The sequence below is a fragment of the Salmo salar genome, chromosome 19, assembly GCF_965601325.2.
Source record: "Salmo salar chromosome 19, fSalSal1, whole genome shotgun sequence".
Classification (NCBI taxonomy): Eukaryota; Metazoa; Chordata; class Actinopteri; order Salmoniformes; family Salmonidae; genus Salmo; species Salmo salar.
In genome coordinates, this window is record NC_138309.1 from 62,974,728 (window position 1) to 63,046,816 (window position 72,089).

General features: G+C 42.7%; 3 protein-coding genes across 3 annotated transcripts; 2 read left to right on the top strand and 1 right to left on the bottom strand.

The window, feature by feature from the left end:
- Window positions 1–6,337: 6,337 nt before the first annotated feature.
- On the top strand, window positions 6,338–21,791 carry syt5b (synaptotagmin Vb). The gene is made up of 9 exons (XM_014158808.3): window positions 6,338–6,480; window positions 11,717–11,911; window positions 12,995–13,173; window positions 13,305–13,403; window positions 18,526–18,693; window positions 19,259–19,426; window positions 19,588–19,705; window positions 19,946–20,079; window positions 20,186–21,791. The coding sequence occupies exons 2-9, from the start codon at window positions 11,728–11,730 to the stop codon at window positions 20,393–20,395; spliced, it is 1,260 nt and encodes a 419-aa protein (XP_014014283.1). The 5' UTR covers window positions 6,338–6,480; window positions 11,717–11,727; the 3' UTR covers window positions 20,396–21,791.
- Window positions 21,792–21,890: 99 nt separating this feature from the next.
- dnaaf3l (dynein axonemal assembly factor 3 like) lies at window positions 21,891–29,048 on the top strand. Its single transcript, XM_014158806.2, has 12 exons — window positions 21,891–21,953; window positions 22,414–22,496; window positions 23,002–23,108; window positions 23,360–23,453; window positions 23,655–23,809; window positions 24,058–24,246; window positions 24,419–24,541; window positions 24,756–24,878; window positions 27,255–27,417; window positions 27,649–27,763; window positions 28,011–28,085; window positions 28,395–29,048. Exons 2-12 carry the CDS (start codon window positions 22,415–22,417, stop codon window positions 28,531–28,533), a joined length of 1,365 nt encoding a protein of 454 aa, XP_014014281.1. The 5' UTR covers window positions 21,891–21,953; window position 22,414; the 3' UTR covers window positions 28,534–29,048.
- LOC106579172 (troponin T, slow skeletal muscle) lies at window positions 28,967–38,044 on the bottom strand. The gene is made up of 8 exons (XM_082965870.1): window positions 37,440–38,044; window positions 32,976–33,092; window positions 32,614–32,691; window positions 32,338–32,451; window positions 31,982–32,091; window positions 31,400–31,490; window positions 31,218–31,258; window positions 28,967–29,106 (listed from the first exon to the last, which is right to left on the bottom strand). The coding sequence occupies exons 1-8, from the start codon at window positions 37,506–37,508 to the stop codon at window positions 29,061–29,063; spliced, it is 666 nt and encodes a 221-aa protein (XP_082821996.1). The 5' UTR covers window positions 37,509–38,044; the 3' UTR covers window positions 28,967–29,060.
- Window positions 38,045–72,089: the final 34,045 nt, after the last annotated feature.

The following is a 72,089-nucleotide window of genomic DNA, read 5'->3' on the forward strand; positions in this document are numbered from 1 at the left end:
ACATTTGGCAGGAGGTTAGGAAGTGCAGCTCAGTTTCCACCTCATTTTGTGAGCAGTGTGCACATAGCCTGAAATAAACTCTCCCGAAATCAACTCCCGAGTCTCGCCACTACTTTTGTAGTGCCTTGTTAAAAGTGTGCAACACTTTTCGCAGACTGATTTAGAAAGATCATCCACTTCCGCGATGGGACCAGTTATCTCCTTTTGTGCCCTATAGTATAATCGTATCAGGCCGACGTCTTGGCAACAATAAAGAGATGGAGTTTGTACTTCTTATGGGATAGTTTTCCCCAAAAGACGACACACATCGACCACATATTTTACTGGTGTATCAGGCTTTTTTCTTCTCTGGGAGCCATTAGCTAGCTGGAAGGTATTGTTTTTTCACTCCCTTTTGAGGTCAGGAACAATGTTTTTGCTAGCCCACCACAAGTTCTTGCCCGGGTCCTGCCCCCATTTGGAGCCATGCCTCGCATTTATGAGCCAGCAGCATACCACCCTTCATCCCACTGCTGGCTTGCTTCTGAAGCTAAGCAGAGTTGGTCCTGGTCAGTCCCTGGATGGGAGACCAGATGCTGCTGGAAGTGGTGTTGGAGGGCCAGTAGGAGGCACTCTTTCCTCTGGTCTAAAAAAATATCCCAATGCCCCAGGGCTGTGATTGGGGACACTGCCCTGTGTAGGGTGCTGTCTTTTGGATGGGACGTTAAATGGGTGTCCTGACTCTCTGAGGTCATTAAAGATCCCATTGCACTTATCGTAAGAGTAGGGGTGTTAACCCCGGTCCTGGCTAAATTCCCAATCTGGCCCTCATACCATCACGGCCACCTAATCATCCCCAGCTTACAATTGGCTCATTCATCCCCCTCCTATCCCCTGAAACTATTCCCCAGGTCGTTTGCTGTAAATGAGAATGTGTTCTCAGTCAACTTACCAAGTAAAATAAAAGTTGTGTGATTTGCTCAAATTAAATGATGGCCAATAGAGCTCCAACGGGCCCATTTTCGGTTATAAAACTGACGATTGTTTGTTTTCATTAAAAGTATTTATGATGGGTGTACTGTTGCATTACATTGTATCCGTGTGCTTACTGTGGCTGTCAACCTGATATTGGCTACTAGGTAGCTATTTCCCACGCCAATGCCGGACAGTAGTGCTTGTCAAGCGGGAGCGAAGGGCACAGTGTCCTGGTGTTGTTGCCTTTCATGCCCTCCCCATCAAGTAGTAGAATGTATGTAGCATATGTATCAAAGTTATTATCACCATGGTTATCAATGTTAGTTATTTCTTGTGTAGGCTGCTATCCTACTTGAAATACAATCATGTGAGAGAAAAAAAAGGGCCACGTTAGCTACCGCCGGCGACACGACCCTGATACCCAGTAAGAAGTCAGGGGCGTCTATACAACACCGGTGCACTGGTCACCGGCTTATTTCGTTGTGCAGCCCAATCAGCCACGCCAAACGGTCTTGAGTGGCAACAAACCTGCCCAATAAGCTGATTCGCTTTCCATACACCCACTCCTTTCGACACTTTCGCCTATACTCCGGTTGCCATATTGGGCTGCAGCTACCCACTTGGAGAATCGTGGTTACAAACATTGAATAGGTACAAAAATCTCTGGGGTGAGCCATTCATTCAAAAGATTAGAAATCAATTTTAAAAAGCTGTGATAGATAAAAAAAAGAGTCAAGGGTACAAGAAAACAATCTACTCATCCCATACAGCATTGCGGTCTGTATCGTCCAATCACAGAGCAGATACAAAGTCACGTAACCACTGGACTAGTTCCTTAGAAATTTAGAGAAATATGGCAAGTGGTGATTTGCAAAGGTGTTGCATTTCCAATTTCTGTTAGCCAGCTAGGTTACCATACACAGCCATGTTCCAGTATTTTGTCCCAGACTGTAACCACAGACACGTCACAGGGGCTATAAAGCTGAAGCATCCGTTTAGAATGTTTTCTCACAACCAAATATGGTAGTGAGAGGAAGTCCAGTCTGGGTAATGGGAGAGCATGGAACTAGGTGAATCTGCCGACATTCTGCAAATTTTCTCAACAATGAAACATCTGATCTCAATATATTTTTCTGTTCCCAAAACTAGAATCTTCAAATCAAATTATATTTGTCACATGTGCCAAATACAACAAGTGTGTTGACCTTACCGTGAAATGCTTACTTACAAGCCCTTAACCAACAATGCAGTTTAATAAATAGAGTTAAGAAAATATTTGTTAAATAAACTAGTGGGAAAAAAACTATAAGAAAATTACAAAACGATAACAATGCTATATACAGGGTATGGGTACTGGTACCGAGTCAATGTGCGGGGATACAGGTTAGTCGAGGTAATTTGTAAAGTGACAATGCATAGATAATAAATAGCCAGTAGCAGCAGTGTAAAAACAAAGCAAAAAAAGAAACGTCCCTTTTTCAGGACCCTGTCTTTCAAAGAGAATTTGTAAAAATCAAAATAACTTCACAGATCTTCATTGTAAAGGGTTTAAACACTGTTTCCCATGCATAAACAATTAATGAACATGCGCCTGTGGAACGGTCGTTAAGACACTAACAGCTTACATATGGTAGGCAATTAAGGTCACAGTTATGAAAACTTAGGACACTAAAGAGGCTTTTCTACTGACTCTGAATAACACCAAAACAAAGATGCCCAGGATCCCTGCTCATCTGCTTGAAGGAGGGAGGCATGAGGAGGCATGAGGACTGCAGATGTGGCCAGGACAATAAATTGCAATGTCCGTATTGTGAGACGCCTAAGACAGCTCTACAGGGAGACAGGACGGACAGCTGATCGTCCTCGCAGTGGCAGACCACGTGTAACAACACCTGCACAGGATCGGTACATCCGAACATCACACCTGCGGGACAGGTACAGGATGGCAACAACAACTGCCCGAGTTACACCAGGAATGCAAAATCCCTCCATCAGTGCTCAGACTGTCCACAATAGGCTGAGAGAGGCTGGATTGAGGGCTTGTAGGCCTGTTGTATGGGCACAAACCCATCATCGCTGGACCAGACAGGACTGGCAAAAAGTGCTCTTCACTGACGAGTCGCGGTTTTGTCTCACCAGTGGTGATGGTCGGATTTGTGTTTATCGTCGAAGGAATGAGCATTGCACCGAGGCCTGTACTCTGGAGCGGGATCGATTTGAAGGTCGAGGGTCCGTCATGGTCTTGGGCGGTGTGTCACAGCATCATCGGACTGAGCTTGTTGTCATTGCAGGCAATCTCAACGCTGTGCGCCATGGCCAGCGAAGAGCCCGGATCTCAATCCCATTGAGCACGTCTGGGACCTGTTGGATCAGAGGGTGAGGGCTAGGGCCATTCCGCCCAGAAATGTCCAGGAACTTGCAGGTGCCTTGGTAGAAGAGTTGGGTAACATCTCACAGCAAGAACTGGCAAATCTGGTGCAGTCCATGAGGAGGAGATGCACTGCAGTACTTAATGCAGCTGGTGGCCACACCAGATACTGACTGTTACTTTTGATTTTGACCCCCCCTTTGTTCAGGGACACATTATTCCATTTATGTTAGTCACGTCTGTGGAACTTGTTCAGTTTATGTCTCAGTTGTTGAATCTTGTTATGTTCATACAAATATTTACACATGTTAAGTTTGCTGAAAATAAACGCAGTTGACAGTGAGAGGACATTTCTTTGTTTGCTGAGTTTGTGAAAATGCTGTTCATTGACTACAGCTCAGCGTTCAACACCATAGTGCCCACGAAGCTCATCACTAAGCTAAGGACCCTGGGACTAAACACCTCCCTCTGCAACTGGATCCTGGACTTCCTGACGGGCCGCCCCCATGTGGTTAGGGTAAGTAACAACACATCTGCCACGCTGATCCTCAACACTGGGGCCCCTCAGGGTTGTGTACTTAGTCCCCTCCTATACTCTCTGTTCACCCACGCTTTGCATGGCCAAACATGATTCCAACACCATCATTAAGTTTGTTGACGACACAACAGTGGTAGGCCTGATCACCGACAACAGTGAGACAGCCTATAGGGAGGAGGTCAGAGAACTGGCAGTGTGGTGCCAGGACAACAACCTCTCCCTCAATGTGAGCAAGACAAAGGAGCTGATCGTGGACTACAGGAAAAGGTGAGCCAAAAAATAAATACATATTTCCAACTTCATCTGCTTCACTGTGGGTGCTGGGAGAGAGACTCATTCACCACCTAAGTCCCTCTCAGCTATTAATCTTAATAAACCCATGTCTTTGGTCATTATTTAAGCACATTCGTTTTTGGGGTCTTTGTTATAGGTGGGGTCCTACACCCTCAGAAGATCCTTGCCTCCCTTTAGTAGTGACTGCATGGAAGATAACACATACAAATACTCCAATGGGTTTCTAGTGTAGAGTGAGTCAGAGATCCTCGATTAGAAGAATTCAAATCAACATGGTAGTGCACTGAAAAATGAAATGGATTATTCAAAACCCACACTTTCAAATAAACACTGTCAAGTTGGCCATTTGCCAACAAATTTCCCTGAGTTGCAAGTTACTTGACTAGCTAAGACACACGTACAGTAGAGAGGCTTTCATACCAAATTGGTTTGGTGGGGTTTTTCCCGAACTCTGGTGCGTTTACCCCCGTAGTTCGGTTCGTTTAGACTGGTGTGAACACTATCTGCACTCGCCAGCGCACTTAACAACGCTATGTGGTTTGCTCAAAAAGGGTGGTCTCAGTCCGATTCAATTAGTACCTTGGTGGGGTTCGCTGCAGGTGACGCAGTCTGGACTAAACACAAGAAAATAGCCGGAATCGTGCATTATTGTTTGTTTGACTGCTAGCATTTGATGAAATACATGCAGCATCATAACTTGATATCTCTGAAACATTCTGAGTATAGCAGCGCATTTATGAGCGCATCCGATGCAGATTAGTGGAGGTGGAGAGATATTGGCTGCTGAATGTAGCCTATTCAAATCAAATCAAATCAAATGTTATTAGTCACATGCGCCGAATACAACAGGTGTATACCTGAAAGTGAAATACTTACATACGAGCCCCTAACCAACAATGCAGTTTAAAAAAAATACGGATAAGAATAAGAAATAAAAGTGACAAGTAATTAAAGAACAGCAGTAAAATAACAATAGTGAGAAAATATACAGGGGTGTACCGGTACAGAGTCAATGTTGGGGGGCACTGGAGGGGGGAGGGGGGGGGGCTGTTTAGAAGCCTCTTGGACCTAGACTTGGTGCTCCGGTACCGCTTGCCGTGCGGTAGCAGACAGAGCAGTCTATGACTAGGGTGGCTGGAGTCTTTGACAAATGTTAGGGCCTTCCTCTGACACCGCCTGCTATAGAGGTCCTGGATGGCAGGAAGCTTGGCCCCAGTGATGTACTAGGCCGTTCGCACTACCCTCTGTAGTGCCTTGCGGTCGGAGGCTGAACAGTTGCCATACCAGGCAGTGATGCAATCAGTCAGGATGCTCTCGATGGTCCAGCTGTAGAACCTTTTGAGGATCTGAGGACCCATGCCAAATCTTTTCAGTCTCCTGAGGGGGAATAGGCTTTGTCTTGCCCTGTTCACTACTATCTTGGTGTGTTTGGACCTTGATAGTTCGTTGGTGATGTGGACACCAAGGAACTTGAAACTCTCGACCCACTCCATTACAGCCCCGTCGATGTTAATGGCGGGGCTGTAATATTACAATATTTGTTTTAATGATCATATAAATCTAATGGATCGCAAAAATCGAATTAATCATTTTGAGTCAAACTCCTAAATTAGAATGTTCCCATTTCATTTTTTTCCATTGGTGCTCCAACATTGCAGATTCAGAGGGGGAGAAAATAAATGTTTGTATGGTTTCTTATTTTACGATTCTCACTCATTGTCAGATTCCTTTGAATGAGTGTGTTTTCTGTACTGTAAAATGGTAACCCAAGGGATGAACAGGATGGACTATCCACTCTCAATGAAAGTACTCCCCAGATAGATGATTGACTGAGAGGATAGCTATGTCCTGAGGATTAGTGGAGGGAGATGAGGGATGCTCTTCAATCTCAGCTTTGATGGATAAACAAAACCACCACTTCAATCTAATGATCGAACGGGCACCTTTTCCACTCTCACGGCGAGAACCACAGACTGATCAATGTGTTTGATCTCCCTACAAAGTGAGGGAAGTTAAATAAAAGGCTACGACTGTTGCTCTTATGGAATTTCAATTTAAACAAAGAGATAGAGCAACAGATGTGTTGTTGACATACTCCTATAGGGAGGGTGGGGGAGAGCGAGATTAATGTCAAGGGCTGCTTTAGTGATTTGACAGCGCTTTAGCTTAGAAGGGGGGGGGGGGCAAGCTGACAGGCATAACAGTCGCTGGAATATTCACGAAGGAAGGAACGATGGGTGTGTGAGGGTTCCCAAGGGCCATTTTGACACAAAAGTGGTTTATTCCAAATTGATGATATAAAAGACAGAGGGGAAAATATTAACAGGTAAGCCCAATGCTATTTCATTTCATAATCATCATCTGAAATCTCTTGAAGATTACCAAGTAAGAATTGTTAACAGTTGCATAGATGAGAATTGCTTTTCCCACTGGGAACACACTTATTGAATCAATGTTGTTTCATAGCCATTTGTCAACCTATTGTGACGTGGAACCAACAAGGATTCGCAAAAAGTCATCAGCACTGTTCTCATCTCTTTTCAACCAGCGTTGTAAACATTGAAATTTAGGTCAATCCTTAACTTAAATACAATGACTTAACATGACTAACAGGTTGTTTCATCAATCTAATTTCAACATAAAGATCATAACTATGTATACGTTTAAAACGAGGTAGAAAATTCCACGCAGAAACATATTTATATCTATTTATTTTAAGGCCTAAAAATCCTTCTTTAACCTGTCTCCGCCCCTTCATCTACACTGATTGAAGTGAATTTAACAAGTGACACCAATAAGGGATCATAGCTTCCACCTGGATTCATCTGGTCAGTCTGTCATGGAAAGAGCATGAGTTCCTAATGTTTCGTACAGTCAGTGTATAATATATTGGGGTGGTTGAAAAGAAGATTAATTCCATATTTGATGAGACATTTTATTTTTTACCTTGTTTCAATGTAGATAGTAAAATGTTTTGTTTGAATTAATGTCATTGTTTCAACGTCATGCCATCAACCTAAATAAAGAGGTTCATTGCATTCAGAAAGTATTCACACCCCCTTGACTTTTTTCACATTTTGTTGTGTTACAGCTTGAATTGAATAAATAATTAAATTTAGATATTTTGTCACTGGCCGACATACAATACCCCATAATTTCTAAATGTAATTGTGTTTTAAGAAATGTTCACAAATCAATTACAAATGAAAAGCTGAAAGGTCTTCAGTCAATAAGTATTCAACCCCTTTGTTAGAGCAAGCCTAAATAAGTTCAGGAGTAAACATTTGATTCACAAGTCATATAATAAGTTGCATGGACTCACTCTGAGTGAAATAATAGTGTCTAATATGATTTTTGAATGACTACCTAATGTCTGTACCCCGTACAATTATCTGTAAGGTCCCTCAGTGAATTTTAAACACAGATTCAACCACAAAGACCAGGGAGGTTTCAAATGCCTGAATACAAAGTGATGTTTGTGGCAAATCCAGTACATTACTGAACACTCCATATTTTCAATCCTAGTGGTGGCTCTATCATGTTATGGGTATGCTTGTAATCGTTAAGGACTGGGGAGTTTTTCAGGTAACAACACATCTGCCATGCTGATCCTGAACACGGGGGCCCCTCAGGGGTGCGTGCTCAGTCCCCTCCTGTACTCCCTGTTCACTCATGACTGCACTGCCAGGGTCGATTCCAACAAAATCATTAAGTTTGCCGATGACACAACAGTGGTAGGCCTGATCACCGACAACAATGAGACAGCCTATAGGGTGGAGGTTAGAGACCTGGTCGTGTGGTGCCAGGACAACATCCTCTCCCTCAACGTGATCAAGACAAAGGAGATGATTGTGGACTACAGGAAAAGGAGGACAGAGCACGCCCCCATTCTCATCGACGAGCTGTAGTGGAGCAGGTTGAGAGCTTCAAGTTGTCACCAACAAACTAGCATGGTCCAAACACACCAAGACAGTTGTGAAGAGGACACGACACAGCCTATTCCCCCTCAGGAAACTGAAAAGATCTGGCATGGGTCCTCAGATCCTCAAAAAGTTCTACAGCTGCACCATCGAGAGCATCCTGACTGGTTGCATCACTGCCTGGTATGGCAACTGCTCGGCCATAAGACTCCTGAATAGCTAATCAAATGGCTACCCAGACTATTTGCATTGCCCCCCCCCCCACCACACACACTTTTACGCTGCTGCTACTCTCTGTTTATTATCTATGCATAGTCACTTTAACTCAACCTACATGTACATATTACCTCAATTACCTCGACTAACGCACATTTGACACTGTACCGGTACCCTCTGTATATAGCCTCACTATTGTTATTATACTGTTGCTCTCTAATTATTTGTTACTTTTATTTTAATTTTTTTGCTTAACACTTATTTTTCTTAAACTGCATTGTTTGCTAAGGGCTTGTAAGTAAGCATTTCACTGTAAGGTCTACACCTGTTGAATTCGGTGCATGTGACAAATAACATTTGATTTGATTTGATTTTCTAACACTCACTACTGAGTTCCAAACTGCTTCTGGAAGCAATGTCAGCAGAAGTGTTCGTCGGGAGCTTCATGAAATGGGTTTCCATGGCCAAGCAACCGCACACAAACCTTAGATCGCAATGCCAAGCGTCAGCTAGAGAGGTGTACAGCTCGCCGCCATTGGACTTTGGAGCAGTGGAAACGAGTGCAGTCCGACGGACGAAGTGCAATCCGACGGACGAATCTGGGTTTGGCAGATGCCAGGAGAACGCTACCTGCCTTAATGCATAGTGCCAACTGTAAAGTTTGGTGGAGGAAGGGGGGGACCAACTCCATGTTAATACCCATGATTTTGGAATGAGATGTTCGACGAGCAGGTGTCCACATACTTTGATCATGTAGTGAATATGTCACATCTATAATGGGTGAGGTGCAGAGCAGAGATATGAAAACATGTAATTAAACCTGAAAATATGTCCTACACATGCATTCAGTTCATCACCTATTTTCCTACTCTCTCTGCAAATCGCTTCATGTTTAGTTTTACTATGCTTTCATGAAGCAATCACCATTAGCTGTACAGCTGTATAATCTTAAAATCTTTTTTATTTCCTCAAATTTCCATTATCATATGTATTCATGGGGAAGCACTAGATGCATCTATTGCATTTTAAAGATGGTCTAGAAATAGGCAGAATTGTAAGGAAGGAGGATGGACAAGCCAAGGAAATGTTATGTAAAACTTGTGATTGAGCTTTCCCTTCACAGTACATGCCATTGGACATTATCCTCTGAAATTACTAGATATAGACCCACTACTCCTGAAACCAGTGCCAGTTAGTGAGGGAAAAAAGTATTTGATCCCCTGCTGATTTTGTATGTTTGCCCACTGACAAAGAAATGATCAGTTTATCATTTTAATGGTAGGTTTATATGAACAGTGGGAGACAGAATAACAACAAAAACATCCAGAAAAACGCATGTCAAAATGTTATAAAATGATTTGCATTTTAATGAGGGAAATAAGTATTTGACCCCTCTGCAATACATGACTTAGTACTTGGTGGCAAAACCCTTGTTGGCAATCCCAGAGGTCAGACGTTTCTTGTAGTTGGCCACCAGGTTTGCACACATCTCAGGAGGGATTTTGTCCCACCCCTCTTTGCAGATCTTCTCCAAGTCATTAAGGTTTCGAGGCTGACATTTGGCAACTCGAACCTTCAGCTCCCTCCACAGATTTTCTATGGGATTAAGGTCTGGAGACTGGCTAGATCACTCCAGGACCTTAATGTGCTTCTTCCTGAGCCACTCCTTGTTCTTGTTGCCTTGGCCGTGTGTTTTGGGTCATTGTCATGCTGGAATACCCATCCACGACCCATTTTCAATGCCCTGGCTGAGGGAAGGAGGTTCTCACCCAAGATTTGACGGTACATGGCCCCGTCCATCGTCCCTTTGATGCGGTGAAGTTGTCCTGTCCCCTTAGCAGAAAAACACCCCCAAAGCATAATGTTTCCACCTCCATGTTTGACAGTGGGGATGGTGTTCTTGGGGTCATAGGCAGCATTCCTCCTCCTCCAAACACGGCGAGTTGAGTTGATGCCAAAGAGCTCCATTTTGGTCTCATCTGACCACAAGACTTTCACCCAGTTGTCCTCTGAATCATTCAGATGTTCATTGGCAAACTTCAGACGGGCATGTGTATGTGCTTTCTTGAGCAGGGGGACCTTGCGGGCGCTGCGGGATTTCAATCCTTCACGGCGTAGTGTGTTACCAATTGTTTTCTTGGTGACTATGGCCCCAGCTGCCTTGAGATCATTGACAAGATCCTCCCATGTAGTTCTGAGCTGATTCCTCACCGTTCTCATGATCATTGCAGCTCCACAAGGTGAGATCTTGCATGGAGCCCCAGGCCGAGGGAGATTGACAGTTCTTTTGTGTTTCTTCCATTTGCGAATAATCACACCAATTGTTTTCACCTTCTCACCAAGCTGCTTGGCGATAGTCTTGTAGCCCATTCCAGCCTTGTGTAGGTCTACAATCTTGTCCCTGACATCCTTGGAGAGCTCTTTGGTCTTGGCCATGGTGGAGAGTTTGGAATCTGATTGATTGATTGCTTCTGTGGACAGGTGTCTTTTATACAGGTAACAAGATGAGATTAGGAGCACTCCCTTTAAGAGTGTGCTCCTAATCTCAGCTCGTTACCTGTATAAAAGACACCTGGGAGCCAGAAATCTTTCTGATTGAGAGGGGGTCAAATACTTATTTCCCTCATTAAAATGCAAATCAATTTATAACATTTTTGACATTTGTTTTTCTGGATTTTTTGGTTGTTATTCTGTCTCTCATTGTTCAAATAAACCTACCATTAAAATTATAGACTGATCATTTCTTTGTCAGTGGGCAAACGTACAAAATCAGCAGGGGATCAAACACTTCTTTCCCTCACTGTATGAGAGAGAGGGTAGGAGATGCTGGGACTGGGGACAGCGGGGAATGGGAGGGGGTAAACCACCTCTTAGTTAAGCTTCGGGGGTCTGGGATTTTGGATTAATACTGTAGTAATCCAGTTATGTGTCAGCAGAGAGAGAGCGATAGATAGATAGATAGATAGATAGATAGATAGATAGATAGATAGATAGATAGATAGATAGATAGATAGATAGATAGATAGATAGATAGATAGATAGATAGATAGATATGGCGAGAGAGGGAGTGAAGAGAAGAGAGAGGGGGCGCGACATGGTGGGTTATGGGGAGGGGTGGGATGGGATGGGATGAGAGTAAAAGGGATTAAGGTCAGCCTTGTTGAGCATCTGGTTTATTGTCAGGTGCTCTCTGAAGGAGGTGACGCTCACACACTTTTGGATAATACATACACGTTTAGCCTACTTGAATTCACACACTGCAACTAGAAACCTGAATGTTCTAAACTATCCATACGATGATATAAATACATGAGACATCGAATTATCTTATTCTATCAATCATCATTATCTGTGTCAACATGGCCTAGAATTTGTTTGGGGCCAACTAATCCTATGCGTCCTTGTCCTGTACCTGCTATTTATCAGCTGAAATAAGGATGGCCAGTGTGCAGTTCCGGGCCCGTCGGGCTGCGGAGCCGGAAAAACCAGAACCTGAACATGAAAAAGAGGCAGAACAAGTAGAGGAACCAGCTGCCCACGTCCCTCCAACACACCACCCCGGCCACCACAACTATGACCACATGAAGAACAAGTTCATGAATGAGATTGGCCATCTGCCACGTAAGTAGTTCCTGGCATGTAGATGGAATTGGACAAGACTGAGGACTACACAGATGCTGTTTTCCTAACTTCTATGTCATCTCTGTAGCTATCGTGGAAGGTTGAAATCTGCTTGGGTCCTGATCCTGATGTGGCAATTTAATTCTCTCATGGATTTTTTTGGGGTGGAGGGACTGAGTGAGAGTTGGTGACAAAAATAGAATAAGAGTTATATGAGCATACATATAAGCCATGACAGATGTTAGAACTATGGAATGGAACACGGAATCCACGATGTCACTTCCTCATCTCCCTTCATCTTCATTTTATCATATCATTCCTCTTTTCTCACGGGAATTATTCAAAGAAGTAATAACGTTTTCATTCTCCATGTGCATTTACTTTGAGTATACCTACAGTTGCAGACAAATATATTGGCACCTTTGCACTTTATCATGCAGTGCAATAGAGAAGAAAGTTCCGTTTAGTCTTTCAAAACTGGTTGAATGACTATTGTTACCCTGTAGGCACCTACAACTTACCACAGGTGACATAAATTACACCCTAAACAAGAATGACTTGCCTCCAATCAAATTAATTTGTATTTTTGTATAATTTAGCCCAGGAGATTTTTTTGTTTTACTTTGTAGAGAAAAGTCAAAATGTCAGTTTTGTTGTTAGTCCTGTGCAGATGTAAATCAAACAAATACACCAAAGTTATTTTTCAATTTCAACTTATTTGAGAAGAAATAGTGAATCGTACAACGGTGCCACAAATATTTGACCGCAACTGTATATTGGTACAGCCTCCCTTCTCTTGTGTACATTGTGACATTACAACCCCATCAAAGTCTATAGCAATTATGTCTGTTATTGTTTTCCTTTAAGATTTGTTTTTCGCTGTCATTAACAAACCTCGTCCCTTATTCTGATGTGATCCACTAGTCAACATCGAGCACCTTAGGGTGAAAGAATAGACTTCCAACTTGTCCTGGTATATTGTCTGCTTCCCTCCCTGTTTCAAGTATCTTGGTATAGTTTCTCATATGTTAAGATAGACAGTATGTCATTATATGTTAATTGTGTTGCCTCTTTCTTCTGTAGTCCCTATGTGGGCAGTCGGGGCTATCGTCGTAGTGGTGCTGGTGTTGGTAGGATGCTGCACCTTCTGCCTCTTCAAAAAATGCTTTGGGAAAAAGAAAAAAACAAAGAAAGTGAGGGAGAGGAAGGCTGGCCGCCGGAGGAAGGCAGACAACGAAGGGGGAGGAGAGGGTGGCGATAAGGTGAGATGGATACAGGGGAAAGATGGGGAAGAGATGAAATACACACATTTCCCATGAACGTGAGAAATATAGACAGTGCCGTGCAGTATCAAACAAAAACAGAAAAGATTTGTCTGCGCTCTATTATTCAGGAAGAAGGGGATAAGAAAGAAGGAGAAGGAGAGGAGAAGGAGCAGGAGAAGCTGGGAAAACTGGAGTTCTCCTTGGACTACAACTTCACAGATGCCCAGGTAGTGCCAAGTCCTTTTGTTGTATGATACGATACTTTGTCAAAAGAGGCCCCTGTACTAATACTGTATGACTAGCGCCCTGTGTTTTGCGCAATCATGTCACATGGCCTGGATTTGAACCATTATTTAAAGCTTTTTCATCAAACAGTCCCCTTTTCTTTTTATCTCAGATGGTCCAGCACCACCATCAGACAATTGCTTAAATTTTTTTGTGTAATTCTCATTTCTGGATAGTCTTGCTATGTCACATGACTGCGCAAAACACAGTGCCTTATATATGACAGCACAGCACATTTGTTGCAATTCTGTTATTTACTGAAGCAGATGCTATTCTCCAGAGCAACTTACAATCAGTACATACACTTAGCAAAGATGTAAAACAGAAAAATACTAGCCTACCTGGTGTGTGACAACATTAGTTAAGTATGTGGACACCCCTTCAAATTAGTGGATTCAGCTATTTCAGCCTCACCCGTTGCTGACAAGTGTATAATATTGAACACACAGCCATGCACTCTCCATAGACAAACATTGGCAGTAGAATTGCCTTACTGAAGAGCTCAGTGACTTTCAACGTGGCACTGTCATATGATGCCACCTTTCCAACAAGTCAGTTTGTCAAGTCAGTTCTGCCCTGCTAGAGCTGCCCCGGTCAACTGTAAGTGCTGTTATTGTGAAGTGGAAATGTCTAAGAGCAACAACGGCATAGCCGCAAAGTGGTAGGCCACACAAGCTCACAGAACGGGATCCGACGAGTGCTGAAGCGCATTGAACGTAAAAATTGTCTGTCCTCGGTTGCAACACTCACTACTGAGTTCCAAACTGCCTCTGGAAGCAACGTCAGCACAAGAACAGTTTGTCGGGAGCTTCATGAAATGGGTTTCGATGGCCGAGCAGCCGCACAAAAGATCACCATGCACAATGCCAAGCGTCGGCTGGAGTGGTGTAAAGCTCGCCGCCATTGGACTCTGGAGCAGCGGAAATGCGTTATCTGGAGTGATCAATCACGCTTCACTATCTGGCAGTCTGACGGACAAATCTGGGTTTGGCATATGCCAGGAGAACGCTACCTGCCTGAATGCATTGTGCCAACTGTAAAGCTTGGTGGAGGAGGAATAATGGTTTGGGGATGTTTTTCATGGTTCGGGCTAGGCCCCTTAGTTCCAGTGAAGAGAAATCTTAACGCTACAGCATACAATGACATTCTAGACGTTTCTGTGCTTCTTTGTGGCAACAGTTTGGGGAAGGCCCTTTCCTGTTTCAGCATGACAATGCCCCTGTGCACAAAGCGAGGACCATACAGAAATGGTTTGTCGAGATCGGTGTGGAAGAACTTGACTGGCCTGTAGAGCCCTGACCTCAACCCCATCGAACACCTTTGGGATGAATTGGAACGCCGACTGTGAGCCAGGCCTAATCGCCCAACAACAGTGCCTGACCTCACTAATGCTCTTGTGGCTGAATGGAAGCAAGTCCCTGCAGCAATGATCCGACATCAAGTGGAAAGCCTTCCCAGAAGAGTGGAGGCTGTTATAGCAGCAAAGGAGGGACCAACTCCAAATTAATGCCCATGATTTTGGAATGAGATGTTCAATGAGCAGGTGACCACATACTTTTGGCCATATAGTGTGTGTATATTATATACAGGGTTGAGGAGTAACGGATTGCATGTAATCCGTTACATCAAATCAAACTTTATTTGTCACATGTGCCGAATACAAGTGTAGACCCTCCCGTGAAATGCTTACTTCCAAGCCCTTAACCAACAGTGTAGTTCGAGAAGAGTTAAGAAAATATTTACTAAATAAACTAAAGTAAAAAATAATACAAAGTAACACAATAAAATAACAATAACGACGCTATATACAAGGGGTACCGGTACCAAGTCAGTGTGCAGGGGTACAGGTTAGTTGAGGTAATTTGTACATGTAGGAAGGGGTGAAGTGACTATGCATAGATAATAAACAGCGAGTAGCAGCAGTGTACAAAACAAATGGATGAGGGGGGTGAGGATTACAAAAAACGTAACTGTAATCCCTTACGTTACCAGCAAAAAAATTGTAATCAGATTACAGATACTTTTGAAAAACTAGATGATTACTTAGAGTACTTTTAAATTCAGAAAGGATGTTTGCGAAAAAATAATCTTTGATACTTCTCCGTTTTCTCAATGACATTCAAATCAGCATTGAAAAAAGGCGCAAATTTAATTTTGTTCCACCTTGCATGTGTATTTGAACCCAATAATGGTTGAATTAAAGAAGTTTAAGCTGCCTGTCAATCATTGTTTTTGAAACCAGTGGACAGCCAGTGAAAAATGAGCTCTTGCAACAGCTGCATAGTGAGGATCCAAGCCTATGGAATAAAAGTGGGGCTTTTACTGCTCAATCTAATTCACGCTGATAAAAAACAATAATCCATAGGCTTAATGGACACATGCTCAAACTTGCACACTTCTGCTAGACTTAAAGGGGCAATCTGTATTTGCTACATCAATTTTTGGACTTATAAATGATATATATATCAATGGATATATATATATATATATATATATATATATATATATATATATATATATATATATATATATATATATATATATCCATTGATTCTTGAAGAATATAATTAATGAATCTCTCATGAGTTTAGTTCAACTGTCACACTCCATGAGAACCCAAAATATAAGCTTGTTTTATTCCAATGTTTGTAAACATTGTAAATGTAACATGGTTAAAACAATAGTTTTAATATCATGGATGGACAGTCCTTAAATCCATAGCTATGTCTATTAATCTGAAAGTGGTTGCATTTCTCCAGCCCCTTTTTACCAAAACAGAGGTGGGGCGACAGTATTGTTTCATCTGTGGATTTGCCCTTTAAACAGCTGCATATTATCAAGATATGAAAGTGTCACCAATAAAAAGATAAACAATAGGCCTATAGATGCCTAAATGCAGCATATGGCATTCATTTTTCACATGTAAATAGCACTTTCAGCAGTGCTCAAAGCATGCCATTCCATGAACCCAGCATTTAATTTTCAACTTGAATCAATGAGCCCAATCTGTCCTCCATGACAACACAATCATAAACAACAGAGTCGGGCTGGCTAATAAGTCCTTAGTTTTGGGGTAATGCTCAGGTAAAACAATTTGGCTAACCTATACTTCCATATTTCCAAGTCCTATTCTTGAAGATCAAGTAGTATAATATATATTGGAATGACTGGAATTCTGATAGACTTTGGTTTTTAATGTAAAGATATAATTTTAGCATATTATCAAATGTAGTAGAAAAAATAAATAATAGTCCCACTAAGCGCAAAACCAGATGGGATGGCATATCACTGCAGAATGCTGTGGTAGCCATGCTGGTTAAGTGTGCCTTGAATTCTATATAAATCACAGACAGTGTCACCTTCAAAGCACCGTCAAACCTTCTCCTCCTCCATGCTTCACGGTGGGAACCACACAAGTGGAGATCATCCGTTCACCAACTCTGCATCTCACACACATATGGAATCATGTAGTAACCAAAAAAGTGTTAAACAAATCAAAAAATATTTTATATTTGAGATTCTTCAAAGTAACCACCCTTTGCTTTGATGACAGCTTCATGAGGTAGTCACCTGGAATGCATTTCAATTAACAGGAGTGCCTTGTTTAAAGTTCATTTGTGGAATTTCTTTCATTCTTAATGTGTTTGAGCCAATCAGTTGTGTTGTGACAAGGTAGGGGTGGAATACAGAAGATAGCCCTATTTGGTAAAAGACCAAGTCCATATTATGGCAAGAAAAACTCAAATAAGCAAAGAGAAATGACAATCCATCATTACTTTAAGACATGAAGGTCAGTCAATGCAGAAAATGTTAAGAACTTTGAAAGTTTCTTTAAGTGCAGTCGCAAAAACTATCAAGCACTTTGATGAAACTGGCTCTCATGAGGAGAAAGGAAAGGAAAGGAAAGGAAAGGAAGACCCAGAGGAAAGGAAGACCCAGAGTTACCTCTTCTGCAGAGGAAAAGTTCATTAGAGTTACCAGCCTCAGAAATTGCAGCCCAAAATACATGCTTCACAGAGTTCAAGTAACAGACTCATCTCAACATCAACTGTTCAGAGGAGACTGTGTGAATCAGGCCTTCATGGTCAAATTACTGCAATGAAAACACTACTAAAGGACACAATAAGAAGAAGAGACTTGCTTGGGCCAAGAAACATGAGCAATAGACATTAGACCAGTGGAAATCTGTCCTTTGGTCTGATGAGTCCAAATTTGAGATTTTTGGTTCCAACCGCCGTGTCTTTCTGAGACGCAGAGTTGGTGAACGGATAATCTAGACATGTGGTTCCCACAACGAAGCACGGAGGCGAAGGAGGTGTGATGGTGTGGGGGTGCTTTGCTGGTGACACTGTCGGTGATTTATTTCAAATTCAAGACACACTTAACCAGCATGGCTACCACAGCATTCTGCAGCGATACGCCATCTCATCTGGTTTGCGCTTAGTGGGACTATTATTTGTTTTTCAACAGGACAATGACCCAACACACCTCCAGGCTGTGTAAGGGCTATTTGACCAAGAAGGAGAGTGATGGAGTGCTGCATCAAATGACCTGGCCTCCACAATCACCCGACCTCAACCCAATTGAGATGGTTTGGGATGAGTTGGACCGTAGAGTAAAGGAAAAGCAGCATACAAGTGCTCAGCATATGTGGGAACTCCTTCAAGACTGTTGGAAAAGCATTTCTCATGAAGCTGGCCGAGAGAATGCCAAGAGTGTGCAAAGCTGTCATCGAGGTAAAGGGTGGCTACTTTGAAGAATGTCAAATATAAAATATATTTTGATTTGTTTAACACTTTTTTGGTCACTGCACGATTCCATAGGTTATTTCATAGTTTTGATGTCTTCACTATTATTCTACAATGTAGAAAATAGTAAAAATAAAGAAAAACCCTGGAATGAGAAGGTGTGTCCAAACTTTTGACTGGTACTTTATATATATTCAATAATGTGTTAATATCAACCATGTCTGAAATTGAGACTTTCTGGGAGAAATGTCTTGAACCTCTGGGCGATTTAATCTTCACCATCCTGACTCCTCCTCTTGGTCTTCTCTCTCCAAAGCTTATAGTGGGTATCCTCCAGGCTCAGGATCTGGCTGCCATGGATATGGGGGGTACCTCAGACCCCTATGTAAAAGTCTACCTGCTCCCAGACAAAAAGAAGAAGCATGAAACTAAGGTCCAGCGCAAGAACCTGTGCCCGGTTTTCAACGAGACCTTCATCTTCAAGGTTTACGTGGTGTCTTGGCCTTGTGGTATTGTTTGTTTGTCTCATGTCTGGGTCTGTTTGTTTGTTTTCTGTCTCTGTAGCAGCTTGTGTTGGTGTTCCAGGTTGTTGATGATGTATCACTTGTTGGTCTCTGAGTTCACGTGGGCAGAAGTCGAGCCCATGTCCGTGCTCCCCTTCGTAGTTTGTCTCTCGTACTCTGATTGCCGTCCGTCAAGGTATCCCCGAACAACTTTAAAAATGCAGAATTAAGAATGCATTTTTACTTGTCTCCTGTCAATACATTTTCATTTGTTTGCTTTGTTTGTCTGTAATTGGTAGTTATATGTACTTATATGTTGGCATTTAAAGTTTTATTGTATAATTATTATTTTACATTGAACTGTTTTTGATCAATTCCGGCAAACCGCCGTACATTGATATACCTATTAAGAACTGCACTAACCAATGCTGTTTTTTAATAACTCTAAGCAAGAGCCAACAATGCATTACATAAATCTCTCTCTATCGAGGAGCATCAGTTGGCCAGACATGCACTTGTGACTAATGCCCCTGCCTTTCCTCCAAGATCCCGTACACAGAGTTGGGAGGGAAGATCCTGGTGTTGCAGGTCTTCGACTTTGACCGTTTCTCCAAGCATGATGTGATTGGGGAGATAAAGATTCCCATGAACAGTGTGGATCTGGGACAACCAATGCAATGTTGGAGGGACCTGGAGAACAGTGAAAAAGAAGAGGTATGATGTAATATGGTATTACTAACCCTTTGGTCATCCATCCAGTCACCCGCCCATTTGCATGATGGATAGATCACAACTTAATGTAATAGATTCCTCCTTATTTGATCCGTTTCTGGCTGGTGGTTTAACACCATGTTGCTCTGGTGTGCATCTCTAAGGCAGAGAAACTGGGTGATGTCTGCATCTCCTTGCGCTACGTACCTACTGCTGGCAAACTCACTATCAACATCATGGAGGCCAAGAACCTAAAGAAGATGGATGTTGGTGGCTTATCAGGTGATTTGTAAATCTCTCAACAAATAGTGTTCTTTTCTCGATCCCTCTAAAGTTGTGCGGCCTCGCAAATGTATCAGCAACGTTTTCAGTTCACACGATTACAGATTCCTCAAATGACATATGTGTAAAATCGGCCCTCGTGAGTCTACCAGCTGTCTGGCATGCAGCCTTGTCTGATCAAAGTCTACCAAAAAACATTAACAAATTGGCTTGCTCCCTTCTCATCCACCCTTCCCTCAGATCCATTTGTGAAGATTGTTCTGCAGCACAATGGGAAACGAATCAAGAAGAAGAAGACAACTGTCAAGAAGAACACACTCAATCCTTACTTCAATGAGAGCTTCAGCTTTGAGATTCCCTTCGAGCAGATTCAGGTATTGCATCTTTTCCTTATCAATCCATATGTAGTTGCAGAGTACCCAGTCAGTATTCTGGAAGTATAGTAAGTGTTTCAATGTATCTTCTGTGTTTCTTATTCAGAAAGTGCAGGTCGTCATAACAGTGTATGACTACGACAAGCTTGGGAGCAACGATGCAATCGGGAAGACCTTCATGGGTTACGGTGCCACAGGAGTTGGTCTCAAACATTGGTCAGAAATGTTGGCCAATCCCAGACGTCCAGTTGCCCAATGGCATGTCCTCTGCCCAGAGGAGGAGGTGGATGCAGCTCTGAAGGTCCCACCTCGTTAATGATCCCTCAACATCCTTGGATCATTAATGTTATCCACAAGGAAAGCAAAACATTTTGATATGTCTTTCAGTGTTATTAAGACCTCTTTGTATGTTTGCCTCTGTCTGTTTTTCTGTCATCTCTTTTTGGCGTACTTTTTTGTTAAGTGTGTGTGTGTGTTTGTACGCGTGTGTTTGTACGCGTGTGTGTATGTGCACGCATTGCAGCATGAGCGTTCATGTGTTTGTGTCTCTGACACCATTGGATGTTTTTAAAATTACCTGCATTTGTCTCAATGTTCAGGAATGATTATAGCCCATACTATGTTATTTAGTTGTTTTATAAAACATCCCTCTGTTGGTTTCTAAATGTAGGCCTAGATGTAAAAAAAATAATAATAAAAAAAATATGTAAATTGTGCACCTTTGTTATATGGCCTTATAGGCTACAGATAATCGGATTTAGGAATTCAATTGGTTTTTGACTCATTGACAAGCTTGCATTCCACACAAATATACTACTTCTGATTTTGTGAACTGTCATGTAGGGCTACGTTAAAAACATAATTAGTGGTTGTGGTTATAGTTAGAATTAAGATTGCATTATGTTTTGCTTGTTGGTCGTAAGATACTTCAACTATACTGAACCAAAATATAAACGCAACATGTAAAATGTTGGTCCCATGTTTCATATGCTGAAATAAAAGATCCAAGACATTTTCCATATGCATTTCTCTCAAATATTTTGCACAAATTTGTTTACATCCCTGTTAGTGAGCATTTCTCCTTTGCCAAAATAATCCATCCACCTGACAGGTGTGGCATATCAATAAACTGATTAAACAGCATGATCATTACACAGGTCCACCTTGTACTAGGGACAATAAAAGACCACTCTAAAATGTGCAGTTTTGTTACACATGTCCACCAGAGCTGTTATCAGATCCTTTAATGTTCATTTCTCTACCATAAACCACCTCCAACATAGTTTTAGAGAATTTGGCAGTACGTCCAACAGGGCTCACGTATAACAGACCACGTGTAACCACGCCAGCCCAGGACCTCCACATCCGGTTTCTTCACCTGCGTGGTAGTCTGAGACCAGCCACCCGGACAGCTGATGAAACTGAGGAGTATTTATGTCTGTAATAAAGCCCTTTTGTGGGGAAAGCCTCATTCTGATGGTGGGCCTCTGCCCAATGAATTTATTTGAATTGACTAATTTCCTTATATGAACTGTAACAGTAAAATCGATGAATGTGTTGAATGCTGAGTTTATATTTTTGTGCAGTATATTTATGTTAGTAAGAAAGTAAAATGCAGTGTGAGGCGCTATGTCAATGTGCTAAATATTGCTCCCTATTTTGCCTAGAAATTTTGTTCAGTGACTTAAATAAATGATCATTTCAAAAAAGTGTTTGGTTTCGTCTCATGCATCTGCTCTCCACTCTGGAAAATGCTGCAGTTACACAAGAGGGACATAGAGGGCGCTACTCTTCATTCTTTGAAAAAGCGTTGCTTAGCAACACATAAACTAGACTGAAAAGGTTAGGCTTTTGAGAGTACCCTGACAAGAGAGGTGAGTTTATCCAAATGTCACGACACTAGCTAATTTAAGAAGCATCAAATTCAAAATAACTGTATTTGACTTGTGTTTCCTTTCCACCATTCATCGTGATGAAAATTATTTCTCTTCGCTCATGACTTTGTATACATGGTAACAACATTGCCAGTCAAGTCATTCTGACATCTTGAGAAAGTTACTGTAACGTTAGCTAGCTAAGTTTGCAATGGAAATTAGCTAGTAAGCTATCTCTCTAACTAACGAATTGCTATACTTGTCTTGTTAACAGCATGCTAATATTTATTTGGAATAAGCTTCGTTGAAACCTGATTAACTAAATTACTGCTGAACCCTCTGGCAAGCTACCAGAGGAAGCGTTTTCATTTTTATATATTGATGCGCGACAAGGAAATTACACATGACAAACTTACCCAGTGGAAATAAAACATTTAACGTTAGAACATGTCGTCTTCAGAATGAGCACTGGACGAACTATGGAGGGCGCGGGTTGTGTGACCTGGTGGGGATTCAGTCCTGCTCTTGACCTCCTGTGCAGAGGTGAGGATGACGTGCCTTGGCCTTGTTCTTACCTACGTTCATTTTTTTATAGAAATACCACAATATCGCTAATACATATAGAAATATTCTTGCAGGAGATGTTATGTTCACTGCATTATCATATAACAGGAAGTATTCTCGTTAGTGCTACAGCTTCCAAAGCTTATCTTCTTATTTGGCAAAGTGATATGTTATGTTGTATTTTTGTTTTAACCAGTGCAAAATGAATCCCTTACCCAAAACAATTGGCCACACACTGGTTGAATTAACATTGCTTCCGGGTCATTTCAATGAAATTACGTTGAACCAATGTGGAACAGATTTCGAATTGTTAGTGACTGTGAGTGAGCTTGGGTAAGGGATACCATGATGTCTTGCCAGCTGTTTGCAACAATAATAAGCCACAATATTGCAGATTGCTGCATTTTAATCCCAATGTAAATCAATCCCCTTGTCATATTAATGGTGAAGTCTCTCTCTCTCTCATGATCTCTCTCTTGCTCAGGCTCAGAGAGGCAGGAGGGTGAGGTAAATGTTCTACTGGTGGGCAGTGGCGACCCAAGACACATACTCAAGACCATTGCTGGCCTGAGAGACACAGATACCCTTCATGTGAGTTACACCATGTGTAACCTTAATGTCTGACAGTCCCTGTTAGTAACACAATAACACCATAATGTCGCTGCGCTATGTTAATAGCATGTGCCTCTTGAGTGCCCAAACCAAGGGATTTCAGTCTTTCGTGTCTTCAGTGGTTGGACTGAATTTGCAGCGCCAATATTAAGTCTACGGTTATCTTTTTCGTACTCCAGCAACAAAAAAAAAATCCAAATAAACTATCACCTGTCTCTGTTTCCTGGCAGATATGGGTGATAGAGAATAGTATGGACGTGGTGGCTCGACAACTGCTGCTCCTCTTTCTGGCTCTGACACCCCAGGAGAGCATGGGACTTCACGGTTAGTTCTTATAGCGATAAACCATAGACTATCCATAGAAACTGCAATATAAAAATCTAAGTACCCTTATATCCACTAATGGGATGCAAAAACGACATTCTTTTCTGATGCATGTTACAATACATTCTGACCTTGTATGTTAAGTTAGGTTTAAATCCTGTTGTGCTTGGTGTGCTTATTATACTGTGTCTGTATTCCCAGAAAAGACTGAGGTTTTCCTGGAGTTGTTTGGTAACAGTGAGGTCCGCAGTCAGACAGAGGAGATACTGAGACACGTGGCGTCAGAACTGTCTCTCTCAGTCACTGAGACACTAGAAACACCCACAAATCCCTGCCTGGACACCACTCATCTCAGAGTGAGGAACTGTCCGTCTTTCTGCCTACCTGTCTGTCAGAGTTTATATTTCAATTCTTGGAAATTGACGACCATTTTTTATTTTTTTATCTACCATCACAATAAATTTGGGGACAGAGTGAATATGAGGAATCTTATATTGATAAATGACCACTGAGCTTATAAACCAGTGTTCTTCCACCGTTTCCAATGCTTCAATTATCCATAATCCATAAATCCCATTTAACTTTTACCTTTAAACTTTAACAGTTCAAGGAGCGCGACGATTTGGACAGGATATTCAAGCAATGGATCCACCCTCCTCCATCTGCACGTTCTGCCCATGTATCAATAGTCAAGGCCTGGGACGGCCGGGTCCGGCAGCACCTGGGCACCCGCTATGACTCTAGGGCGGGCTGCTTCGACTGGGACCTCACCATGAAGCTACACCAAAAAGGGGTATGTATGTGTTAGCCTGCAGGTCCCATACATGCCCTGACAAAGGTAGTGAAGTTGGCACATTTTGTGACAAGATTAGGCATAGTGCAGCACAATCAAGGGATGATTGTCAGTGAATCAGACTATTAAAGTCCTCATGTTCTTTCCCTTTCCCGCTCTCTCCTCACATCAGTGTGGTGTCATCAACAAACAGCACTACAAACTATGGAGGGAGCGAGGCGTGGCCTTTGAGATGAGGGAGGGCATCTATCAAATGGCCAATGAGAGCTTACTCTCTACGCGAGTATTCAGTCATGTAAGTTATTGTTTCTTTGGTAAAACTATAATTTTGACGATTTTGTCGATGCCAATGTTGGCGTAAATAATGGTGGTGTATCATTACCCTCTTCTTCCTTGTGTCTGTGTGTGTGTGTGTGTGTGTGTGTGTGTGTGTGTGTGTGTGTGTGTGTGTGTGTGTGTGTGTGTGTGTGTGTGTGTGTGTGTGTGTGTGTGTGTGTGTGTGTGTGTAGAGGGGTGACAAAATGGCACTGAGGGGATACTGGGGAGACATTGTGTCCAGTCCTTACCTCTCCTTTGGCATCGAGACAGATGACGAGAAACTGATGCAGAAACAGAATGGGCAACACGTCAAGGTAATAACATGTTATAACATTGTCTAAACATTGCAATTCTTTGTATTAACTTGTAATAATATTGTGTTTATTGGTAAAGGGTAGATAGTGAGGAGAGGAATATCTAAATATTATATCTCATAAATAATTAAGCTTTATGTCTTTATCTTGTTAGATGAGCCTATGATATTGTATTGTGTACAGTACCAGTCAAAAGTTTGGACACGCCTACTAATTCCAGGCTTTTTCTTTATTTTTACTATTGTCTACATTGTAGAATAATAGTGACGACATCAACACTATGAAATAACACATATGGAATTATGTAATAACCAAAAAAGTGTTAAACAAATCAAAATATATTTTATATTTGAGATTCTTCAAAATAGCCACCCTTTGCCTTGATGACAGCTTTGCACACTCTTGGCATTCTCTCAACCAGCTTCATGAGGTAGTCACCTGGAATGCATTTCAATTAACAGGTGTGCCTTGTTAAAAGTTAATTTGTGGAATTTCTTTCCTTCTTAATGCGTTTGAGCCAATCAGTTGACAGACACATCTCAACATCAACTGTTCAGAGGAGACTGTGTGAATCAGGCCTTCATTGTCAAATTGCTGCAAAGAAACCACTACTAAAGGACACCAATAAGAAAAAGAGACTTGCTTGGGCCAAGAAACATGAGCAATGGACATTAGACCGGTGGAAATCTGTCCTTTGGTCTGATGAGTCCAAATTGGAGATTTTTGGTTCCAACCGCCGTGTCTTTGTGAGACGCAGAGTAGGTGAGCGGATGATCTCCTCGTGTGGTTCCCACCGTGAAGCATGGAGGAGGAGGTGTGATGGTGTGGGCGTGCTTTGATGGTGACACTGTCTGTGATTAATTTGGAATTCAAGGCACACTTAACCAGCATGGCTACCACTGCATTCTGCAGCGAAATGCCATACCATCTGATTTGCGCTTTTTGGGACTATCAATTGTTTTTCAACAAGACAATGACCCAACACACCTCCAGGCTGTGTAAGGGCTATTTGACCAAGAAGAAGAGTGATGGAGTGCTGCATCAGATGACCTGGCCTCCACAAGCACCTGACCTCAACCCAATTGAGATGTTTTGGGATGAGTTGGACCGCAGAGTGAAGGAAAAGCAGCTAACAAGTGCTCAGCATATGTGGGAACTCCTTCACGACTGTTGGAAAAGCAATCCTCATGAAGCTGATTGAGAGAATGCCAAGTGTGTGCAAAGCTCTCATCAAGGTAAAGGGTGGCTACTTTTAAGAATCTCAAATATAAAATATATTTTGATTTGTTTAACACTTTTTAAGTTACTACATGATTCTATATTTGTTATTTCATAGTTTTGATGTCTTCACTATTATTCTACAATATAGAAAATAGTTACAAATAAAGAAAAAGCCTTGAATGAGTTGGTGTGTCCAAACTTTTGACAGGTGCTGTATGTATATTTAAAAAAAATGAAAAACCATGTTTTCATCTAGCCATTTTTATGCTTAAAGTACCTTTCAGATAGAAAACTCATGACAGGCTTGATAGAAACAGAAAATTGTCAGCAAACTTTCCTAGATGACAAATGGCAGTGGAAACGCTTTTTGACGCAATTGTTGATAAACGTCATGCCGAAGTAAACTGCAGTCACTTGATGCTATGTTGTGTGGTCCTGTCACTCAGACTTGGAAAAGCATGCAAAGAAGTCTACAAATTAAATAAGTTATAATGACCTTCACAGGGTGGTGACAGTACAAGCTGAAAGCTTGATACTCATTTCCATTAAATACCGAGTATCCTAATTTCTTTACTGTTGACATGATTATCAGTGCTTGGCTGCCAATTGAGAATTATCCCACTGGGCACAGATGTCAATTCAACGTGTATTCCACGTTGGTTCAACGTAATTTAGTTGAACTGACGTGGAAACAATGTTGATTCAACCAGTGTGTGCCCAGTGGGATTGTTCTCTTAGCCATATTCTCATCATGCACTGTATCTGCGAGCCGTTGGCTAGAATGCATGTGCTCTCCAGACCAGAGTGGGCTAATTTGCTGTTTATCGCAATACTTTTTGTGGTTTAAACCTTTCAGAGTTAAAAATGGGATGGAAACACACAAAAAATCGTTCATTTTTTTTTATTGGGTAAATTAAAAGTTGTTTGGCAAATTTTTGTTAAATGTGCACTACAACATTACACCCAGTTTTTTATTCGCAAAAAGACAGTTTGATGGAAACACCTCTGCCGGTAAAATGTGCATATCTATCGAATATTCGAATATTCGCTGGAAAATATTTTGACAAATGAATGGAAACCTAGCTAGATAGGATTTAAAATGTATCCATTTATTTTCCCCTCCCTCTCATGCCACTTTCTCTCCATCGCTGACAGACAGCCCAGGATATCTCGTATGTGAACGTTCAGGCGCTGTTCAAGTCTTTGTCCTGTAGAGGAGGCACTCCCCCTACTCAGACATGCAGTGAGGAGGGGAATGCACTTGTAGCACTGGAGCCAGTGTCACAACCAGAGGCTCATCACAAATCACAAATCAACGGTAAAACTCCCAATGCTGAACATTGCCTTGAATAGCACTGTTGTATACTATGTCCTGCTCCACTAAGCTATAGTATATAGCCTATAAAGTTGGTGTTGACTGCAAAGTATTATACCATATACCTGATACAGTTAAATACTGTACAACCCACTATTACACTATGTATTTTATCTTATAAAATTAATTGTATTATGTATATTTATTTTATCTTATACAATAAAACTATTTCAGAACTTATGCACCTGAATGGGGTGTCAGTGACTTTCCTGCCCCTGGACTCTCTCTCCAAACTGCCAGAGAAACAGAAATACTTCCACTTTTTCAACAGCATCTACTGTGCTGCCAGGTACTCCAGCAACGTTCCCTATTCATTTCAAAACATCGATTATCACACAAGCGTATTTATAAAAACCTATTACCATTGTGAACTCCATGACCTGGAATGAGGAACAGTGTATTATGTGAAACTCAATCCCTTCTTGGGATCCTCACTCGAGCAGTGAGGGTTACTGTGGCTCCATGGTTCTGCTGCCAGTGAGTTTTATAGCATGTATCTCTCTCTCTCTTCCTCATTCCTCTTCTTCACTGTGAAGTATGGTGCACCATTTGAGCCCGACACTGAGACAGATTGCTGCACCCAAAGCCTCCCTCGTGGTGGAGCTGGCCAAGTGAGTTTCTGTCATACTTGTGACTGTTGCCATGGCAACATGCGGGACTTCTAGACAAGACAGATTTACTTATTGTATTTCACTCATTGTGCAATGCTCATTATATTTTACCGTGTTTGCAAATCAGTTTGTATTCACCCACACAATAATTGGTTAATTGCACATCATACTTTTAATTGCAATTAACATAAGAATATACACTTAAAATTGTCAACGGGTGATTTGCTGCTATTGACAGGTCACGATTTTTCCTATCCATTATTCCTGTGTTTGAGGCTGTTCAGTGACTGTGTCCTCTCCATGTCTCAGGTACCTATTGGATCTTACCAAGGAGCAGGAGGTGGGGTTTGCTGAGAAAGTCGGTGACGTCGCCAAAGAGGCGGGGTTTGAGCCCTCACAGGAGGAGAAGAGGGATGTTTATGCCACGTTCACGCTACAGGAGGAGTGAATGTGTTCTGTTCCATCAGGCACTCTATGCTTTACTCCTCTGACACTTCAACCCGTTTGATTAGGTAGGTCTTCAGTACTGCAAGAGGGGCAGAGCTATATACTGAAAATGTGTACAGATGAGACAATTCTGTTCATAGCTGATTGAAAACAAAAGTAACATTTTGTGAGAGTTCAATCACATTTTAGGCCTGTTGATCCATCTGTTTTGATCTTACTTCTGTTCATTGCCTATTAAATGAGAGCATGTCTGCTTCACGAATGATTCCATGGACCTGTAGGTGAGTTGTACCCATTTGTAGCCTACCCAATTCCCTCTAGTGTTACAGAAGTAAAGATAACTTGTTTTGTTAAATATATACATGTTTTAATGAGTACAGTAATACATAGAATCTGTTTCAGTTAATGTCACACAGTAAATTGTGTCACCTCAATGAGTTCAAGAGAAAAATGTTGAGACATTGTTTTTGTAACGCTTTCCTGAAACAGAATATATGGTCTTCTTTCTTCACTGCTTCCACTGTGTGCTCACTTCCAGCGACCTCCAACCTTTCCCTTACCATGGACCTTTTTACTGCAGAGATAGAGGGAGCTTGGGTGTGAAAAAAGCAGAGGGTTTTCTAATGATCAATTAGCCTTTTAAAATGATAAACTTGGATTAGCTAACACAATGTGCCATTGGAACACAGGATTGATGGGTGCTGATAATGGGCCTCTGTACACCTATGTAGATATTCCATAAAAAATCTGCCGTTTCCAGCTACAATAGTAATTTACAAAATTAACAATGTCTGCACTGTATTTCTGATCAATTTGATGTTATTTTAAATGGACAAAAGAATGTGCTTTTCTTTCAAAATAAGAACATTTCTTAGTGACCCCAAACTTTTGAACAGTAGTACACACACACTACCAGTCAAAAGTTTGAACACACCTACTCATTCAAGGGTTTCTTTATTTTTGACTATTTTCTACATTGTAGAATAATAGTGAAGACATCAAAACTATATAATAACATATGGAATCATGTAGTAACCAAAAAAAAGTGTTAAACAATTCAAAATATATTTTAGAATGTTCAAAGTAACCACCCTTTTCCTTGATGACAGCTTTGCACACTCTTGGCATTCTCTTAAGCAGCTTCACCTGGAATGTTTTTCCAACAGTCTTGGAGTTCCCACATATGCTGAGCACTTTCCTTCACTCTGCGGTCCAACTTATCCCAAACCATCTCAATTGGGTTGAGGTCGGGTGATTGTGGAGGCCAGGTCATCTGATGCAGCACTCTATCACTCTCCTTCTTGGTCAAATAGCCCTTACACAGCCTGGAGGTGTGTTGGGTCATTGTCCTGTTAAAAAAACAAATGATAGTTCCACTAAGCGCCAACCGCCAACCAGATGGGATGGCGTATCGCTGCAGAATGCAGTGGTAGCCATGCTGGTTAAGTGTGCCTTGAATTCTAAATAAATCACTGACAGTGTCACCAGCAAAGCACCATCACACCTCCTCCATGCTTCACGGTGGGAACCACACATGAGGAGATCATCCGTTCATCTACTCTGTATCTCACAAAGACACGGCGGTTGGAACCAAAAATCTCAAATTTGGACTCAGACCAAAGGACAGATTTCCACCGGTATAATGTCTATTGCTCGTGTTTCTTGGCCCAAGCAAGTCTCTTCTTATTGGTGTCCTTTACTAGTGGTTTCTTTGCAGGAATTTGACCATGAAGGCCTGATTCACATAGTCTCCTCTGAGCAGTTGATGTTGAGATGTGTCTGTTACTTGAATTCTGTGAAGCATTTATTTGAGCTGCAATTTCTGAGGCTGGTAACTCTAATTAACTTATCCTCTGCAGCAGAGGTAACTTTGGGTCTTCCTTTCCTGTGGCGATCCTCATGAGAGCTAGTTTCATCATAGCGCTTCATGGTTTTTGCGACTGCAAGAAACCTTCCAGGTTCTTGAAATGTTCCGCATTGACTGACCTTCATGTTTTAAAGTAATGATGGACTGTCGTTTCTCTTTGCTTATTTGAGCTGTTCTTGCCATAATATGGACTTGGTCTTTTACTAAATAGGGCCATCTTCTGTACACCACCCCTACCTTGTCAAAATACAACTGATTGACTCAAATGCATTAAGAAGGAAAGCAATTCCACAAGGCACACCTGTTAATTGAAATGCATTCCAGGTGGCTACCTCATGGAGCTGGTTGAGAGAATGCCAAGAGTGTGCAAAGCTGTCATCAAGGCAAAGGGCGGCTACTTTGAAGAATCTCAAATATAACATATATTTTGACTTGTTTAACACTTTTTTAGTCACTACATGATTCAATGTGTTATTTCATAGTTTTGATGTCTTCACTATTATTCGACAATGTAGAAAATAGTAAAAATAAAGAAAAACCGTAGAATGAGTAGATGTGTCCAAACTTTACTGGTACTGCATTATATATCCTTACATAACCTACATTTCCTGTCCTCTAACTCTATTCTGCTTTCAGGTATTAGAGGACACATTCAAAGTTTGAGGAGTTGGCACAGCATGCAATTGTCATATAACCTGCAAAGAACGCTAAAATATTTTGTTTTCCTATTGGCAGCTGATTTTAATGTATGTTCTATAAACATTCAGTGCTATAAACATTCAGTGCTAAGGCAGACAGAATTTGAGAAATGCACTTACAATTTCTGGGCATGAGAAATTCTATTCAGAAGAATGTTTATCTGCAAAAATAATATAAAAGGCATTTCAACACACATAACAAATACTTTAAGGGCTAACCAGACTAAAGAGGACATTCCAGGGGGGAAAACTACACTGAAACGTTAACGTAAATAACTGGTGTACAATCGCAGTCTCCTCACCTCGTATTTCTGTCGTCTCGTCTTTTCAGTCAGGTCAAATTTGTCCGACTCGAGCTGGTAAATCCACTCCCACATCTCTTTAGCTCTCTCCCTGAGAAGACACAGAGCATTAGGAGTCAGAGAAGGAGGACTTGTCCTCTCAATCGTAGCTCACTCAGGAGAACATTGACTTTGATAATGCAAGTGAAGTTCATTGAAGCCTAGTATTCTATTTGTAGGTGTAAGAACCTATGCTGGAGATGAGACATTGACCAGTGTCATCACCGGGTACCATAACGACTTTGAGCGCCAGCGAGGGGGAGCGGGAGCAGGCATGACAGAAGGCTCTGGCTCCAATTTTAAGTATCCCCTTTCACTGCTTCAACAACAAATAATACATTCCAATCTCTAAGAGGGCATTAATTCCCTTTTCATACTATCATCCCAACCCGAACCTTACTGGGCTAACTCAGTTCTTTTCTAATTGTATTTTAATCTTAAACAGCACGGTTCAGGACCTATGGTAGATCCGTAACCAGGCCAGCGCAGTACAGCTCGGCTCAGCTTGGCTTGGCTCAGTAGTCCGAAAAGGATATCACTGACCTCAGGCCGTCCTCTCTCAGGTTGTCAATGGCGAGGGGTTTGCGTCTCTCCGCCAGTGTCTTCTGCTTGATCTCCCTCCCTGTTTGTCTCTTCCCTCTCCTCTGCTCTGCCTGGGGGGGGGGCATCATCACCCACAACTCGATCAGTGATTAAACCAGCACTACGAGGGTTAATTCAGTTAACACATATTTCATACACACACATTTTCCCTCTTACACATACACACACACACAAACTAAGCACCTTCAGTATACTGTAAACGCTTACAACCAACAAAGTGTAAGCATTGGTAAAGATTATGCTTAAGAGCTATTCCACTAGTATCTTTGTCTCTGCAATATCATTAGCATTCTGACCTTTGCCAAGAAACCCCCAAAGTGAGCCCCCATGTTAGAGAGCACTTTCTTCTTCTTGGCGTCATCATCCGCCCTTTTCTTGGCTTCCTCGTCCTCCTTCCTCTGCCGCTCTTCCTGAGTAACAAAAATCAAATCTTTTTACAATAGTTTTATCATATCAACACGTATTCAATTGATTTCCGTGACTAATTGTTTTTGACTGCCAATGAACATTTACAACAGGTGCCTCGATAGTGCTAGCTTAAGCAGATGCTCTGTATTGCGGCTTAGGCCTACCGCAATTCTCGTCTGTCTGTCCCGTTCTTTTTCTGCTCGCACGCGCTGCTGCTCCGCTCTCTCTGATCTGCGGTTGTCCTGGAATAGAAACCAAGTGCAGACTCGCCTCGTAATAGTCATTAATTCCTTAATTTATACATACCACTACACTAATCACATATCAGCCTTTCCCTAAACACATACACATACATTATTCCCGGACATAGACTTGTCCATGGAGAATCCATGTATATACTGTATACACTATAGAGAGAGAGAGATGCCTGCAACAAGCACATTAAATGAAACATTAAAGAAAACATACAGGATAGAGGAGGGAGAGTGTGAGAGAGAGAGAGAGAGCGATGGGGTGATTGACCTACAATCCTGTCCTTGAGGCCAATGAGTTCTTCCTCTTCTTTCTTCCTCTGGTCAAAATGGACGTCGATCAGGGTCTGCAGCTCCAGAAGATCCTTCTCCATTCTTTTCCTGTGGATGTCCTGTCACAAACCAGAGTTCATGAATACAAGTCAATAAAATGGTCTATATATACATAAGGGACCATTTTCCACAACCCAGGTTAAGTTAAGTCCCAGACTTATAAGCATTTTCATTGGAGACTATTGAGAATGCTTTTTAGATCAGGACTAAAAACCGTACTTCCGGTTTGGAGCGAGCAGTCGCACTACGCTTCGCTCCACAGGTAATATTACACTTCACTACATTACAACGGCTTGATTTGTTTGATCTGAGCAATTCTTCTTAGCTAGCTACATAGCCGTCTTTGTATCAAAGATAATTGTGTAGTTTAGAGTAATTAGAGTAAATATCGAGGCTAGCTATCTTCGTCATCCTAACGTAGTCAACACTGCTAGCTGCTAGCTAGCTAGTCATCACTGCTAGCTAGCCAACTTCTACCGACTAGCAGCACTGCAGAAACTATTACATTACAACGTAACGACTTGATTAGTGTGGTGTTAGTGTTAGTTAGCCAGCTACATAGTTGTCTTTGCTGTCTCTATCTAAGATAATTGTGTAGTTTGAGTAATTATCGAGGTGAACTAGCCACCGCCGCGGCGCCAGACTTAGTCAACACACCTAGTCATCATTAACCCACTGCTAGCTAGCCAACCGTTACCGACTAGCAGCGCTGTAGATACTAATACTTTACAACGGAACGATTTGACTAGTGCAGTGTTAGCTAGCTAGCTACTTAGTTGTCTTTGTCATAGCTTGATAATTGTGTAGTTTAGTAATTACCGAGGTTAGCTAGCCAGCCATTGAGGTCAGCTAGCTAGCTATTTCCGTCCCCCGCGACGCCATTTTTCCTAACCCTGCCAACTATTACCGACGAGCAGCATTGTAGAAACGAAATACATTACAAGGAACGTCTTGATTAGTGTTATGTTAGCTAGCTAGCTACAAAGTTGCTTTGTATCATGACAAGGGGTAGTACTGAAACTATCGAGGTTACCTAGCCAGCTACACGTTCAAAGTCAACAACGCAGCCACTGCTAGCTAGCCTACTCCACCAGCCAGCAGTACTGTATCATTTTCGTCATTTTAGTCAATAAGATTTTTGCAACGTAAGCTTAACTTTCTGAACATTCGAGACGTGTAGTCCACTTGTCATTCCAATCTCCTTTGCATTAGCGTAGCCTCTTCTGTAGCTTGTCTACTATGTGTCTGTCTATCCCTGTTCTCTCCCCTCTGCACAGGCCATACAAACGCTCCACACCGCGTGGCCGCTGCCACTCTAACCTGGTGGTCCCAGCGCGCACGACCCACGTGGAGTTCCAGGTCTCCTGCAGCCTCTGGAACTGCCGGTCTGCGGCCAACAAGGCTGAGTTCATCTCAGCCTATGCTACCCTCCAGTCCCTAGACTTCCTGGCGCTGACGGAAACATGGATTACCACAGAGAACACTGCTACTCCTACTGCTCTCTCCTCGTCTGCCTACGTGTTCTCGCATACCCCTAGAGCATCGAGCCAGCGGGGTAGTGGCACTGGAATCCTCATCTCTCCCAAGTGGACATTCTCTCTTTCTCCCCTGACCCATCTGTCTATCTCCTCATTTGAATTCCATGCTGTCACAGTTACCAGCCCTTTCAAGCTTAACATCCTTATCATTTATCGCCCTCCAGGTTCCCTTGGAGAGTTCATCAATGAGCTTGACGCCTTGATAAGTTCCTTTCCTGAGGATGGCTCACCTCTCACAGTTCTGGGTGACTTTAACCTCCCCACGTCTACCTTTGACTCATTCCTCTCTGCCTCCTTCTTTCCACTCCTCTCCTCTTTTGACCTCACCCTCTCACCTTCCCCCCCTACTCACAAGGCAGGCAATACGCTTGACCTCATCTTTACTAGATGCTGTTCTTCCACTAATCTCATTGCAACTCCCCTCCAAGTCTCTGACCACTACCTTGTATCCTTTTCGCTCTCGCTCTCATCCAACACTTCTCACTCTGACCCTACTCGGATGGTATTGCGCCGTCCCAACCTTCGCTCTCTCTCTCCCGCTACTCTCTCCTCTTCCATCCTATCATCTCTTCCCTCTGCTCAAACCTTCTCCAACCTATCTCCTGATTCTGCCTCCTCAACCCTCCTCTCCTCCCTCTCTGCATCCTTTGATTTCCTCTGTCCCCTATCCTCCAGGCCGGCTCGGTCCTCCCCTCCTGCTCCGTGGCTCGACGACTCATTGCGAGCTCACAGAACAGGGCTCCGGGCAGCCGAGCGGAAATGGAGGAAAACTCGCCTCCCTGCGGACCTGGCATCCTTTCACTCCCTCCTCTCTACATTTTCCTCTTCTGTCTCAGCTGCTAAAGCCACTTTCTACCACTCTAAACTCCAAGCGTCTGCCTCTAACCCTAGGAAGCTCTTTGCTACCTTCTCCTCCCTCCTGAATCCTCCTCCCCCTCCCCCCTCCTCCCTCTCTGCGGATGACTTCGTCAACCATTTTGAAAAGAAGGTTGACGACATCCGATCCTCGTTTGCTAAGTCAAACGACACCACTGGTCCTGCTCACACTGCCCTACCCTGTGCTTTGACCTCTTTCTCCCCTCTCTCTCCAGATGAAATCTCGCGTCTTGTGACGGCCGGCCGCCCAACAACCTGCCCACTTGACCCTATCCCCTCCTCTCTTCTCCAGACCATTTCCGGAGACCTTCTCCCCTACCTCACCTCGCTGGTCAACTCATCCTTGACCGCTGGCTACGTCCCTTCCGTCTTCAAGAGAGCGAGAGTTGCACCCCTTCTGAAAAAACCTACACTCGATCCATCCGATGTCAACAACTACAGACCAGTATCCCTTCTTTCCTTTCTCTCCAAAACTCTTGAACGTGCCGTCCTTGGCCAGCTCTCTTGCTATCTCTCTCAGAATGACCTTCTTGATCCTAATCAGTCAGGTTTCAAGACTGGGCATTCAACTGAGGCTGCTCTTCTCTGTGTCACGGAGGCTCTCCGCACTGCTAAAGCTAACTCTCTCTCCTCTGCTCTCATCCTCCTAGACCTATCTGCTGCCTTTGATACTGTGAACCATCAGATCCTCCTCTCCACCCTCTCCGACCTGGGCATCTCCGGCGCGGCCCACGCTTGGATTGTGTCCTACCTGACAGGTCGCTCCTACCAGTTGGCGTGGCGAGAATCTGTCTCCGCACCACGTGCTCTCACCACTGGTGTCCCCCAGGGCTCTGTTATAGGCCCTCTCCTATTCTCGCTATACACCAAGTCACTTGGCTCTGTCATATCCTCACATGGTCTCTCATATCATTGCTATGCAGATGACACACAATTAATCTTCTCCTTTCCCCCTTCTGACAACCAGGTGGCGAATCGCATCTCTGCATGTCTGGCAGACATATCAGTGTGGATGACGGATCACCACCTCAAGCTGAACCTCGGCAAGACGGAGCTGCTCTTCCTCCCGGGGAAGGACTGCCCGTTCCATGATCTCGCCATCACGGTTGACAACTCCCTTGTGTCCTCCTCCCAGAGTGCTAAGAGCCTCGGCGTGACCCTGGACAACACCCTGTCGTTCTCCACTAACATCAAGGCGGTGACCCGATCCTGTAGTTTCATGCTCTACAACATTCGCAGAGTACGACCCTGCCTCACACAGGAAGCGGCGCAGGTCCTAATCCAGGCACTTGTCATCTCCCGTCTGGATTACTGCAACTCGTTGTTGGCTGGGCTCCCTGCTTGTGCCATTAAACCCCTACAACTCATCCAGAACGCCGCAGCCCGTCTGGTGTTCAACCTTCCCAAGTTCTCTCACGTCACCCCGCTCCTCCGCTCTCTCCACTGGCTTCCAGTCGAAGCTCGCATCCGCTACAAGACCATGGTGCTCGCCTATGGAGCTGTGAGGGGAACGGCACCTCCGTACCTTCAGGCTCTGATCAGGCCCTACACCCAAACAAGGGCACTGCGTTCATCCACCTCTGGCCTGCTCGCCTCCCTACCTCTGAGGAAGCACAGTTCCCGCTCAGCCCAGTCAAAACTGTTCGCTGCTCTGGCACCCCAATGGTGGAACAAGCTCCCTCACGATGCCAGGACAGCGGAGTCAATCACCACCTTCCGGAGACACCTGAAACCCCACCTCTTTAAGGAATACCTGGGATAGGATAAAGTAATCCTTCTAACCCCCCCTTAAAAGATTTAGATGCACTATTGTAAAGTGGTTGTTCCACTGGATATTATAAGGTGAATGCACCAATTTGTAAGTCGCTCTGGATAAGAGCGTCTGCTAAATGACTTAAATGTAATGTAAATGACTATGATTAATCTGGGTCTGGGAAACTGTCCGTAAGTGTGATCAGAAAAGTAAAACAAAAACACAGAGATAAAACCCACATGTAGGCTCACGTCAAAGTCCACCCTATCCCCCTCAGGATTTTTGGGGGCAGCGAGCTGGGAGACCATGGGCCTGTAAAACAAGATGAAGTAAATGAGTTACATCAGGATTAAACACACTGACAACCTAAATGCCAAACGACGAAATATACTTAAATTACTACTAAAGTATTTGCCTTTGTTAAACTGTACATGTTGTACTTTGTACTGTAAAGATACATTCAATTAAAATTGTTCTATTTAATTATATGTTTTGTATTCAGATACAATATGAAATCAAACTTCAATAGACGGTTTTACCAAATACAGCTTAGACCTAGTCCTGGACTAAAAGGTGCTTTCAATGAAGATTCTCCATTGAGAATATTTTTTGGCCAGGACTAGGCCTAATTTGTCTGGGAAATCGGCCCCAAGTGTTCTGTGTCATGACAGAGCAAATCCTCAAAAGAAAAAGAAACACAACTTAATTCACAAATTTAGTAGTAACTGTTAACTTGTGAAGACAGACGTACTTGTATTTAGGACGTTCCTCTTCTTCTTAGTACAAGGCGTGGAAGAAATGACAGAGAAAATCAATATCAAACCAAAACACAACTAATACTTTGCAACGGTCGATTTCAACTTCCTTGTAGGTAATTGGGTTGAGTGGGACTGGGATATCATCCTTCAAATTCGTTTTTTCAAATGAGAAATAAATGATAAACAGATATTACACACCAACAATGAACATGTTTACAATGGTGAACAAACTATTACAAAATAGGTAGGAGGGGAGAAAGGGAAAGTCAGACAGCGTTAGAAGACACTTTTAAGTCAGGCAGGTATGTTTGTGCACAACAGTGGCGTGTATTCATGGGTGCCAAGGGAAGCATAGCTTCCCCAAAAAATTGACCAAGATAAAAAACCCATACAAAATAACTTATCTTTCGTCTCAATGTGTTTCAGAAATGTTCTTCAATTCACAAGAGGCTGAATGTATCGCACCGGTGAAAGCATACGAGCGAACATAACAGCGCCCCTCTGTTTCAGTATGTATAGCCCATCTATCTGATGCTCTCTGGTCAAACATAGTATGACATTGTTGCTGCCCGTAGCATTGAATGCAAGGGAAGCCAGCGAGCAAAAAAGTATAAAATAATAGCCAATCAGCATTGAGTTAAACTGAGTGAGCGCAGATGTGAATGGTCCTGGCGCACCAAAAAAAAGGAGTCAAGGGAAGCCAGTTTGAAGCCAAACATCATTGACAGAAAAAAACTAGAATTGTTGCATCTTGTTGTGTCTATGTCCTCCGGTGGCTAGCTAGCTAAAATCGTGCCTTTCTTAAATTAGCCATGGATGGAGATAGGGATTTGAGCTTGTGGTTTTACTTAATTCTCCGTACTGGTCAATGATTATAACAGCGATTCTGATCCAACGATAAATTCATACATTGTGCCCCTGGCCTTAGAGGATGGAAGTTCAACATGTAGCTAGATGGATGTAGTAGACTAATGATAACTAGCTGGTCTGGCGCATCGTTGCTCATGAAATGAAGTTAGGCTAGCGCGCAAGCATTTTAGCCAGATAGCCTAGCACAACAAAAACTAAAAGCATGTACTGTATGACAGAGTCATAGCCTGTTTAGGGAATATGAAAAATGTGGGTGGCATTGGCATTTCTCTACAAGTAGGGTGAGTCAGCATGGTTTTCTACTTGCAAGCACACACACACACACACACACACACACACACACACACACACACACACACACACACACACACACACACAGAAATCAATAACATGGACAGCCACATCATATTTAGCTTACATTGACTATAGTAAATCGTTTTTTGGTATCTTTTAGTTGTCATTGTATTAGACTAAGCATATGTGATTAGATGATGTTGAAATGTTGAAGTTGAAAGGGCGCTTGAATAGTGGCGGCAGCGCCTGTTTTCTTTGCAATTTTTCAAATCATTTTTTTTATTGAACCTTTATTTAGCTAGGCAAGTCAGTTAAGAGCAAATTCTTATTTACAATGACGGCCTACACCAGCCAAACCCAGGCGACGCTGCCCTATGGGACTCCCAATCACGGCCGGTTGTGACATAGCCTGGACTTGCGGTAACTCTCCGTGGTTCTAAATCAATATTCTTTTAATAGTCCGGAAATCTCAGAAACATTAACTTGATTGACCACGCTGTAGGTCATGTAACTGTTTGTTACTTGCAACATGCTTTGTGGACTTCACTGGACAGATTTTGCTCTCCGGTTTTGTGATGAAACAAAAGGCCTGATTGAATTTATTCTGCCACTGTGTCTTCTTATTGTCTCAGCCTTAGGCCAATATATCATGGTGGAAAGGCATATGAACTAACAGGTTAAAGAGCAAACAACACAATTATCACAACACATACAGTAGGTTGTAATATTGCTTTTTTTCCCTGGCTTCCCTGAGGATTTTACCCACGCACCACTACTGGTGTACAATACTTGACACTCTCTGTACTCTAAATGCTCTTGTCACGTCCTGACCAGCAGAGGGAGTAATTGTATTATATTTGGTTAGGACGTGGCAGAGGGGTATTTGTTTCATATGGTTCGGGTTGTGTGTGTTATTTAAGGGGTGTTTGGTTTATGTAGTCTGGGGTTTGAGTTATTGTTCTAGTGTTGGTTTTCTATGGTTTTCTAGTCTGTCTATTTCTGTGTGGTTTGTGTGGCTCCCGATCAGGAACAGCTGTACATCGTTGTTCCTGATTGGGAGTCATATATTAGATGCTTGATTTCACCTGGGGATTTGTGGGTTGTTGTATTTCGCATTGCTGTTATTATTTAGCCTGTGAAACTGTCGGTTTGTTGTTTTTCCCGTGTTCACTTTATTTAATAAATTAATATGATGAGCATGCAACCCGCTGCGCCTTTGTCCTCTCTCTCCTGTGACAGCTCTGGCTCTGTTCACCAGGATCAACACCAGGCCCAGGGAGAGAGGGAGAGACAGGGGAGAGGGAGAAACAGGGGACAGCCATGAATGGATCCAAGGGACACAAAAATAACTTATGTGGGGGAATGTTCATAAAACTTTACCATTGAGTTCATTACTCACTAACCCTCCATGATCGATGGGTGGTATTATTTGCTGTCCCTGAATATGAGGTTGACAGACATAGCAAAATACTATGTCTCTGAGTTTCCAGATAGTGGATTTAACGTGATGGTAAAGTTTATGAGCAGGGCCTTTGTTTTAACATATTCAACTGATAAGAGAATGACGCTCTTGTTGAGGAACATGTTCACAATCATATGTCCCTTCTAGAGAGATTGGTTGAGGGCATTTACTGTAATGTTTCAGGGTCTAAATGGAGTAATAATATTGTGAGGATGTGTAATATCAAGGATCATGTTAACATAAAGTTGTGACTCACCTCCTTCCTCCTCGTCCTCTGTGGAGCGAGTAGGTGAGAAAAATAACAGATAAGAGAGGAGTGGGTGGGTGAGATTGAGACAAAAAGACAAGTGACAGAAAATACCTTTACCCTCCTGCTGATCCCTTAAAAAAGAGAGAAAATATGTGTTATCAGTTTTAAATACATATGAACAACAAAGTATTGAATGCAGTTATAGAATATCACTAATAGTTCTTTTAATTAGAATAGTTGATGATTACTCACTCATTCTCTTCCTCTATGTCAGACATAGTTACTCTGAAGAGAGAGAGAGAGGGGGAGAGAGAGAGAGAGAAAGAGAGAGATGTGTGCAACAAACACAATTAACAAAACGTACAGGCCTCAGATGACCATTAGGAGAAACTACAGCATTTAACTAAGCAAAGGATCACGACCTCACTGTATAGAAGGGGACAGAGAGGCTGAGGGTGTGGCGGTATCAAGTTGCCCAGGATAAGAGGGGCATCAGCCGTTGAATTCCACTCAGTTGATTTAATTTACAAGAGTGACAGCAAGATGGAGAGATTTGGATGGGCCCCCATGCCACGATTTACACTAGCCAAATCAATTATGATAACTTTATCGCCTTGCACTGGGCTGAATTGTGGAGATAGCTTAAACACAAAGTCACAATGTAAACAAGACCTGTATTGCTATGATACAGTCAGGTCCAAAAGGATTTACACTCTTGATAAAGATGAGCAAAAAAGATTGTATAAAATATATTATACAAATAGTGAGCTATATTGTATGCCAAAAAAATTATGAACGTTTATAGAATTGTATACTAATACAATTGCTCAGAGAAATAGATTTTGTTAACAAGTAATTCAAAAAAATTCTCAAAAAGATGACTGCACTTAGCCTTTTTCTAAAATGTTTTATGAGATTGGAGGACACATTTGGTATTTTCTATTTTATTAGGATCCCCATTAGCTGTTGCAAAAGCAGCAGCTACTCTTCCTGGGGTCCACACAAAACATGAAACATGACATAATACAGAACATTCAATTTAATAGACAACAGCTCAAGGACAGAACTATATACATTTTTTATTTGTTACAAAAGGCACACGTAGCTGACATATCAATATATACACACAAACAATCTAGGTCAAATAGGGGAGAGGCGTTGTGCCGTGAGGTGTTGCTTTATCTGTTTTTTTTAAAACAGGTTTGCTGTTCACTTGAGCAATATGAGATGGAACGGAGTTCGATGCAATAATGGCTCTATATAATACTGTACGCTTTCTTGAATTTGTTCTGGATTTAGGGACTGTGAAAAGACCCCTGGTGGCATGTCTGGTGAGGTAAATGTATATGCCAAAGCTGTGTGTATGTTGACTATGCAAACAATTTGGGATTTTCAACACATTCATGTTTCTTATAAAAAGAAGTGATGCAGTCAGTCTCTCCTCAACTATTAACCAAGAGAGACTGGCATGCATAGTATTTATATCCGCCCTCTGATTACAATGAAGAGCAAGACGTACCACTCTGTTCTGGGCCAGCTGCAGGTTAACTAGGTCTCCTTGCAGCACTCAACCACACGACTGGACAACAATCAAGATAAGACAAAACTATAGCCTTTATATTTGCTTTTTGTGGTGTGGTGGTGTCTTTATTACTGGCCACCCATTCCAAAACAGACTGCAACTCTTTGTTAAGGGTTTCAGTGACTTCATTAGCTGTGGTTGCTAAATGTGTATATAGTTGAGTCATCAGCATACATGGACACATATGCTTTGTTTAATTCCAGCAGGAGGTCATTGATAAAAAAGAAAAGAGTAGGGCCTAGAGAGCTTCCCTGCGGTACACAACACTTTACAAGTTTGACATTAGAGAAGCTTCCATTAAAAAAAGCCCTTTGAGTTCTATTTGATAGTTAGATAGCTCTGAATCCACGATATGGCAGAGGTTGAAAAGCCATAACACATGCGTTCTTTCAACAACAGGCTATGATCAATAATATCAAAGGCTGCACTGAAATCTAGCAGTACAGCTCCCACAATCTTCTTATTGTCAATTTCTTTCAACCAATCATCAGTCATTTGTGTGAGTGCAGTACATGTTGAGTGCCCTTCTCTATAAGCATGCTGAAAGTTTGTTGTTAATTTATTTACAGAGAAAGAGCATTGTATTTGGTCGAACACAATTTTTTCCAAAAGTTTGCTATGAGCTGGCAGCAAGCTTGTAGGTCTGCTGTTAGAACCAGTAAAGGCCGCTTTACCACTCTAAGGTAGCGGAATTGCTTTGGCTTCCTCCCAGGCCTGAGGACAAAGACTTTCCTCTAGGCTCAGATTAAAGATATGACAGATAGGAGTGGCTATAGAGTCAGCTGCCATCCTCAGTAGCTTTCCATCTAAGTTGTCAATGTCATGAGGTTTGTCATTAACAATAATTTGATCGATAACAACAATTTTGACACCTCTCCCTCCCACACTGACTTTACACAGTTCAAACTTGCAATGCTTTTCTTTCATTATTTGTTTTTTTATGCATGAATACGATGGCTCACTGTTCGTTGTTGGCATTTTCTGCCTAAGTTTGCCCACTTTGCCAAAGAAGTAATCATTAAAATAATTGGCAACATCAAATGGTTTTGTGATGAATAAGCCATCTGATTCGATGAAAGATGGAGTTGAATTTGTCTTTCTACCCATAATTTCATTTAAAGTACTCCAAAGTTTTTTCCCATCATTCTTTATATTATTGATCTTGGCATCATAATACAGTTTCTTCTTCTTTTTGTTGAGTTTAGTTGCAAAATGTCTCAATTTGCAGTAGGTCAGATATGCAACCATACTTATTAGCCATCTCTTTCAACCATACAGTTGTTCAATTCCTCGTCAATCCATGGAGCCTTAACAGTTCTAACAGTCAGATTCTTAAGTGCAGTGTCTGGATGCTCCTTATTAATCACATCAGACCAACAAATATTTTTAACACCATCCACATAAGAGTCCAGCAAAATATTTTGTATGATCTCTTATATACTTTTTTAGGCGCAGCGTTTGGAACTTTGGCGTATACTATATTGTGATTACTGCATCCAATGGGTACGGATACAGCTTTAGAACAAAGTTCTTCAATATTAGTAAAAATCTGATCGATACATGTTGATGATCTTTTTCCTGTAGTGTTTGTAAACACCCTAGGAGGTTGATTCATAATCTGAACCAGATTACAGGTACTGGTTACAGTGAGAAGCTTCTTCTTGAGCGGACAGCTTGATGAAAACCAGTCAATATTCAGCTCCCCAAGAAAGTAAACCTCTCTGTTTACATCACATACTGTACACTATCAAGCATTTCACACATATTATTTAGATACTGACTGTTAGCCCTTGGTGGACTTTAGCAACACCCCAAAAGAAAAGCCTTTAGACATGTCAAGTGAACCTGCAACCACAACATTTCAATAACACTTGACACATTGGGAGGGATCTTAGACCATTCCTCCATACAGAATCTTTCCAGATCCTTGATATCATTCATCTGCACTTATAGACTGCCCTCTTCAATTCAAAGCACAGGTTTTCAATGGGGTTAAAGTCCGGAGACTGAGATGGCTATTGCAAAATGTTCATTTTGTGGTCAATGAACCATTTACAGTGGCTTGCGAAAGTATTCCCCACTTGGCATTTTTCCTACTTTATTGCCTTACAACCTGGAATTAAAATATATTTTTGGGGGGGTTGTAACATTTGATTTACACAACATGCCTACCACTTTGAAGATGCAAAATATCTTTTATATAAGGCAAAAAAACTGAAAACTTGAGCGTGCCTAACTATTCAATTCCCCCCCCCCCCCAAAAAAAAGTAAATACTTTGTAGAACCACCTTATGCTGCAAGTCTCTTGGGGTATGTCTCTATAAACTTGGCACATCTAGCCACTGGCATTTTTTCCCATTCTTCAAGGCAAAACTGCTCCAGCTCCTTCATGTTGGATAGGTTCCGCTGGTGTACAGCAATCTTTAAGTCATACCACAAATTCTCAATTGGATTGAGGTCTGGGCTTTGACTAGGCCATTCCAAGACATGTAAATGTTTCCCCTTAAACCACTCAAGTGTTGCTATAGCAGTATGCTCAGGGTCATCGTCCTGCGGAAGGTGAACCTCCATCCAAGTCTCAAATATCTGGAAGACAAACAGGTTTCCCTCAAAAATGTCCCTGTATTTAGTGCCATCCATCATTCCTTCAATTCTGACCAGTTTCCCAGTCCCTGCTGATGAAAAACTTCCCCACAGCATGATGCTGCCACCACTGTGCTTCACTGTGGGGATGGTGTTCTCGGGGTGATGAGAGGTGTTGTGTTTGCGCCAGACATAGCGTTTTCCTTGATGGCAAAAAAGCTCAATTTTAGTCTCATCTGACCAGAGTACCTTATTCCATGTGTTTGGGAAGTCTCCCACATGCCTTTTGGCGAACACCAAACGTGTTTCCTTATTTTATTCTTTAAGCAATGGCTCTTTCTGGCCACTTCCGTAAAGCCCAGCTCTGTGGAGTGTACGGCTTAAAATGGTCCTATGGACAGATACTCCAATCTCTGCTGTGGAGCTTTGCAGCTCCTTCAGGGTTACCTTTGGTCTCTTTGTTGCCTCTCTGATTAATGTCCTCCTTGCCTGGTCCATGAGTTTTGGGCGGCCCTCTCTTGGCAGCTTTTTAATAATGGATTTAATAGTGCTCTGTGGGATGTTCAAAGTTTCTGATATTTTTTTATAACCCAACTCTGATCTGTACTTCTCCACAACTTTGTCCCTGACCTGTTTGGAGAGCTCCTTGGTCTTCATGGTGCCGCATGCTTGGTGGTGCCCCTTGTTTAGTGGTGTTGCCTTTCAGAACAGCTGTATATATACTGAGATCATGTGACAGATCATGTGACACTTAGATTGCACACAGGTGGACTTTATTTAACTAATTATGTGACTTCTGAAGGTAATTGGTTGCACCAGATCTTATTTAGGGGCTTCATAGCAAAGGGGGTGAATACATACGCACGCACCACTTTTCCATTTTTTTTTTTTTATAATTTTTTCAAAGAAGTTAGTTTTTTCATTTCACTTCACCAATTTTGAGTATTTTGTGTATGTCCATTACATGAAATCCAAATAAAAATCAATTTCAATTACAGGTTGTAATGCAACAAAATAGGAAAAACACCAGGGGAGATGAATACTTTTGCAAGGTACTGTATTTGTGGATTTTTGTGTGTGCTTGAGGTTATTGTCTTGCTGGAAGATCCACTTGCGGCCAAGTTTCAGCCAGGTTTTTTGGGCTAAAATGTCCTTGTACTGGGTAAAGCTCATGATGCGGTTAACCTTAAAGAGGGCCCCAGGACCATTAATGACCCACCAACCATATTTTACAGTAGGTATGGGTTTCTTTTCTGCATATGCATTCTCATGTTGACACCAAACCCACCGCTGGTGTGCGTGGCCAAAGAGCTGAATTTTCATGTCATCCAATAAATGTAAAAGCCTGAAGTTTGCTAAATGACATTGGCACTTAGATTGGAACCAATGCTCTGGTCATATGACATGAAGATAGAGCTCTTTGGCCATCTCATAAAACAATTTAGAAAAAGGCTCAGTGCCGTTATCCTCGCAAGGTGAGGTATTAAAAATTATTGAAAACAGGGGTGCCAATATATTTTTTGAGAAACAAAACATGAATACTTGTTAAACAAAATCTATTTTTCTGAGAAATTGTATTAGTGTAATTCTTTGGAGCATACAATATAGCTCAGTATTTGTATTATTTAGTTGTATACAGTCTTTTTTTGCTAATTTTTATCAAGGGTGCCAATAATTTGGGACCTGACTGTATATCACATGCATTTTCTCTCTTTTATACACAACTTGGAAGCCAATTTATATCCCAGTTATTTGTTATTTCAATAGGTTAGAATGTAAAGTCTACTTTATATACTGTAGGAGATCCTGTATATAGTCAGATTCAAAATTAGATGAATATTCATATAAGCCTAGCCTATACAGATTTAATGATTAATAAACATCCAGACCAATGCAGACCAGACAGCAGAACAATGAGGCAATTTTCTGACACCATCCCCAGATTACCCACAGTCAACAACTGGAGAGCTGCCTAGACCAACTTCCTTTGAGAGCATTAACTTGGAAGATCAAGGAATCAAGCTGGTTGAGTCATTTCTATCCCTCTATAGTTAGCATTTAGCCCTGACCTCAATGGATCAGTATGTGTGACTGAACAAACATGGTGCTGGAACGAAAGACAGACAGAGGATTGGGGAAGGATCACATCACATTGCTTCATTATTTTAGTGTGTTAGTCTGTTAAAGAACAGACAGACAGACAGACAGACAGACAGACAGACAGACAGACAGACAGACAGACAGACAGACAGACAGACAGACAGACAGACAGACAGACAGACAGACAGACAGACAGACAGACAGACAGACAGACAGACAGACAGAGCCAGATGAATAATCACTTAGGGCAACTGCAGTCCTCGGAGGCCAGACTGGTGTCACACTTTTCCCCCATCCCTAACAAACACAGCTGATTAAACTAATTGCATTCTAAAGTGAAGATCATGATTAGGTGATTATTGGAGTCAGGTGTGTTAGCTGGGGCTGGGGCAAAAGTGTGACAACAATCTGGCCCCGAGGACTGGAATTGCTCATCCCTAACTTAGAGCAACAGTGGACTGACTGGTGGTTTGAATGTCATTACAGTAAAACACCCGTGCCAGGTTTCATGCAAAGGCTTGTTGAAGTGCGGCACACTGCTTTACTGGCAATGTGCCTTTGAAAGGCAATTTCCCCAATTTTCGATGAGATTGCATTCATGGTAAACGCTCCCGATGTCGGCTCAAACAGTGTTGCAATACAACCATGAATAATCCCGGCCTTTGTTTTAGACAAGAAGGTGCACATACATTTAACAAACTGTTAAGCATAGAAAACACATGAACACAAGTTCATATATACATACAGTGCTTCCAGTTTGGTAGATGCTAGAAGTTGAAGGAACATTCCGTGAATAGGCCTACAATATTTGGTTTAGCTCATCCAACTACTTCCATGCCAAGTAACTTCAGAATAAACATAGCGTTCAACCACCGGCATCAACACCACATATTGAATCACGACACCAGCCAAATTTCTCAGACGTATATAATTCTTGTGGGAATAACTTACTCTCAGGTACTTCTAGCTACAGAGTCGCTGTAGCTACAGTTGCTATGGCCTGACAACAAGCAACATTCAAACACAGCATAGTGAGAACAATGAAAACGGTGAGAAGTCTTACCAGCCCCAAGAATAAAGATGGAAAAGACAATGATGCTTACTGGTGATGAGAGAAGAGCGGGAGTGCACAGAACTAACTGGGGCTTATATAGTGAATAGGGGGTCCAGGGGAGAGTTTATGATGAGTTAAAAGTGTGTGTGTGTGTGTGTGTGTGTGTGTGTGTGCCTGCTTGCTTGCTTGTGTGACAGAGGGGACTGGCTGGATTATTGGAGGATTTTGGGTGAGCAAACTGAGGTCTGATAGGCAGGATAATGAGTCATAGGGATCAACGCTGACATCCCATCTGAAACAAGAGACAACGGGACAGGTGGAGGGATAGACAGAGGGTACGACCACTTGCCTGGCTACCCATCCACATTGCTCCGGCCAACTGACATTTGTTCTCCACAATGATTCTTGATTTGCCTCCCTCCCCGACGATTTGTAGAACGCAAACACATTCTGACCGTTCTGATTGGTCCAAGAAACCAATGGGTTGGGCCAGAGATATAATACTCTGATTGGTTTGATTTATTAGAGACCATCCAATCGCTAATTAAATGTTTTCTACAATGCCCCTCATTTTGAAGTCACACAATCGACATCTAGGATGGCAGTTTCAGACTTGATGTATGTAGCAATTGATAGAGGGAAATGGAAAGGGGATATCTAGTCAGTTGCACAACTGAATGCATTAATTCTAAATTTGCCTTCCGCATTTAACCCAACCCCTCTGAATCAGAGCAGCGGAAATAAGTTCAGGGTGAGTCGTCAGGCAAGACGACTGCAGGGAGGATGGGAAAAGGGAGGATGGTGGTACAAACAGAAGAGGAACTGAAAACAGAAGGTAGAGGAGAGTAGACAGCGAACAAAAAGAGTGGATGAGCAGAGGGAGTAGTGTAGGCCTAAAGTGTGCTTAATAGTCTAACACCACTAGTACAATTCACCTCTCATGAATGTAAAGCACTTCGAGGTAGATATCAATCAATGCAAAACACAGATGTATTAGATTTTTATTAGTAGCACACGAATCAAGGCACATTATAACTATAACAGACTTTTTTACGCTAGAGCCGACATGCACAGCGTTTACCATGAATGTGATTTCCGCAAAAGTGTGTGGAAATGCCTTTAAAGGGCACATTTTGACTGTATAGTTATATACATCATTGTATAGTGCTCTGTGCTATAGTGCACCTTGGATTGAATCCCAGCCTATGCCAACTTGGTAAAAAGAGAATTACTTAAAGCCACAGTCCTGAGTCTGTCTTTCAAACTGCAGCCTCGCCACTTGGTTGGATATAAAGGTGAGGGATGACTCTGGGGAACTATTAGATCTTTTACCGTATTGAAGCTATTTGTTTGTTTGTTTTTTAAACATAAATGATGTGAAACAGCCTTATATTTTGGGCTATGATAGGGGAAAATGTTAACAAGGGGAAAGCATCTAGGGGAGTCTGGGGGGATGTCCCCTTGGAGATATATTTTTTTAATTTACTGTTAAGTTGTTGATCCTTTTGAGGGAGAAGACCAGCTTAATTTGGTCTCAAAGACCCAATTCAAAATCTGATGAACGATAAAGCCATTATCTGCCTCAAGTTGAAGTGAACCCATCTCTTGCCGATCCACCGACCCTGGAAGAAACCAGAAAAGCCATCAGTCTCCTCACAACTGGAAAAATATCCTGGGCCTGACGCCACACCAGCAGAAATGTACAAGGCTGGAGGGCCATGTTTGGGTAAAAATTTTACCAAACTCTTCCAGTTCAATATGGAGACAAGAATCCTAAAACCTGCAAGAGTTTTAGGATACCTCGATTGTCAACATTTACAAGAGGAAGCACAATCGTCAAGCCTGTGATAACAAGGAATTTCTGGGTCTGTACGCCCGTTATGTGACGTCTTAATGAAATTGTGTCAAGGTCATCATCATATTTATTGAAACAACATGTTTAGGAGTACATTTTAGTTGGCCCCTGTGGCACAGAACAACTATACACCTGGAGACCAATGTTCCCTCTAAGCTGCGCACCTCTGTGGGCATGCAGTAGCCAAGAGACTGCCACCAGCTCCACTGACACTGCCATACAGAAGAAATATCGGACCACGGAGAGAAGCACGAGACTGAACTTCACTCAACTTTCTTGAGCAGTGGTCACCAACCGGTCAATCGTGATCGACTGGTCGATCTACAAGACATTCCTAGTCGATCGGCAAACATTTCTGTAAAACATCCAACGATAAACCCTTGTGTTCCTATATTTTTGTATTAGTCTCGGGCTGTTGCCGGTAGGTGCACTTGATTCAGCTGCTCTGCTCCCCGGGCAGGCAAAATGTTGCCATTTTCAACCATTTTATTTATCTGAAGGTACAAACTCTGCCTTCCCGGCGGGCCGGGAGAGCAAATCAAGTGCGCTATAGGCCTACTGCTGGCTAATCGGATGGCTCAGATTACCATGTCTGCAGTAAAGTAGAAGGCATAAAAGAAAGCTACAGAAAAGTTGAAACTGCGAGATTTCAAAACGTTTAAAAACATAGCTGTGTTCAAATACTCATACTTACCGCACTAACCATACTATTTGTGACATTCATTGAGTATGTAGTATGCTTATTGGCAGTAGTGGAAAAAGTACCCAATTGTCATACTTAAAGTAAAGATACCTTAATAAAAACTTACTCAAGTAAAAGTAAAAGTCACCCAGTAAAATACTACTTGAGTAAAAGTCTAAAAGTATTTGGTTTTAAATATACTTAAGTATCAAAAGTACATTTAATTGCTAAAATGTATCAAAAGTTAAAATAAAAGTTAAAATCATTTCAAATTCCTTATATTAAGCAAAGCGGATGGCACCATGTTCCTGTTTTTAAAATGTACGGATAGCCAGGGGCACACTCCAACACTCAGACATCATTTACAAAAGATGCATTTGTGTTTAGTGAGTCCGCCAGACCATAGGCAGTAGGGATGACCACATGTTCTTTGATAAGTGCGTGAATTTCACAATTTTCCTATTCTGCTCGGCATTCAAATCAAATCAAAGTTTATTTGTCACATGCGCCGAATACAACAGAGCATTTCACCTTACAGTGAAATGCTCTAACCAATAGTACTTACAGTCTCTAACCAATAGTGCAAAAAAGGTATTAGGTGAACAATAGGTAGGTAAAGAAATAAAACAACAGTAAAAAGACAGGCTATATACAGTAACGAGGCTATAAAAGTAGCGAGGCTACATACAGACACCGGTTAGTCAGGCTGATTGAGGTAGTATGTACATGTAGATATGGTTAAAGTGACTATGCATATGATGAACAGAGTAGCGTAAAAGAGGGGTTTTCGTGTGGTGGGTGGGACACAATGCAGATAGCCCGGTTAGCCAATGTGCAGGAGCACTAGTTGGTCGGCCCAATTTGAGGTAGTATGTACATGAATGTATAGTTAAAGTGACTATGCATATATGATAAACAGAGAGTACCAGCAGCGTAAAAAGAAGGGTTGGGGGGGCACACAATGTAAATAGTCCGGGTAGCCATTCAATTACCTGTTCAAGAGTTTTATGGCTTAGGGTAAAAACTGTTGAGAAGCCTTTTTGTGCTAGACTCCGGTACCGCTTGCCATGCGGTAGTAGAGAGAACAGTCTATGACTGGGGTGGCTGGGGACTTTGATAATTTCTAGGGCCTTCCTCTGACACCACCTGGTGTAGAGGTCCTGGATGGCAGGTAGCTTAGCCCCAGTGGTGTACTGGGCCTTACGCACTACCCTCTGTAGTGCCTTGCGGTCAGAGGCCGAGCAATTGCCGTACCAGGCAGTGATGCAACCAGTCAGGATGCTCTCGATGTTGCAGCTGTAGAACCTTTTGAGGATCTCAGGACCCATGCCAAATCTTTTTAGTCTCCTGAGGGGGAATAGGCTTTGTCGTGCCCTCTTCACGACTGTCTTGGTGTGTTTGGACCATTCTAGTTTGTAGTTGATGTGGACAGAAAGGAACTTGAAGCTCTCAACCTGCTCCACTACAGCCCCGTCGATGAGAATGGGGGCGTGCTCGGTCCTCCTTTTCCTGTAGTCCACAATCATCTCCTTAGTCTTGGTTACGTTGAGGGAGATGTTGTTATTCTGGCACCACCCGGCCAGATCTCTGACCTCCTCCCTATAGGCTGTCTCGTCGTTGTTGGTGATCAGGCCTACCACTGTTGTGTCATCTGCAAACTTAATGATGGTGTTGGAGTCGTGCCTGGCCATGCAGTCATGGGTGAACAGCGAGTACAGGAGGGGACTGAGCACGCACCCCTGGGGGCCCCTGTGTTGAGGTTCAGCGTGGCAGATGTGTTGCTACCTGCTCTCACCACCTGGGGGTGGCCCGTCAGGAAGTCCAGGATCCAGTTGCAGAGGGAGGTGTATAGTCCCAGGGTCCTTAGCTTAGTGATGAGCTTTGAGGGTACTATGGTGTTGAACGCGGGTACTATGGTGTTGAACGCTGATACTATGGTGTTGAACGCTGAGTTGTAGTTAATGAACAGCTTCTTGGCACTGACGGAAACATGGATTACCACAGAAAACACTGCTACTCCTACTGCTCTCTCCTCGTCTGCCCACATGTTCTCGCACACCCCGAGAGCTTCTGGTCAGCGGGGTAGTGGCACTGGGATCCTCATCTCTCCCAAGTGGACATTCTCTCTTTCTCCCCTGACCCATCTGTCTATCGCCTCCTTTGAATTCCATGCTGTCACAGTTACCAGCCCTTTCAAGCTTAACATCCTTATCATTTATCGCCCTCCAGGTTCTCTTGGAGAGTTCATCAATGAGCTTGACGCCTTGATAAGTTCCTTTCCTGAGGATGGCTCACCTCTCACAGTTCTGGGTGACTTTAACCTCCCCACGTCTACCTTTGACTCATTCCTCTCTGCCTCCTTCTTTCCACTCCTCTCCTCTTTTGACCTCACCCTCTCACCTTCCCCCCCTACTCACAAGGCAGGCAATACGCTTGACCTCATCTTTACTAGATGCTGTTCTTCCACTAATCTCATTGCAACTCCCCTCCAAGTCTCCGACCACTACCTTGTATCCTTTTCCCTCTCGCTCTCATCCAACACTTCTCTCTCTGCCCCTACTCGGATGGTATTGCGCCGTCCAAACCTTCGCTCTCTCTCCCCCGCTACTCTCTCCTCTTCCATCCTATCATCTCTTCCCTCTGCTCAAACCTTCTCCAACCTATCTCCTGATTCTGCCTCCTCAACCCTCCTCTCCTCCCTTTCTGCATCCTTTGACTCTCTGTGTCCCCTATCCTCCAGGCCGGCTCGGTCCTCCCCTCCTGCTCCGTGGCTCGACGACTCATTGCGAGCTCACAGAACAGGGCTCCGGGCAGCCGAGCGGAAATGGAGGAAAACCTGCCTCCCTGCGGACCTGGCATCCTTTCACTCCCTCCTCTCTACATTGTCCTCTTCTGTCTCTGCTGCTAAAGCCACTTTCTACCACTCTAAATTCCAAGCATCTGCCTCTAACCCTAGGAAGCTCTTTGCCACCTTCTCCTCCCTCCTGAATCCTCCTCCCCCTCCCCCCTCTAATCCCTCTCTGCGGATGACTTTGTCAACCATTTTGAAAAGAAGGTCGACGACATCCGATCCTCGTTTGCTAAGTCAAACGACACCGCTGGTCCTGCTCACACTGCCCTACCCTGTGCTTTGACCTCTTTCTCCCGTCTCTCTCCAGATGAAATCTCGCGTCTTGTGACGGCCGGCCGCCCAACAACCTGCCCGCTTGACCCTATCCCCTCCTCTCTTCTCCAGAGCATTTCCGGAGACCTTCTCCCTTACCTCACCTCGCTCATCAACTCATCCTTGACCGCTGGCTACGTCCCTTCCGTCTTCAAGAGAGCGAGAGTTGCACCCCTTCTGAAAAAACCTACACTCGATCCCTCCGATGTCAACAACTACAGACCAGTATCCCTTCTTTCTTTTCTCTCCAAAACTCCTCTCTCAGAATGACCTTCTTGATCCAAATCAGTCAGGATTCAAGACTGGTCATTCAACTGAGACTGCTCTTCTCTGTGTCACGGAGGCGCTCCGCACTGCTAAAGCTAACTCTCTCTTCTCTGCTCTCGTCACTTGGCTCTGTCATATCCTCACATGGTCTCTCCTATCATTGCTATGCAGACGACACACAATTAATCTTCTCCTTTCCCCCTTCTGATAACCAGGTGGCGAATCGCATCTCTGCATGTCTGGCAGACATATCAGTGTGGATGACGGATCACCATCTCAAGCTGAACCTCGGCAAGACGGAGCTGCTCTTCCTCCCGGGGAAGGACTGCCCGTTCCATGATCTCGCCATCACGGTTGACAACTCCATTGTGTCCTCCTCCCAGAGTGCTAAGAACCTTGGCGTGACCCTGGACAACACCCTGTCGTTCTCCACTAACATCAAGGCGGTGACCCGATCCTGTAGGTTCATGCTCTACAACATTCGCAGAGTACGACCCTGCCTCACACAGGAAGCGGCGCAGGTCCTAATCCAGGCACTTGTCATCTCCCGTCTGGATTACTGCAACTCGCTGTTGGCTGGGCTCCCTGCCTGTGCCATTAAACCCCTACAACTCATCCAGAACGCCGCAGCCCGTCTGGTGTTCAACCTTCCCAAGTTCTCTCACGTCACCCCGCTCCTCCGCTCTCTCCACTGGCTTCCTGTTGAAGCTCGCATCCGCTACAAGACCATGGTGCTTGCCTACGGAGCTGTGAGGGGAACGGCACCTCCGTACCTTCAGGCTCTGATCAGGCCCTACACCCAAACAAGGGCACTGCGTTCATCCACCTCTGGCCTGCTCGCCTCCCTACCTCTGAGGAAGCACAGTTCCCGCTCTGCCCAGTCAAAACTGTTCGCTGCTCTGGCACCCCAATGGTGGAACAAGCTCCCTCACGACGCCAGGACAGCGGAGTCAATCACTACCTTCCGGAGACACCTGAAACCCCACCTCTTTAAGGAATACCTAGGATAGGATAAAGTAATCCTTCTACCCCCCCCCCCCCCCCCTAAAAGATTTAGATGCACTATTGTAAAGTGGTTGTTCCACTGAATATCATAAGGTGAATGCACCAATTTGTAAGTCACTCTGGATAAGAGCGTCTGCTAAATGACTTAAATGTAAATGTAATTATTTTCATAAGTGTTCCTTTTGTCCAGGTGGGAAAGGGCAGTGTGGAGTGCAATAGAGATTGCATCATCTGTGGATCTGTTTGGGCGGTATGCAAATTGGAGTGGGTCTAGGGTTTCTGGGATAATGGTGTTGATGTGAGCCATTACCAACCTTTCAAAGCACTTCATGGCTACGGACGTGAGTGCTACGGGTCTGTTGTCATTTAGGCAGGTCGCCTTTGTGTTTTTGGGCACAGGGACTATGGTGGTCTGCTTGAAACATGTTGCTATTACAGACTCAATCAGAGACATGTTGAAAATGTTAGTGAAGACACCTGCCAGTTGGTCAGCACATGCCCGGAGCACACGTTCTGGTAATCCGTCTGGACCCGCAGCCTTGTGTATGTTGACCTGTTTAAAGGTCTTACTAACGTTGACTACGGAGAGTGTGATCACACAGTCGTCCGTAACATCTGATGCATGCCTCAGTGTTGCTTGCCTCGAAGCGAGCATAGAAGTGATTTAGCTCCTCTGGTATGCTCGTGTCACTGGGCAGCTCTCGGCTGTGATTCCCTTTGTACTCTGTAATAGTTTGCAAGCCCTGCCACATCTGACGAGCGTCGGAGCCGGTGTAGTATGATTCAATCTTAGCCCTGTATTGATCTTAGCCCCGCTTTGCCTGTTTGATGGTTCGTCGCAGAGCATAGCAGAATTTCTTGTAAGCTTCCGGGTTAGAGTCCCGCACCTTGAAAGCGGCAGCTCTACCCTTTAGCTCAGTGCGAATGTTGCCTGTAATCCATGGCTTCTGGTTGGGGTATGTACGTACAGTCACTGTGGGGACAACGTCCTCGATGCACTTATTGATAAAGCCAGTGACTGATGTGGTGTACTCCTCAATGCCATCGGAAGAATCCTGGAACATGTTCCAGTCTGTGATAGCAAAACAGTCTTGTAGTTTAGCATCTGCTTCATCTGACCACTTTTTTTATAGACCGAGTCACTGGTGCTTCCTGCTTACATTTTTGCTTGTAAGCAGGAATCAGGAGGATAGAGTTGTGGTCGGATTTACCAAATGGAGGGCGAGGGAGAGCTTTGTACGCGACTCTGTGTGTGGAGTACTGGTGATCTAGAATGTTTTTCCCTCTGGCTGCACATTTAACATGCTGATGGAAATTTGGTAGAACTACATTCAAAATGTAATGGAAAATGTATGGAGTAAAGAGTACAATATCTTCTTTAGGAATGTAATGAAGTAAAAGTAAAAGTTGTCAATAATATAAATAGTAAATTAAAGTACAGATACCCCCAAAAGTCCGACGAGAGCGGATGCAAATTCATTACTTTAACTAAATATGACTAATGTTAAGAAAATGTTAAGCAATATAATAAAGTAATGACTTTTCAAATAAGTTACGTTACATGTTATGTTGGCTATGCTAGCCTTACGACCAGCATAGCATATCATTACAGCAGTTGCTTGATGGTGATCCTAATATCAAATCAAATTTATTTATATAGCCCTTCATACATCAGCTGATATCTCAAAGTGCTGTGCAGAAACCCAGCCTAAAACCCCAAACAGCAAGCAATGCAGGTGTAGAAGCACGGTGGCTAGGAAAAACTCCCTAGAAAGGCCAAAACCTAGGAATAAACCTAGAGAGGAACCAGGCTATGAGGGGTGGCCAGTCCTCTTCTGGATGTGCCGGGTGGAGATTATAACAGCACATGGCCTAGATGTTCAAATGTTCATAAATGACCAGCATTGTCAAATAATAATAATCATAGAAGTTGTCGAGGGTGCAACAAGTCAGTAACACAAGAGTAAGTGTCAGTTGGCTTTTTCATAGCCGATCTTTGAGAGTATCTCTACCGCTCCTGCTGTCTCTAGAGAGTTGAAAACAGCAGGTCTGGGAAAGGTAGCACGTCCGGTGAATAGGTCAGGGTTCCAGCAGGTCTGGGACAACAGGTCTGGGACAGGTAGCACGTCCGGTGAACAGGTCAGGGTTCCATAGCTGCAGGCAGAACAGTTGGAACTGGAGCAGCAGCACAGCCAGTTGAACTGGGGACTGCAAGGAGTCATCAAGCCGGGTAGTCCTGAGGCATGGTCCTAGGGCTCAGGTCCTCCTAGAGAGAGAAAGAGAAAGAGAGAATTAGAGAGAGCATATTTAAATTCACACAGGACACCGGAAAAGACAAGAGAAATACTCCAGATGTGACAGACTGACCCTAGCCCCCCGACACATAAACTACTGCAGCATAAATACTGGAGGCTGAGACAGGAGGGGTCAGGAGACACTGTGGCCCCATCCAATGAAACCCCCGGACAGGGCCAAACAGGTAGGATATAACCCCACCCACTTTGCCAAAGCACAGCCTCCACACCACTGGAGGGATATCTCCAACCACCAACATACCATCCCGGGACAAGGCCGAGTATAGCCCACAAAGATCGCCGCCACGGCACAGCCCAAGGGGGGGCGCCAACCCAGACAGGAAGACCACGTCAGTGACTCAACCCACTCAAGTGACGCACCCCTCCCAGGGACGGCATGGAAGAACACCAGTAAGCCAGTGACTCAGCCCCCGTAATAGGGGTAGAGGCAGAGAATCCCAGTGGAAAGAGGGGAAACCGGCCAGGCAGAGACAGCAAGGGCGGTTCGTTGCTCCAGCCTTTCCGTTCACCTTCACACCCCTGGGCCAGACTACACTTAATCATAGGACCTACTGAAGAGATATGTCTTCAGTAAAGACTTAAAGGTTGAGACTGAGTCTGCATCTCTCACATGGGTAGGCAGACTATTCCATAAAAATGGAGCTCTGTAGGAGAAAGCCCTGCCTCCAGCTGTTTGCTTAGAAATTCTAGGAACAATTAGGAGGCCCGCGTCTTGTGACCGTAGCGTACGTGTAGGTATGTACGGCAGGACCAAATCGGAAAGATAGGTAGGAGCAAGCCCATGTAATGCTTTGTAGGTTAGCAGTAAAACCTTGAAATCAGCCCTTGCCTTAACAGGAAGCCAGTGTAGGGAGGCTAGCACTGGAGTAATATGATAACATTTTTTGGTTCTAGTCAGGATTCTAGCAGCCGTATTTAGCACTAACTGAAGTTTATTTAGTGCTTTATCCGGGTAGCCGGAAAGTAGAGCATTGCAGTAGTCCAACCTAGAAGTAACAAAGGCATGGATTAATATTTCTGCGTCATATTTGGACAGAAAGTTTCTGATTTTTGCAATGTTACGTAGATGGAAAAAAGCTGTCCTTGAAACAGTCTTGATATGTTCTTCAAAAGAGAGATCAGGGTCCAGAGTAACGCCGAGGTCCTTCACAGGTTTATTTGAGACGACTGTACAACCATCCAGATTAATTGTCAGATTCAACAAAAGATCTCTTTGTTTCTTGGGACATAGAACAAGCATCTCTGTTTTGTCCGAGTTTAAGAGTAGAAAGTTTGCAGCCATCCACTTCCTTATGTCTGAGACACAGGCTTCTAGAGAGGGCAATTTTGGGGCTTCACCATGTTTCATTGAAATGTACAGCTGTGTGTCACCCGCATAGCAGTGAAATGTAACATTATGTTTTCGAATGACATCCCCAAGAGGTAAAATATATAGTGAAAACAATAGTGGTCCTAAAACGGAACCTTGAGGAACACAGAAATTTACAGTTGATTTGTCAGAGGACAACCAATTTGGGTTTCCAATCTCTCCAAAAGAATGTGGTGATCGATGGTATCAAAAGCAGCACTAAGATCTAGGAGCACGAGGACAGACGCAGAACCTCGGTCTGACGTCATTAAAAGGTCATTTACCACCTTCACAAATGCAGTCTCAGTGCTATGATGGGGTCTAAAACCAGTCTGAAGCGTTTCGTGTACATTGTTTGTCTTCAGGAAGGCAGTGAGTTGCTGCGCAACAGCTTTTTCAAAAAATTTGGAGAGGAATGGAAGATTCGATATAGGCTGATAGTTTTTTATAATTTCTGGGTCAAGATTTGGTTTTTTCAAGAGAGGCTTTATTACTGCCACTTTTAGTGAGTTTGGTACACATCCGGTGGATAGAGAGCCGTTTATTATGTTCAACATAGGAGGGCCAAGCACAGAAAGCAGCTCTTTCAGTAGTTTAGTTGGAATAGGGTCCAGTATGCAGCTTGAAAGTTTAGAGGCCATGATTATTTTCATCATTGTGTCAAGAGATATAGTACTAAAACACTTTAGTGTCTCCCTTGATCCTAGGTCCTGGCAGGGTTGTGCAGACTCAGGACAACGGAGCTTTGGAGGAATACGCAGATTTAAAGAGTCTGTAATTTGCTTTCTAATGATCATGATCTTTTCCTCAAAGAAGTTCATGAATTCATCACTGCTGAAGTGAGAGCCATCCTCTCCTGGGGAATGCTGCTTTTTAGTTAACTTTGCGACAGTATCAAAAAGAAATTTCGGATTGTTCTTATTTTCCTCAATTAAGTTGGAAAAATAGGATGATCGAGCAGAGGGAGTCTGGAAGGGCATCAAGGAATCTTTGGGTTGTCTGAGAATTTATAGCACGACTTTTAATGCTTCTTGGTTGGGGTCTGAGCAGATTATTTGTTGCGATTGCGAACGTAATAAAATGGTGGTCCGATAGTCCAGGATTATGAGGAAAAACATTAAGATCCACAACATTTATTCCATGGGACAAAACTAGGTCCAGAGTATGACTGTGGCAGTGAGTAGGTCCAGAAACATGTTGGACAAAACCCACTGAGTCGATGATGGCTCCGAAAGCCTTTTGGAGTGGGTCTGTGGACTTCTCCATGTGAATATTAAAGTCACCAAAAATTTGAATATTATCTGCGATGACTACAAGGTCCGATAGGAATTCAGGGAACTCAGTGAGGAACGCTGCATATGGCCCAGGAGGCCTGTAAACAGTAGCTATAAAAAGTGATTGAGTTGGCTGCATAGATTTCATGACTAGAAGCTCAAAAGACGAAAACGTCATGGTTGTTTTTTGGGGGGTAAATTTAAATTTGCTATCATAAATGTTAGCAACACCTCCGCCTTTGCGGAATGCGCGGGGGATATGGTCACTAGTGTAACCAGGGGGTGAGGCCTCATTTAACACAGTAAATTCATCAGGCTTAAGCCATGTTTCAGTCAGGCCAATCACATCAAGATTATGATCAGTGATTAGTTCATTGACTATAACTGCCTTTTAAGTGAGGGATCTAACATTAAGTAGTCCTATTTTGAGATGTGAGGTATCACAATCTCTTTCAATAATGGCAGGAATGGAGGAGGTCTTTATACTAGTGAGATTGCTAAAGCAAACACCGCCATCTTTAATTTTGCCCAACCTAGATCGAGGCACAGACACAGTCTCAATGGGGATAGCTGAGCTGACTACACTGACTGTGCTAGTGGCAGACTCCACTAAGCTGGCAGGCTGGCTAATAGCCTGCTGCCTGGCCTGCACCCTATTTCATTGTGGAGCTAGAGGAGTTAGAGCCCTGTCTATGTTCGTAGATAAGATGAGAGCACCCCTCCAGCTAGGATGGAGTCCGTCACTCCTCAACAGGCCAGGCTTGGTCCTGTTTGTGGGTGAGTCCCAGAAAGAGGGCCAATTATCTACAAATTCTATCTTTTGGGAGGGGCAGAAAACAGTTTTCAACCAGCGATTGAGTTGTGAGACTCTGCTGTAGAGCTCATCACTCCCCCTAACTGGGAGGGGGCCAGAGACAATTAATCAATAAAATACCAAAAACTGAAAGGATACCGTTTGTTTACAGTATACTAAAATAAACAAATAGTATGTAGTATATACTTATTAAGTATGTAATATACAGTATATTAGTATGGGTATTCGAACAAAGTTCATGACTAGAGAGAGACTGTCAACGAATACAGCAAAGAGCTGCTGTTTCTATGAGGGAGTTCATGTGTCAGTTCTTACTCAGCATGGTCAACACTTTGTATTCAACACTTTTAGAAACCATAAAATGTGCATTCTTCCAATTTACACTCAGCACCAGTAGCGGACTGGCCACCGGGAGCACCGGGAGAAACCTCTGGGCCGGTGGGCCGCCCGCCTTAATTTAAGTTGGCAGAAAGTTGAGCGACACGGGCCAACCCCCCCTTTCCCCCAGGCCTGTTGGTCTATTCCAAATGAACGTCTATGCAACCCTTAGCCCCGCCCCCTTTGTCTCGATCACACTCACATTGACATGGACATTGACAGCTCGAAAACTAGCTACAATAGAAAATGGAAAAGCAGAGTAAAAAACGTAAGGGTGGGGCTGAAAAGTTAAGTGACAAAAGAGTCAAAAGTCTTCACTCAAATGCAAGTAAATGTAAAAAACTAACCGACTTAATTGGTGGTAGTAGTACTAGTACCAGTGCCACCGACGGTAACATCGAAGTTCTAGACCAGGAAGATGCCACAACCCGGTTCGCAGGTATGAGAGTAGACGGAGAGGACAGCGAAGCCAAAGATGGATATCCCGCCGAAGCGGGAGATATGTGCCTAAATGTGTTACAAATACAACATGTTATATCAGAATTTATGAGTGAAATGCAAATACTATTGGTCAGCTACTGCTGTGTAAATGTACCAGAAAGAAAGAATTGAGCTAAAGACACACAGTAACTGGGTGTTCAAACCGGCTAGCGGAAAAACTCAAATTTGGCGCCTAGCAAAGCTCTGAATGCCTAGATTTCGCTGTCCTGTGGGGATTTTGTGGGAAATGGCAATCACTTGAGTATCAGTGATTCACTGTTGTATAATTTTACTTAGCTAAAATAAGCATATTCATTTGATTCTGATTGCTTTAGCCTTGTCGTTCTAAACGCTAAATTGCATTAGACATACACAAACGTTAATTAGCTAATTTTATTTCATGTCTATACAGCCATTGGTTGCAAATAGTATACATATTGTAAAACCAATCAATTGCTCTCAAATTCATATTTTGTGCGGGAGAATATGGCTACAGTGATTTGCTAGCTATGATCCTCCTCGTCACGGTTCCTACCATTTCGCCTCTTACTAGACAATGCATTGAAACTCATCGTCATGCCAACAGTCCGGTGAGAATGGCGAGTAAAGCCACACAAAAAAATAGTGTTGTGTTGTCATTCATTCACTTGATAGGAAATAGTGGGGCTGTTGCTGTGTTTTTGTAGTTTTTCAAAATTGGGCCTTTATTACAGTAGTTAATTTATATATTTTATTCATATATAGGTTGATGATAGGTCCAGTCCAGTGTCAGTGGAAGTGAGCATTGATGTTGATGACAGGCCCAGTCCAGTTTCAGCGGAAGAGAGGATTTTTGGGGTTGATGACAGGCCCAGTCCAGTTTCAGTGGAAGAGAGAGTCAGGGAAGGCCAGGATGCCAGACCAACTTTTGATTATTTCAAGAGACCCAAGTCAGATGACCTAAAAACATTGTTTTGTTTCCACCCTATGTAGGAATCAAAAAAACTCTGTGGTACAGAAGGTTTTCTGTTTTAAAGACGGCACCAATCGGAAATGGCTGTCATACAATGAAGAAAGCCATGCATTATACTGTTCAATTTGTATGGCATTTACGAAGACTCTGACAGCAGTATTTTTATGAGTGGAATGACAGATTGGAAACATGTTCACCAAAGGGTAGAGGAGCATGAGAAGAGCAACATGCACAGAAGTAGTGCTGAGGCAAAACTTTTTAATGTCCTCCAAAGCAGAAATTCAAAGTCTGCTCAGTGGCAGTCAGGTGTCTGCCCACAGAGAGCAGGTATGCAGGAGAAGGCAGGTGCTGGAACATGTTGTAGACATAGTGAAAGTCATTGGCAAGATGGGATCTCAGTTACAGGGGGATGCAGTCTGAGGCTGCGTATACATTAGAGGACACCAGTGTCGATCACGGTAATTTCTTGGAGATGATAATACTGCTGGGAAAGTATGACGTCTGCTTGAAAGAACATACCTCATTTGCACACACTGTATATAGACTTTTTTCTATTGTGTTATTGACTGTATGTTTGTTTATTCCATGGGTAACTCTGTGTTTTCGTTTGTGTCGCACTGCTTTGCTTTATCTTGGCCAGGTCGCAGTTGTAAATGAGAACTTGTTCTCAACTAGCCTACCTGGTTAAATAAAGGTGAGAAAAAAAAATAAGAATAAAAAAAAAGCAAGAACCTACATCAGTCTGGGCCAAGAGGCAGAGGTTCTCTAATCACACTCCTCTCAAAAAATACTGTCAACACCGTCATTCACACAATACAGAGCATTATCCAAGAGACCATGTCAAGTGAAATTGAGCAAGCTGGAATGTTCTCTGTCCAGATCGACACAACTCAGGACATAACTTCTCAAGACCAGTGCTCTGTCATTGTGAGATATGTGACAGACGTCATACAAGAGAGGCTTGTGGCTGTTGTGAAGTGTAAGGCATCCACTGGACAGTAATTTGTCCAGCTGTAGACAGATATCGTGGATAATCTAAAATTCGACATGAGCAAGTGCATTGGCAATGCTACGGATGGAGCATCCAATATACAGGGCAAATATAAGGGCTTCTCTACTCTGTTATCCTCAAAGTCCCCCAATCAAGTGCATGTATGGTGCTATGCACATGTCCTTAATCTGGTTTTGACACAACTGAAATTGTCTTAGCGAGTGGGTCACTGTTTGCTCTCCTTAACAACATTGCTGTGTTACTTCGTGAATCCTACCAAAGGATGGATGTGTGGGAGAAGAAGAGCCAGGACACGCGACACAGACGCCTTTCTTATTTTACATTTACATTTTAGTCATTTGGCAGACACTCTTATCCAGAGCGACTTACAGTAGTGAATGCATACATTTCATGCATTTTTTTCTTCTTTTTTTGTACTGGCCCCCCGTGGGAATCGAACCCACAACCCTGGCTTTGCACACACCATGCTGCCATTGCAAACACCATGCTCTACCAACTGCTCTACCATGTCCTACCATGCTCAACCAGCGTGTTTCTCCAATTGGAGAAACACGCTGGTGGGCTAAGGATAGTGCTTTGAAGAAGGTCTTTGGATCCTTTGGAAAACCAGACCAGGGTCTCTATGTTGAAGTACTCCTCACACTATCAGCCATACAAGGACAGGCCAACATGAAGACAACTGTTCGGGTGAAGGCAAGAGGATTTACTGAGGCTCTTCTCCGGTATGAGACGACACTGACAGCGCAAATATTTCTTCGGATATTTGACAACACGTCACCACAGTCCAAATACCTGCAGACAAGTGGGATGGACATCCTGTCTGCCCATCGAATGGTTGTGGTTAAACAGGAAACCCTGAAAGGCATGTCAAGAGACTTTGACACCATTAAGGCAGCTACAGACACATTTGTTCAGTTTGCAAATAAGAAGATCAAAGAACAGGATGAGGACACAGAGCTGGAGGAGGTGGAAGCCACTCTGCCACAGAAAAGGGCAAGAAAGAAGAAAATAATGTCTGGAGAGATGGCTCAAGATGAAGCTTTGACAGAGGCAGAGAGTGCCTATAACGTTCAAGTCCACAATCAAATTATGGATACAGTTACAGATAGTATCCACCGGCGATTTCTGTCTCATGGCACTCTATATGCTGACCTAGCCCTTCTGGACCCTAGAAACTTCTCCCTAATTAATAACATCCAATAAATAGGCCATATTGGCGAAGTAATTACAATTTAGCAATTAACAATGGAGTGATAGATGTGCAGATGAGGATGTGCAAGTAGAAGTACTGGTGTGCAAAAGAGCAGAAAACAAAAACAAATATCGGGATGAGGTAGGTAGTTGGTTGGATGGGCTATTTACAGATGGGCTGTGTACAGCTGCAGCGATCGGTAAGCTGCTCTGAAAGCTGATTCTTAAAGTTAGTGAGGGAGATATAAGTCTCCAACTTCAGTGATTTTTGCAATTCGTTCTAGTCATTGGCAGCAGAGAACTGGAAGGAAAGGCGGCTAAAATTAGGTGTTGGCTTTGGGGATGACCAGTGAAATATACCTGCTGGAGCGCGTGCAATATTCGGGTGTTACTATGGTGAGCTTTACCTAGCAAAGACTTATAGATGACCTGGAGCCAGTGGGTTTTGCGACGAATATGTAGCGAGGACCACCCAACGAGAGCATACAGGTCGCAGTGGTGGGTAGTATATGGGCCTTTGGTGACAAAACGGATGGCACTGTGATAGACAGCATCTAATTTGCTAAGTAGAGTGTTGGAGGCCATTTTGTAAATGATATCGCCAAAGTCAAGGATCAGTAGGATAGTCAGTTTTACGAGGGTATGTTTGGCAGCATGAGTGCAGGAGGCTTTGTTGTGAAATAGGAAGCCGATTCTAGATTTAATTTTGGATTGGAGATGCTTAATATGAGTCTGGAAGGAGAGTTTATAGTCTAGCCAGACACCTAGGTATTTATAGTTGTCCACATATTCTAAGTCAGAACCGTCTAGAATAGTGATGCTAGACGGGCGGGTGGGTGCGGGCAGTGATCAGTTAAGAGCATGCATTTCGTTTTACTAACATTTAAGAGCAGTTGGAGGCCACGGAAGGAGTTTGTATGGCATTGAAACTCGTTTGGAGGTTAGTTAACACAGTGTCCAAAGAAGGGTCAGAAGTATACAGAATTGTGTCGTCTGCGTAGAGGTGGATCAAAGAATCACCAGCAGCAAGAGCGACATCATTGATATATACAGAGAAAAGAGTCGGCCCAAGAATTGAACCATGTGGCACCCCCATAGAGACTGCCAGAGGTCCGGACAACAGGCCCTCCGATTTGACACACTGAACTCTATCTGTGAAGTAGTTAGTGAACCAGGCGAGGCAGTCATTTAGAGAAACCAAGGCTGTTGAGTCTGCCAATAACAATACGTAATTGACAGAGTCGAAAGCCTTGGCCAGGTCGATGAAGACGGCTGCACAGTACTGTGGATATTATTGTGGATATTGTAGCATCTCTTTTTTACTCTAGGCTTCAGGTGATGTGGATGAATCATGACTCATGATGGCTTGTGCTGCTCTAAGTCACAGGTTACGTTCTATTTTTGGAGAGGTGTTCAACCATTGTTTTTTAGAAGGTCTACTCCCATGACTTAAAGCCAGCCAGCTGACCCTGAGCAGCAGTTAGACAGTTCTATGTCTCAGTGAGAATTGTGGATATTTAAGAATCTCTTTTTCACTCTAGGCTTCATGTGATATGAGGTAGTTCAATCATGACAAATTCAGTGTGTGTTCTGTATATGTTTTATAACAATGTGCAGTGTTTGTGTGCGTGGTCTGCAGCCTTTTTAAAGTAGTACTGCAATGGTGATCAATGGTTGTGATGCAGCTAGGTGGTTGTATTAGGGGCTGGTCGTGTGTGTACGTGCGTGCATTAGCAGGGGGCCGTGGTGGATTATACGGGGGCAGGTTCTGGTGGGCCGGTCTGGATTAAAGTCCAGGGCCGTTTTTTACTCCCAGTCCGTCCCTGCTCAGCACTACAGCACGCACTGCAGCAGTAATGAATGAGTAGCAAAGTGTATCGATAGGCTTGCGTTGTTGTTATTATTAGCAGCTTGGGTCATTTTTAATGTCAAGGAATATTTCACTTTCTCTGTTCATAGGAGTAAAAACATGAATTTGTGCATGAGGCAGAAATAGTGCGGTGCGACTCGAGTTCCGCCATCAACTGGAAGACGGTGTTTTTGGTCAGTGTCAGTGGAAGAAAGGACGAGAGGAGGGATGTTGAGAGGCGGACCCTCAGTCTGCTAATCTCTCCCTCAGCTAACACTGACCATCAGATGCAGGCACCATCAGCCCAGTAAAATAAAAAGTAAATGATTGAAATGTATGCTCACTCAGTAATACAACAATGGACCAGTGTGATCATATAGCCAACCTCAAATGTTAACACTCTCAACGTGTCTCTTTACTATGGCAATTCGGATCGAATCAATGGAATATTAGTTACTTTCAATGCAACAAAACAAATTATGCAAGAGATTTAGTTGTAGGCATAATGCATCGGAGTATGATTCTATTGAATTGACATGTAAGACTCAGCCCGTACTTTACACAGACCGGTGCGGCATAACCAATCAGTGCTGCAGTAGGCCAGTTGGGAAATAGACCATTGCCATATATGGATCTGTGCCATTTACTTGGAACTGGACTGTGTTTATAGCATGAGCGGTCGTGAGAAGATGTGCTTGTTTTCAGATCAAAGCAAAAACTGCATGTAGCCACGTGCGCACATTTTTTTCATATCCTTTGCAAGTTAGTGAGTTATTAACCCAGTTATAGATAGTTTGTAGTCAGCAATAGGGGAGCGATTGCTGCCTATGAGAGCATAAAACGTGCATTTCTAGACATCTTTGAAAAGTGAGTCAGGTAAAGAGCTTTTTTTGTCTTAAAGGGGCAGGGTTGTATTTTGAGACAGGCTTGAATAAGCTAAGTAGCCAATAGGTAGAGGGTAGCATCATTTGTCTGATTCTCTGTAATAATGGTATAAAAATAATAATGCATTTTGTTTTGTAAAAGTGTTTTTTGCATCAAACAACAACAAAATGTTCAGTCACCTCCTTGTCTGAAGGACAAGTGGATAAACAGGTTCATGTCAAGCCCTGCATGTGTTTTTTCTTACGTCTTATGGAATGTAGGCCTACATTGAAAACCACATATTGGCTGCTAATGTAGGCTGACTGATAAAACAGCTATTTCCATGTTAAAATGTTATGGGATGCATTGTTTTTTATGGTAGGCCACTGGTAGGCCCACATTATGATCAAATACTTGGCCACTGTAAAAACTGTAACTTAAAGCGGGTACAGCCTCAGTGTTCAAAGTAAACGAGCGCTGGAAGTTGCACAGAATTTTCACAACATTCAAATTTACACTCAGCAGACATGAAATTTGCTCAGTGCCTTATTTTTTGGGATGGAACATTGCTGGAGACAATTAACATGTAACATAGAAGAGTTAGGTATCAGCAACATCGTTACACGCAAAACAAACACCATAACGTCCTTCCTCTCAGAATGTAACAATACACAATGCATGACTCATAAACAAATTGGTTTTGTGGGCATAGCTTGGCACATTTTGCATACATCTAGAGAAAAAATGGAGAGACAGAACAACGAGAGGGTGATAAATATTACACAACACAAAGGCTGACATAACACAAAGGGGTCCATCACAAGAGCATATTTTTTGGTCTACTGAAAGGTAGGTTATATTCGAGTTCGACATTTCTGTATGTGACAGGGCCATGTCCCAATTAGACTTTTTATACCAACTTTACCGCTTTAACAAAGTTGGCTACATGTAATGTTTAATTCCATCAAACATTACCATGTAATGATTTGTATTACTGTGTTGTTTATTTCACTTGTTATAACTAAATGTCTAATGGAATCAGGATGCTTTTTCACAGGATTAGTCATATATTTTGGATATCATAAAAAGGTTGGATAATTGTTCAAGGAAAAGGGCAATTAATGATTAATTTCAAGTTTTTGTCAATTATAACTTAAGTACATTCATCAATTACTTTCCCATAAAGATAATTTACCACAAACACAATGCTAATTTCCACCAAAATCCTTGTCCATAGACTTCCACATGGTTCCAAATACTTCTCCAAAATGTTTGTGTTTTACAGGGTTTTTTCTTGATGCTCCCTGGGTGTGCTCAATGCCAGTATTATCTGGTGAACCTGGAGAAGAACTGGACTAAAGCACATAGTTACTGTAAAAAGAATTTCATTGACCTGGCCACAGATAGCATGGAGGAGATGCCAAGGCTGATGAACACTGTGATCAAGCCCAGAGGAGAGTTGGATAGGACTGTATAAAGACAGTAACATCTGGATGTGGTCAGACCAGAGTTACTCCTTCTTCAGATATTGGGAAGCATAATTTTTATTTTAACCCTAATTAACTAGGCAAGTCAGTTAAGAACAAGTTCTTATTTACACCGGCCAAACCTGGACGACGCTGGGCCAATTGTGCGCCGCCCTATGGGACTCCCAATCACAGCCAGTTGTGACACAGAGTGGATTCAAACCAGGGTGTCTGTAGTGACATCTCAAGCACTGAGATGCAGTGCCTTAGACCGCTGCGCCACTCGGGATCCCAATAAAAAAACAACGATGGGGACTGTCGACTGTTGCGGCCAGAAGATTTAAAATGATTAGATAGGTGTGATCATAAATACCTGTTCTATTGTTACAATGATGAGTTCTCTTCAACCAGAATCTGCAGAATCACCTCTTATCAATTATGTGATTCATTGGGAGTGGGGCGGGGGGCCTTCGGAGGGGTCTGTGTTTGGTACATCCATTTGTTGTTGGAAAATGGGAATGAGAACTGTCCTGGTTATGACAAATGGACAGGACAGTGGGATGATTGGCCATTTGATAATAAAATCCCTTTTTGATTGCTACAATGGTAAGATATCACTGTGACCACATTACGCAGATAACTTTCGAACCACTGACACATTTGTTGTTTTCTCCAAACCAATAGCAGGATGGTTTACCGGTCTGTGTTGTCTGTAGATACAGATACAAAAAGTGTTACAGTTCCTCCCCCCACCACTAAGATTCCTGTGGAGAAGAAACAGATGATGAGATTGGAGCTGACCCCTGATTCACCTATGAACTTCAGTGATCCCGTTGTGAGGGAGGCCATCTTCAAAGCAGGTGAATGTCACCATCTGTATATTGGACTTCCTCAACTGGCGGTCTCCGGTCTGGACCCAATTGAGACTTGGTTCAGACCCAGCAGCAACGGACCCAAAGTCCATTTAAATTATTTTTCTTTACAAACATATTTCAGTTATAAAATGCAGTCATAGAGATCAATTAAGAGTAGTACTAAGAGTATATTATGGAACCCTACAATATTATATAATATATTCAGTAAATGTCTGTCTCTGCTTTTCAGATAAAAGCCAAACTGAGAGCTCAGGGGATGTTTGACGACGTCAAACTGAGTTGGAAAGTACAGCTGAATGAATAGACTTTCCACAAGAAGAAGGGAAAGTGTATATTTCCACATGCAAAGTCGGAATTCAGGTTTAAGCATTTCAGTGCACTCTACACCCTTCTTACGATACCTTAATTTGTGAAAAGGAAACAGATGTCGAATTTGACCAGTTGTGGCCATAGCTTTGCACAACACTTTGCATAAAAGATGTAGAATTTTACCACTTGCGGCCATATCTTTGTACACTTTGCATAACTCTCCAGGACATATGGGGAGAGAAAACTAAATAGAGAAAACAAGACAACTGAGTCAGAGTTCGACACTGTCAAGTGTGTCCATCACGAGAGCATCACTATTGATCTGCACTGTCTGGTAAAGTGCATTTGATTGTTATATATTGCTGAACAATTGCTGTAATTTCATCAGATTACTACCATGTTATTCTTTCCTAAAATTGTTTACCTACATGATATTCTAATTGAATATATGGAACCAATGGGGAGAGTCAATTCCATGAATTTGTTAAATTCATGATTTTGGTATTTCTATTACAGTATAATTTTGATATCAATGCGGATGACACCAACATCACCCAAAAGCACAGTAACCGTTTTGTTAAGGACGTTCTTTTCAAACAGGTTTCTAATCTTAAAGATTCTATTCATTATGGATCCAACAACTTTGACTTATCTTTGCTCCAGTTTATATTTGCTCAGTCAATAATATACAGTATATCAGTTATTTTCAAAATTACTCACTATTTCAGATTTAAATTAAACTAGACCTATACAATGTAAATTGTCCAGTATTGACCCAGACTAAGTCCCAGGTTAAGGTTGATGATTAGGTTTTGTATCATAATCATGTCTTATTTTCTTTAATTAACCGTCTTTGTGGTGTGTGTATGTGCGTGTGTGTGCATGCATGCTTGCTGTTAAAGGTATTCACACGCCTTTGCTACATTCAATTACATTTTTTTTGACTGTTCTACAGAACCTACTCCACAAGAAAAACATTCTGAAGTAAATAAAAAACAAAAAACAAAGATGTCTTGATTCCGATGGTTTTCACACCCCAGGGTGAATACTTGGTGGAAGCACCTTTGGTGGCAATTATAGCTGTGAAGAATTTTGAATAATATTCCAACATCTTTGCTCAACTTTTGGGGCAACATAAATCCATTGTTTTTGGCAAAATTGCTCAAGATCAGTCAATTTGGTTGGGGATCATTGATGGACAGCAATATTCAAGTGGTGTCTCTCAAGTAGACTTAAGTCTGGACTGAGACTGGACCACTCAGGAACACGCAACACCTCTTTGAAAACCATTTTGATGTGTCTTTGACCTTCAAATTAATTTAATAGCCTGCTGAAAAATACAGCAATCCCCGTGTTAGCTTTTCCTCCAAGTTTTTACCTTGTCAATGTCCCTTTCATATTTATTTTGGTCCTGAGAAAACTCCTCAGTCCTTACCAGTGACAACAAGCATAACCATAACATGATGCTGCCACCACAATTCATGTGGTGGGTTTCACTCGGTGATGTGTTCCTAAACCTTACGTTTTTCATTTAGGCCAAAAAGTTACATTCGTGCAATTTTTTAGCAGACACTCTTTTCCAGAACGACTTACAGGAGCAATTAGGGTTAAGTGCCTTGCTCAAGGACACAGCGACAGATTTTTCACCTAGTCGGCTCAGGGATTTGAACCATCGACCTTTCGGTTACTGGGCAATACTCTTAACCTGCCGCCGCACTGCCTTGTAGTATTAGTCAATGGCTTTGAGTCAAACAGGAAGGATGATTTGGATTCTTCTTCTTTTTGAACAGGCTTCCTTCTTAATCTGTCATAGGGGAGATTGGGGTAAATTAAGAAA

Coding starts and splice junctions, on each gene's coding strand:
- syt5b (XM_014158808.3), top strand. CDS start 11,728: ATGGCCAGTGTGCAGTTCCGGGCCCGTCGGGCTGCGGAGCCGGAAAAA. Junction 13,174..13,304: donor GAGGAGAGGGTGGCGATAAG/GTGAGATGGATA, acceptor TCTATTATTCAG/GAAGAAGGGGATAAGAAAGA. Junction 13,404..18,525: donor ACAACTTCACAGATGCCCAG/GTAGTGCCAAGT, acceptor CTCTCTCCAAAG/CTTATAGTGGGTATCCTCCA.
- dnaaf3l (XM_014158806.2), top strand. CDS start 22,415: ATGAGCACTGGACGAACTATGGAGGGCGCGGGTTGTGTGACCTGGTGG. Junction 22,497..23,001: donor TCTTGACCTCCTGTGCAGAG/GTGAGGATGACG, acceptor TCTCTTGCTCAG/GCTCAGAGAGGCAGGAGGGT. Junction 24,247..24,418: donor TGAAGCTACACCAAAAAGGG/GTATGTATGTGT, acceptor TCCTCACATCAG/TGTGGTGTCATCAACAAACA.
- LOC106579172 (XM_082965870.1), bottom strand. CDS start 37,508: ATGGTCTCCCAGCTCGCTGCCCCCAAAAATCCTGAGGGGGATAGGGTG. Junction 33,093..37,439: donor ACTTTGACGTGAGCCTACAT/GTGGGTTTTATC, acceptor GGTTTGTGACAG/GACATCCACAGGAAAAGAAT. Junction 29,107..31,217: donor ATTTCTCATGCCCAGAAATT/GTAAGTGCATTT, acceptor CTATCTCTGCAG/TAAAAAGGTCCATGGTAAGG.